Genomic DNA, 72,089 nt, shown 5'->3' with positions numbered 1-72,089 from the left:
TGTTAACTGTTCGTCTGAAATGGTGAGCCATATGTTTGTGACTATTACAGCGCCTTCTATCACAAAGCTAAAAAAATTGTCCAACTAAAACACTCATATTTCTTTACGTACTACACGAATATCTAATAAAAATGTGGGTTCCTATTTTAAAAAACGCAGTTGATATCAGTTTGACCTATGGCAACGTCATGTAGCGGGCCAACCATTGCGCCATCTGGTTTCCCCCTTCAAGCTAGAAAAGTTTCGTTCTTTGTAGTTTTTTTGTTTGATGCTTATTGGCCCGGTCACGATGAATGGAACAGCCTCTGTACTGTATGTGTTGTGGCCGGAGGTAGTTCGCTCCGCTCTCCTGTCTATGCAGGTGCTTAATAAACCTTCCTTAACTGAAGTTAGTGTTCGTCATTGATCAATGTTAACAACTGTAACACGTTGTTTTATTTCATTTGCTCGATTAAGTCACGCGATGAGTGAAAAAGAGCAGAACGTAGGAGTAGAAGAAGCATTCTCTTTGGAAGGCTCCAAATAGAAGATGATGGAAGAATTAAAGAAACAAAATGCGCTGGTAAAAATATTATCGGGTTAGTGGATGGTGCGGGCGAAGACAGGAAAACGCATAATGAGACCAGGCTGGGAACAATTTGGAGATATTAGAAACTATCACGAACAGGTACTCAGGATTTGTACAGTGTTTCTCATGTTCCAACACAAGAATTTTCAAAAGAGTGCGTCCTGGCTGTCTGAACATAAGTGTGTCAGTGCAAACACGCATATTGTCAGACGTGCAATGAAGATTACTTATGAAATGAAGCTCAAGTTTCTGGGTGCCTATGTTAATATGAGTGTAGCTGACATTCAGCCGTCCGACCCATTCACAGGTCAATATTTTGCAGATGTAGTGTAAGTATGCATTAAGTTGAGAGCGAAGCACTGGTGTATCAATGCATTCAAGTTACGGTGCTATCCTACAACAATTTCGGGTGCCGTTGCATCACGTGCAAATGCTACTAAAGACGAGGCACTGCCAGAAGTTTTGAAAGCTTCACAGTTTCAACGTGTGGCGGCTACAACCGACTTTTGGACTGAGAATTTCACAAAATATCATTATTTGACCGTTACTGCACATTATGTAGACCGGAATTAGAACTTATCTATAGGATCCTATTCAACAGAAAATTCTCTCGTGAATCTGAGACAGCAGAAGAAATTTATAAGGAAGAACTGTAGGAAAGTGAAAAAAACATCTCAAATGATGAGAACTGCAGCATTTGTGACAGATGGTGGTGCCAACATCGTAAAAGCATTGTCTCCTGCGGAGGTACAGCGACTGTATTGCTCCGCTCATTGTTTCAATGTTATTCTGAAGACCACATTTACTCCGAAAGTGGCAGACCTAAATCTTTATCGAGGAACTGGGCCAAAGATTGTAGTTTAGGCTCTCCTTGCTTTTGCTTTTGCAAGATTTCCGACGTGCCCCTAGAAGACTCATTGACATCACAAACGATAAGCGTATTCAATCCTTCAGATCCGAAGTGGAGAGTCTGAACCATAATGTTTGAACACTTAAGTCACACTTTCGTGGTAATTTGTGTCCATCTATTTGTCCGAGAATATTATAAAACTGTAGTGCATATTTCGCAGATATGTCAAGTATTAAGACAGACTGAGCAGAAGAAGCTGACAGAAGAGCTGAAAGAGCACATCAGTGAACTAAAAGAATCAGTAAATTTCGTGCAAGTAATTGAAAGAACAGCAGGAGCGTGTGAAAACGCTCTGGAATGCATTGATTTGAACTCGCTGTCTCTGCACATTGAAGACAGAATTCAAGAATCCTCATTTTTAAAGGTAATAAAGACACATGTCAGAGAAGAACAGCCAGTTTTAGATTGTTTACAGCTTATCCATAAATACAAACAGATCATAATACTTTTCAAACATCTTTGAGTAGGGGACCAACTTGAAATAACCTAAAGAGAAGACACAGAATTGCGATAGAAGTCGAAGCCACTTATGCTGCTTTCACTTATCCGTATCTTTGAACAGATATCTTCACTAACATACAACATATCGTAGGATTCAGCACTGTTAATTAATATTTTAACCTGTACTAATTTGTTATGTTCTGCTCATAAATCGTATTTTGGAGAATCGTTCAAAACACCATTTAATTCTTCCTTCGCAACAACAAATTGTCACTAATTTAGTCAGCTTTTTGACTGCTTTCAGGGAAGAAACAGACAAAATGAAAGTTGAAAGACCACCTACAGCTCAATACGTTTTGCTGTCATTGTCTAGGCTCGTGAAACATTGCGAACCCAAGAACAGTGAAAGATCGGCAATGATATGTTTAAATGGCGGCAATCTAAAGTAACTTTTCAACTTTTGGTAGAACCAGAAAATTTATTCATAGGAGCATGATATATGTTCGGCAATGATTTGTTTTTCAAGGTATATCGTTACCCTAGAATGGTTAACGTGGCCCAAAAAATCTTGAGAATACCAGCTAACAGCGCTTCATTTGAACGTTTGTTCAGCTCAAGTGGACAATTACTTTCGGCAAGGAGGTCAAGTATTTCCCCTAAAATGTTGATATCATCATCTTTCTGAACCGTTACATGCTTAATCACCAACAGAGGAGAAATTAGATATGACTTATTGTAGCTGTTGGAGACGACCTTATAGCTGTGTTGAAGATTATAAATAAATTTGAAAGTTATAATCAGTTCAGACAATCTAGTGTATTGTCAATTCATGGAAGAGGGAAAACGTCCTTTTTAGTTGTCTTGTTAAGCTTCCTGTAATCAACACAAAAGCACCAACTGCCATCCTTCTTCCTGACGAGGACCACCTGTGACAACCGTGAGATCTGCGAAGGCTGAATAATGTCACTCAACATTTTCTCTACATCGTCGCGAATTATTCGACGTTCCGTTGCTGACACACGGTATGCTCTCTGGCTTATTGGTTGACGTGTCCAGTGCTAATCCGGTGCTTCACCGTCGATTTGTCTAATTTTCTCTACACCTGTGGATTGAAGCATTCAGAGAACTCTTGAAGAAAGACACAAGTAACTTCGTCTGTTGATCCTTAGTGAGATCTGGTGACAGTCACGCTAGAAGATCTTGTCTCGTAGTGGTAGCGCTAATTTCGCCCACAGACTCAGCTTGGGAAGTTTCTATGACGCTCAGCTGTTCTGCAATTAACGGCTCAGAATTTTCTACGTACATCCGTCTTGGAAGGATCTGCGATTCTCGGCGACAGTTAACTATCCACATTTCACCGAATCCATTCTTAAACGAGACGACAGATGCTGGGATAACCAAGTTATTCTTCAGCGGTACACTTCTCTTACACTCCACTACAATATCCATGGGTTGATGCATGGCATGACACAAGACAGCTAGCTTTCTAGCTCTGACTGCAGGAATGATCACTTCATCCAGCACACATAGTCTCCACACCCTCTGATGCGCATCTTCCTGTCCGAGGTATCTCATCTCGTCTAGCATAATCTTCGAGCGACCACAATCTATAATTGCCCGAGAAGCTTTCAAGAACTCCCGTACGAGAATGACGTCAAGATGACACTCTTGTAAGACGATAAATTCTAAGGGCTGTATATGTCCACTTATACCCGCACGAATAAAATATCTTCGTGGATTTACACATTTCCCATTAGCCACCTTCAGCAGAGATGTTTTCTGTCGACGAATACGGTTTTCTGCAACTGGCGACGGTACTTCTCCGAAATGACAGAATATGATCCAGAGTCCACAAAATCTCGGGCTGGTAGGCCACCCATGAGGATATCGACGTAGTTTACTATCATTTTTGTAGTGATCGACGGCAGCCTCACGTCCAAGGAAGGTCGCATCCTTTAGTTTTCCAGATTGCGGTGGCTAGGTGATCGACTGGAGCTTCTAAGCGGCGATGGAGACCTTGATCGGCGTGTTGGGAAGGGTCCTCTCCAGTGGCTAGCTTGCGGCGATGGTGATCTACGTCGTCCTGCACCCACATCTTCTTCTTCTCGGCTAAGATCGGTCTGCTGTCTTCTGGCGCGGGCGTCATCAAATATCCGCCGCTTTTCTCGACAATAGCGCAACACATGTCCCGGTCGTCCGTAGTGGAAACATACTGATTGGTTATCCTGGGTCCTCCAGACATCAGTCTTCCTTGGTGTCCAAACAGGTTCCTCATGCGGCGTTGTAGGAACGTAACTTCGCCTGGGTCTCGACCTTTTCACCGTTTTAACAGGAAATGAAGGACGAGAGATTGGGTTCAATGTTTGTTCTGCTTCCTACTTTATGATCTCTTGAAGCGTTTCGGTTTTTTGCTAGCCGTGCAATCAATGTGCCTTCTGAACTTCCTCTCTCACTATCTGACGAAGAACACTTGTGAAATCAGTTTCTTCCTCCATCACAGAATTCGATACGACATTTGGAAGCCGTTCAAACTTCTTACGTGTAATTCTTTTTTGATGCTTTGTCTCGATATACTGGCACCATTTTATAAAGTCGTCTGCTGTCGAAACCTCCCTCATGTCCTCAACAACAGCCTTCATGAGATTTGCAACCTTATCTTCCTCCTTTCTTCTAGGATCCAGTATTTTACACAGCTCCAAGACGTCTTGAATGTATGATGCTATAGTTTCTCCTGGACGCTGTGCCCTTTACTTTAATTTATCTTCAGCTTTGCACTTCTGTCGTTGTGTGTCGCCGAATGCTTGCGCAGTTCCGCCTGGAATACTTCCCAGCTTGTGAACTTCTTCTCGTTGTTCTCATACCATTGCTTGGCAGTACCCTCCAAGTAGAAAAAGACGTTAGCCAAACACACGGTGTCATCCCATTTGTTAAATTTGGCTATACGCTCGTATACCTTCAGCCACTTGTTTGGATCTTGGCCATCGTCACCAGAGAATCCGGCAGGATGTCTCATGTGGTGGCACACAGTTGCTGTCATCGTAACGTCCTCTTCATCTTCTGTCTCCGATAGATTGCGATCTGTTGAACATGGCTCGAACTCGTGTTTCTCGCCACTTAAACGGGGGCTCTGTCGTGGCCTGATGGGAGCCACTGTGTCGTCGATAACGTGCGCTATCAAAGTACCAATACCCAGCGTCTCCACCAGAATACTGTCACGTAGAAGAAGATGTAATTAGATGAATGGCAAAAACTAACTTAACGAAGGTTTATTCAGCACCTGCACATAGAAGAGCACGGAGTGAACTGCCTCCGGCCAGAACACATACAATATATATATATATATACAGCTACAGAACATTTCGGTACAATTATTCATGACGTTTTCGATACTTCTAGAATGTAGTCGAAACGAATATAGAAGTTAAAATTGTACAGTCAAAGTAGGTTTTGAAGTCACGACCCTCTACGCAACAGTTCAGTATCATAACCACTACACCACGATACAACTAAACTTTTCCTGCGACATTATTAACGGCTCGCACCGGAAAGATAAAGGAAATGCTAAGCGTAGCGCATGACGCATGAGCACACTGCAGATTCGAAGCCAGTGTGCAATCGAGTGCAAACGCGTGATGACAGACAAGCACGTGACTCGAACACGCGACTGTCAACAAGTGTTCACGCGGTTGCGGTATCAGGCGAGATACCATCGATCATCTTCGACAACTTCCGGCAACGACTGCGATGCACATTCGCCCCCTCTCTCGCGCACTTGAGCTGTGTGCGGGCCGCGCAAATAAGCCAAGCGCCTGCAGGGCTCTATGATCCTACCTCTGACAGCTGCTGCGGTATCTGGGAATGCCACAGCGCCACCGTAGCCGGGACTAACTCGCCCCCGCGGGCCACGTGATATGTATGTAAGCATGACTTCCCCGTATTCCTCCGCTGGACGGCTTTGTAAGTCACTGTCCAATAAATTTCCGGTCAGTCTGTGAATGTGCAAGTTCCCGTTTCAGTTCATGAGTTCAACATCGATGTTTGTAAAGTACAATCGTTCAGAGAGCAGCTCTTGTAAGTCGAGACCATGGGATCTAAGGTTATCAGATATGGACTTTGGCTGTAGCCATGTTTGCATGCTGTAGCTTCCAGAACAGTTATTGCATAGTCCAGTTCCTCATGAGATGGGAACTATCTTTCAGTTGCATTCGTTCAGTAGCTGTTCAATTGCTTTTAAGAACTTAATGTAAGAATAAATTTCTGTGTTGGTAATGAAGTTCTATTGTTCTCGGTTAGCTAGCATTACCCATATCATGGGGTGCTAAAATGGCCATGAGGTAAAAAAAAGAGAAACATATGTTTTAGCTCAAGCAGGTAGCCTTCCTCTCTTCGCTAGTGTTTCATTTCCGATGTTCTCTTGGTTCTGCGCCACATTAAGGCCTCCACCGGTCGTTTTCGGCCGTTTCTTTTTGGCATCTTTCGAACTTTTCGGATGTCTGTTGCTGCTGTTTTCTCTACATCGCAGTACATTGTTATGTCAGATGGCCTCTGTGGATCCGATCTCTTTGGCCTTACTTTCCCCTTCGCCAGAAATGTCACTGAGGCCTTGTCCAGTTATAGCGTCAGCAGTTGCACCACCTCACCCAGACCTCAATTACTTCAGCATTGTTTGTTGACACTGCCACCACGTGCAACCGTTCTAGACAACACAGCTCCTACTTCATGCATGGCACTTACAGCACACCACTGAGCTCCTTCGATGGCACATCACCCATCCTGACACACCCACTGCCCACTGCTCCTACTCCCTCTTGAGTTTGACAACACTCTGGATTCATGACCCACCTTCCTTGCCACACTGGACTGTCTCCTTCACGTTTCTGCTCTGCCAGACTCTCTCCTAGCCATCTCTCCTAGCCCCTGACACACTCACCTCCAGCACTGCCTCCTGTAACTTGACACTGGCACCCTTTGCCCTAGTGCCCCTGTTCTGGTGCCCCCTGCTCCAGCACCCACTGCCCCAAAGTTCCTAGTCCTACCCACTGATCCTGCACTTCTGGCTCTTTTTCCTTGCACTCAGCTGGCAACTGAACCTCAGGTTCGGATGGTTCCTGCTATCCTGTAACAAGCGCACTTAGGGCTCCATTGGGTTTGGCTCCAGTGCCACCAACTCTCGCGTTACCAGCTCTGGCGTCACCAGCTCTAGCGCCAACTGGCCTGACGCCACCTGATACAGTGCCCCTTGCTCTGGCAGTTCCCACTCCTGTACCTGCCGCTCCTGTGTTTCGTGCTCCTGTGCCTCCTTTCCTGCATCTCCTGCTCCAGTGCCAATGACCCAAGCACCAGAGGCCTCAGCATCAATGGCTCCAGAGCCAATAGCTACAAAGCCACAGCTATAGCACCACTGGCTATGTCACCACCAACTCTTGCACCACTGTTCCAGTGATATCTGCCCCAGTGCCTCCTGATTTGGCACCTCCTGCTCAGGCATCTCCTGCTCTCATGCCTCCTGCTCCTATGTCTCCCTCTCCTATGCCTCCTGCTCCTGCATTTTCCACTCCTGTGCCTCCCACTCTGTCGCCTCTCACTCTTCTGTTTCGTCGCCTCCTGCTCCCGTGTCTCCCACACTGGCATTTCCCACTCCAGCGCCTTCCACTGCAACACTTCCTGCTGTGAAACCTCCTACTGCAGCACCATCAGCTCTTGCACCACATAATCCTACACTGCCAGTGCCCTCACTACCATCTCTGGAAGTTCTTTGGGTTCCAGTGCGACATGCACCCTTGCCACCATTGCCCCCAACTGCACTGTCTCTCGATGTGACACCTTCCACTGGGGTGGCACCAGCTTCTGCGCAACCTTCTGCTACATGTCTGTCGCCATCGCCATCACACTCATGGTGTCTGCCAGTCCAAGCATCATTCTGGTTCTAGCACCTCCAGCTCTTTGCTGGCAGCCCTGACATCTCTTCAAATCCCAGCACCGTCAGCGCCCTCCTCTCAACCTACTAGCACACCACTGGCCTCCACACCAATTGGCTCACCAACAGCCTGCCTGGTACTGACCTGCCCGCCATGGGCCCACTTCATGCTTTTCTCCCTGGGCTTCTGTGCCTTTGAATCCTCTCCTCTTTGGGACCTCACCTTCTCAATCCAAGGCTGAAGTCACTGTGTCCTCTTTTGTTCTGCTGACCATACCTTGTTCCCTCCAGATATACTGCCCTTGGTTCAACAATTCTTTCTGCCTGCTACTGATGCTCAACGCACCGAGGAGTTCTACTTCCTCTTTCAGCTTTCTTACCATCTGAGTATGGTTCACATTCATCTCATGACTGTCGATTCTCATCCAACAGGCGCCATCGTGGGTTGCATTGCTCCTCCCTGGTCGCTGAACTCAGATGTCTCCAGTCATGCTCGCCTCCTGTATCCTGTAGAGCCTCCACATCTTCAGAGACCCTGCCCCCTCTCCTTGGCGTACCTTTTGTGAGCATTCAGTTGTCTTTCCCAGCACTCCAATTCGCCAATCGTGGAAGTTTCACTGCGAGCGTGACCTTTTCAAGTCAAGCTGCCATCAGCGACATGGTCGCCACTTTTTCGATGCTACATGTTTGTTCTTTTCAGGTACAATTCTCTTCCACCAGGCACATTTCTCTCTTCATTGCGATCTTCGTGCTGCCCGTCTTCGGCTGTGCTTCTAGTCTGGGTCTCTGCTGCTGCAGGCAACTGTTTCTGAAACTGCAGTCCCACACAGGGACATCTGTTTCCCCCAGCAGGCGCTTCTTCTCCACGATGGCTTTTCCAGTTGTCCCTTCGAGAAGAAGGGATGCTGCATTCAGAACTGTCATCTATGTCACAGCTGTCGATTTGAACACGATGGCTCCACCATCTGCTCCATAGTGGAAAAGGATACTGTACTCCGGCTGTCATCTCGTCACAACTACTGACTGCACAGCTAGATTGCTTTGCATCTGTCTCCTTCTCTATCCATACAATTTTATCGCCAAATGTTTGCTACCAGTGTCAAGTTAATTATTTACGGATACCGTACAAGATGTCCCATTAACCTGCCACTTTTTCTGGAAAGAGTTACCAAAGACTTTGTTCCTCGCCTAATATCGTTAGTATAGTGTCTGTGGCCGTTACCTTATAATCCAGACACCAACTAAACAGGAGAGATCTGCAGGTTGTCACCATATCAAGGCGCTTGCAGCTGAACAGCAGCTCATCTTACCTTCGACAGACTTTGCAATTCTGGACTCGGCTCGGTAGACCAAGTGGTACGAGCAGGACCTCCCAGTATTCCTCTGTGGGATGGCTTTATAAGACGCTGCCCAGCAACTCGCCAGTCGGTCTCAGAGATTGCGAGCCCACATTAGCGTGTTCGATATTGATGTTCACCATTTATCATGGGTCAGAGTGCAGCTCATGCCAGTCGGAATGAAGACATCGGCAGTGTAGCAGATACTGATTTTGCCGATGGCCTTGTTTACTTACTGTGACAGACTGTGTACTTAGCTGCTCCTTCCAGAACTGTAATAGAATGGTCCAGTTTCTCATAGGATCGAGAGGTTCCTTCAGTTGCAATCGTTCACAAGCTGTTCAGCTGCTATTCGGAATCTAACGTTAGACTTCATTTTCTGTGTCTGTAATAAATTTCTGTTCTTCTTTTTTACCTGGGCACTTGTTTCTTCTTATTTCTTGAATCACACACATCACTGGATATTACACTTAGTACGACACTTTTAAACTTTTAAACAGTCACAACTTTCAGTAATGATTTTTCTTTCACGTATTCTTAATCGCAGACACTCTGAAAAGATGTTTACTGTAGCCATCAAGAGATCCCTGAATGCATAACTGTCTTTGACACTCACAATAGGGGTATATGACGAAAAATTTTGGCGGCCTGTTACGGCGACCGATCAGGGACGAGCGCCTGGTCTCTTGGGAAAGTTTGGTTTGAAAGCACATGGGAGTACTAGTTCGACCCTCCAGTTCAATGCTGTCGGTCTGCATTGGTTGGTGTGCAATATGCTGCTTTGGCTGAGTATGTTATTAAGTAGAACTGAAGTCAGCTTCTGTTGTTCATTCTCAGACCCCAGGCTATAAACGCGTGCCTCTTTTCCGATTCATATTGTAAGACTTAGTGTAGTGGTTTTTACAGCACTCCCTGATTTTTAAGGAGCACGTATGTGAGCCGTGCGCGGCTCGTGTTCACGCCGTTTATTCCTTGTCACCTTGTCTTTACGGTACTGTCGCCTCTTTTCTTATTCAATTTACTGGCGTCACTAAGTTGCTGGATTGCTTGCCAATGAGCGGCAGCAGCAGCGCTCATCGATAAGTGCACTCTCGTACTATCTCTGAAGGGACGGCCAGTGTTTCTGGGGTCGTCGTGTGTCTGGAGTTCAGTCGGGGACGGAGCGCCAGTGGGGTGCGGACGGCCGGTGCTCGCCGACCGCTGGCGACACACATGCACTGTCCGACGGAGGGAGACCAGAGCGGGAACGACCGCTAGTTGGTCGTTCGGTTGGTCGTCCCATCGGGTGACGTGTATTTGGTCGCCGACCGCTTCTGGGTTCTCCCTGTGGGTCAATATGTGTTTCGTCCTTGTTGTTGTTTCACAGTGACCGTTTTAATATCGTTCGAGTTGTTTGTGGAAGTGTTTCATGGAACCATGTGTAGCTTGTGTGGTTTGACTGAGCAGCTATTTTAATGCTGTCTGTGTGTTGCAGGCGGTCAGTCGGTGGGACGGAGCAGCGAGGAAGTCTCCACAGCGCGATGCCCAGTCCCGGACCGCTGGCGGAGTGCCCACGCTGTCGGATTGTGAGGCGCTAGGTGTGAAAGCGATAAAGTTCGTTGCCCACCGAATCTGAAAACTGTTGAAATCTGGTATTACGCACTGCTACCCCAGTTGAAATCTGGTTTCGCAGGATAGAACGGATCAGATTTGGAAAGGGGCCAAGGCCAGTTACTGTTAGTTACACAAGAACACACAACTTTATTGCTTTTAAAACACGAACACGTTCCTCTTTAAAACAAGAAGGATCAATTCATGGCTGATGGCCCAAGGAACTTCTCAGTAACAAAGGGTTTACATAATTTATTTTAAAACACATGGATTCAGACAAACAGATGAAGACCTTAACTTACGTAAAATTAAAATATCTTCTCGGCCTAAGTAATATTTCAGGCCACCAAGGGAAATTCTTTAAAAGTGGAGCATTTACAAATTTCGGCTAAAGGCCATATTAAGAAAAATTTGAAATGATTCCTCGACTGAAGGCCCAAAATATTACAAAATAACAAAAGGCAAGCATTTACACAATACAACAGAAAGCCATCTTAAGAAAACTTGAAATACCTTCACGGCTGAAGGCCCAAACAATGATTCAGAATAGTTAAAGGCAAACCTTAAGATAAGAATTTACACAGTCGACTGAAAACCATTTTAAAAATTCAAGATAATTAAAGAGAAACCGTACAGACAGGAATTTACACATTACGAATGAAAGCCACAAATTTTAAGACAAACGAGACTGAAGCCCTAAATACAGAGCAAAAAAGAATTTCAAATAAAACTCCGCTGAAGGCCTAATCTCAAAATACTTCACATTAGGGCCGGCCAGACAGGCTGTGCGGTTCTAGGCGCTACAGTCTGGAACCGCGCAACTGCTATGGTCGTAGGTTTGAATCCTGCCTCGGGCATGCATGTGTGTGATGTCCTTAGGTTACTTAGGTTTAATTAGTTCTAAGTTCTAGGCGACTGATGACCTCATAAAAAACGCATAGTGCTCAGAGCCATTTGACCCATTTTTTCACATAAGGTTTGGCTGAAGGCCGTATACTGAACATAGAACAGACAAAATTAAAACACGGCTGAAGGCCTGGCACAGTACTTGCGACAAAAGAAAATCACAGACAACAGAACAGTGGTGCTCAGAAGTGTTCCAAGGGTCGGCCTGGGGAGCAAACTTTAACAACAGTTTAGGTGAGTCAGGCAACCAAGCGTAACACTAAATAATCGGATGACAACATGACCTAGAGTTGGCTGAAGGACCAACCAACAACCTAATCAATTCCCTTCATCCGACCAACTGCACGACAATCGAAAATATCAGCGAGGACGAAGATACCAGCAGCACTGCGGCTTCTAAAATATTGGCGTCTAAATTCAGCCAAGGCACAATAACCATCAAAAAATATGGTTCAAATGTCTCTGAGTGCTATAGGACTTAACTTCTAAGGTCATCAGTCCCCTAGAACTTAGAACTACTTAAACCTAACTAACCTAAAGACATCACACACATCCATGCCCGAGGCAGGATTCAAACCTGCGACCGTAGCGGTCTCGCGGTTCCAGACTTAAGCGCCTAGAACCGCTTGGCCACCCCGGCCGGCCAATAACCACTCAAAAATGTGAACAAAAACAAAGGCTGTTAAACTATACAGCGTACCGGACAGCACCAGCACAGCGAAGAAACACACACTCCCTGCTCTGTCGCAACCGACAGACTGGCTACACCATTACACAGACAGCATTCATCTGTCCAGTGGAAATCATATAGTTACACACAGTTCCAGGTAAATACTTGCACCAAGAACTCCGAAAATCCTAAAACCAATCACCATTGATCAACAGGGAGAAATGACAAGTCGACACGCACAGTTTCCATAAGCGGTCGGCGACCAAATACACGTCGTCCGATGAGACGGCCGACCGAACGACCAACGAAGGTCGTCCGCACTCAAGTTATGTGTGTCGGCAACGGTCGGGCGAGTCTTGGGTGTCTGGAGCACACTACAACTCCAACCCGGATTTGATTGGATTGTCTGGGGAAGGAGACCAGACAGCGAGGTCATCGGTCTCATCGGATTAGGAAAGGTCAGGGAAGGAAGTGGGCCGTACCCTTTCAAAGGAACCGTCCCGGCATTTGCCTAAAGTGATTTTAGGGAAATCACGGAAAACCTAAATCAGGATGGCCGGACGCGGGATTGAACCGTCGTCCTCCAGAATGCGGCTCCAACCCGACTCAACTCGATGTCCGTTCGGAACTCGGAGACACGGCGACCCGGGCACACTGGCTCGGACCCAGCCATGCAGAGGTAACTCTCACGCATTGGCCACGACATCTCTGCACAAGGAAGGAACCGATCCTGGTCCGGCAAGATGACCAACTGACGAGACCCAGAAACAGTCAAAAGACGCACGTCGCCCGATGAGACGACCGACCGAACGACCAACCAACGGTCGCTCGCGCTCCAGTCTCCCTCCGTCGGACAGCTCATGTGTATCGCCAGCGGTCGGCGAACACCAGCCGTCCGCACCTCACTGGCGCTCTGTCCCCGACTGAACTCCAGACACACGACGACCCCAGAAACAGTGGCCGTCACTCCAGAGATAGTACGAGAGTGCACTTATCGATGAGCACTGCTGCTGTCACTCACGGACAAGCAAAGAAGCAACTTAGTGAGGCCAGTAAATTGAATAATAAAAGAGGCGACAGTACTGTAAAGAGAAGGTGACAAGGAATAAACGGTGTGAAACGAGCCACGCACGGCTCAACCTCCCCCCCCCCCCTCAAACATCAACACAAACATCATCACAAACCCCTCAACATGCCAAAATGAAATCTACCGGCAGCTTCTTAACGAGAGCAAAAGACTATGGTCATGAGAAGCCGCAAGCGAGAGACTCGCTCGGGCCCATCCATTGTTTCAAGGATGAGAAAGAAAATCGACACTGCCTTCCGAAAGAACCACCCGGTAATTTACCTGAAGCGGTTTAGGGAAAGCACGAAAAACTTAAGTCTGGATAGTCAGATGCGGATTTGAGCCGTCGTCCTCCAGAAATCGTGTACATTGTGCTAACCATGCGTCATCAAGGTCGACGGAACGCGAGAGGGAGGGTGAAGGTCACAAACCCCTCAACATGCCAAAATGAAATCTACCGGCAGCTTCTTAACGAGAGCAAAAGACTATGATCATGAGAAGCCGCAAGCGAGAGACTCGCTCGGGCCCATCCATTGTTTCAAGGATGAGAAAGAAAATCGACACTGCCTTCCGAAAGAACCACCCGGTAATTTACCTGAAGCGGTTTAGGGAAAGCACGAAAAACTTAAGTCTGGATAGTCAGATGCGGATTTGAGCCGTCGTCCTCCAGAAATCGTGTACATTGTGCTAACCATGCGTCATCAAGGTCGACGGAACGCGAGAGGGAGGGTGAAGGTGGTGAGGGGCGACAGGACATATCTGATGACCATACTGCCCACAACAAATCTTGGAAAGGGACTCGGTAACTTAAGGATAAAAAAATTAAGATTACAGTTCAACATCCCGTAAAAAACAAGATAGTTACAGATGGATCTCAGGATCTGAATACGTTGCAATAGAAAACAATATTGGCCGCGACCTTTTAAATGGTCAGTCCTGCCATTAACATAAGCGATTTGTGGAAATCACAGCTAAATAAGCTAAATATTTATGCAGATTGGTGTGTACTATAGTTTTCGATATGGTGAAGTAAGCGTCTATCACGTGGTAAGACACATACCGATCTCTTGAATTTTGTTCTACACAGAATCGACTACTTTTGGAAAAGCTGATTTTGCTCGATCGTCGAGAAACTCATCGGTGATAGAAGCACGACCATAAAGAATTTCTTCCGACCAATTCCTAACACCTTTCAGGAGAATGAATACTTAGCAAAAACAGAAATAAGTGGCTACGGACATTACTTTTCTGTTAGACGTTTGCGAAATCTGTCAAACATTATCGAATGGAAACCTTCTCGAGAATGAGAGTTTTCTTTCAAAACACTGTTTCACTGAAAACACGACGTAAACAAACGACTCACCCAGTTGCTCAACTACCACTGATTTAACGAAAATACATCTCAATACAGCGATCTATTGGCTGCCTGTAAAAACTTAAAAGATGAGCCTCACAGATAACAAAGCTAGACACACAAATTTTTCTCATTTATTGAGTAGCGGAAAGACATCAGGAAACCGCTGGTCGACCTCTGAGGTTTAAGTAGACTGTAGCACTGTACTCGTATATTCAAATCAGAACGACAGCTCAATTGCAGATACGAAAGGCTAATTCCCTCTCCCTCAAACGGCAATGGCTGCCACCCTGCAGTTCATTAATGAAATGACCGAATTCCGGAAAAAAGGCCGCTATTAAGCCGAGCGCTTAATTTATACAACAGGGTGGACCGGCAGCGAGAGAGAAATTGCCACTAAATTGCCCATTTTGGCCTGACTTCAATGCTGAACTGTGGTGAACGATACATTTTGTCAGATTCTGTGTATTACTGTTCATCGGCTTGGATGGACTACCACTAACATTTTCAGGAAAGCGAACAATCCACAGAATGTCTTTCTAATAAGTGTTTTCAAAAATTTGAGTTTCGTAAAGCTTGGTGCATACAAAAAGAGAAAATTTGAAACTATTAATCGATGAAACGAATACATGCAAATCACTGCATGATTCAGAAAGGTAAGTAGTAGTAAAACAGCCACAACTTTTCACGGATTATTAAGAATAATTATGAAAGTTTTGGTTAAAACATGTTTACGAAAAGCATCTGTAATAAAACGAAATTAAAGCAATCGATATCCCAAAAGAAATCGATATCCCAAAAGAAACTACGTTCGGAACATTCGTAAATATAAATTTTGCTTAAAAAAATAAAGCAAGATGATTTGTTTTATACATAAAAATTGCGTTCTTTTGTTTTTCCTGCTCCACTGTTCGTATTTCCCCCCCTCGCGTTTTGCCTTTTTCAGTTTAAGGTTTCGTTTTGATATGTGCATCATCTAGATCTTACTGATAACACCTTAAAGTGAAAAAATGCAGAACGCGTCTGGCAGAAGCAAACCAGAGACATGAACTACAGTGCAGAAAAAACGGCCATTTTTATTTACAAAAAAAATATTTCTGCGCTTTCTGCGGAGGATGGCCACACAAGTAAACTCGTAAAATCAAAATCATTTTTCCTTTGTATTTTATGTAATTAATTATCTGATCAACTTTAGCTTTGGCGCCAAATTTAAAGCCAAACAGCAATATAAAACGAACTAAGACACTAAGTATTTAATTATTACAGTAACGATCAGTTGTCGAAATAAACGGTTAATCCAGTAAGTTGGGCAATATGTTTCAGTAACTCCCGAAAATGCAGAACATACCACGACGTGCTTATTTCACCAACTGTGAGACTCATACAGAGGACGTAGAAACTCGGCTAACTCAAATCATCAGTAGCTCACAACGAAGTTTATACTGTACTGTACTTCTGAATCAGAGCGCCTACCGTTTAACAACTAGGCACCCTGCAAGGTGAGTGCGTTCTGCGACACTACGCGTAGGAGGACTCTGAATACAGTAATTAATTAAAAGCATTATTCATCTTCATCTACATGGATACTCTGTAAATCACATTTAAGGGCCTGGCAGAGGTTTCATCGAACCACCTTCACAATTCTCTATTTTCCAATCTCGTATAGCGCGCGGAAAGAACGAACACCTATATTTATCCGCACGAGATCTGATTTTCCTTATTTTATCATGGTGATCGTTTCTCCCAATGTAGGTCGGCGTTAACAAAATATTTTCGCATTCGGAGGAGAAAGTTGCTGATTGTAATTTCGTGAGAAAGGTTCCTCCGCAACAAAAAATGCGTTTTTTTAATTATGTCCATCCCAGATCCTGTATCTTGTATCATTTCAGTGACACTCTGTCCCCTATTTCGAGATAATATAAAACGTGCTACCCTTCTTTGAACTTTTTCGATGTACTCCGTCAATCCTATCTGGTGAGGATCTCACATCGCGCAGCAGTATTCCAAAAGAGGACGGACATCCTTAGTGTAGGCAGTATATTTAGTACTCGTGGATCTGTTATATTTCCTACGTGTCCTGCCAATAAAACGAAGTCTTTGGTTAGCCTTCACCACAACATTTTCTATGTGTTCCTTCCAATTTAAAATGTTCGTAATTGTAATTTCTAGGTATTTAGTTGAATTTACGGCCTTTAGATTTGACTAATTTAACATGTAACCGACATTTAACGTATTCCTTTTAGCAGTCATGAGGATGACATTACGCGTTTTGCTATCTGTTTTGATCGTCTGATGACTTTACTAGTCGGTAAACGACAGCGTATCTGCAAACAACCTAAGAGGGCTGCTGCTCAGATTGTCTCCCAAACAATTTTTATACTTAAGGAACAGCGAAGGGCCTATAACACTACCTTTGGTAACGCCATAAATAGCTTTTGTTTTACTCACTGACTTTCCGTTAATTACTACAAATGGTGACCTCTCTGACAGGAAATCACGAATCCAGTCACATAACTGAGACGATATTACATAAACAAGAAAAAAAAGTTCAAATGTGTGTGATATCTTATGGGACTTAACCGCTAAGGTCATCAGTCCCTAAGCTTCACACTACTTAACCTTTATTATCCTAAGAACGAACACACACACCCATGCCCGAGGGAGGATTCGAACATCCGCCTGGACCAGCCGCACAGTCCATGACTGCACCACCCTAGACCGCTCGGCTAATCCCGCGCAGCTACATAGGCAAGCAATTTCACTACAAGCCACTTGTGTGGTACGATGTCAAAAGCCTTCCGAAACTCCAGAACACAGAATTAATTTGAAATCCCTTGTCGATAGCACTCAATACTTCATGCGAGTAAAGAGGTAGTTGTGTTTCACAAGAACAATATTTTCTCAATCCATGTGGACTGTGTGTCAATACACCGTTTCCTTCGAGGTAATTCATAATGTTCGAACACAATATATGTTCCAAAATCCTGCTGCATATCGACGTTAATGATATGGACCTGTAATTTAGTGGATTACTCCTACTAATTTTCTTGAATATTGGTGTGACCTGTGCAGCTTTCCAGTCTTTAGGTACGGCTATTTCGTCGAGCGAACGGTTATATATGATGGTGAAGTATGGAGCTAATGCATCAGCATACTCGGAAAGGAACCTAATTGGTATACAGTCTGTACCGGAAGACTTGCTTCACTACTCCGAGGATATCTGCTTCTACGTTACTCATTTTCTTGATTCCAATTCTGGAATATTTACTTCTTATACTTTTGTGAAGGCATTTCGGAAGACTGTGTTTCGTTAGTCTTCTTTGACAGCACTGTCTTCGATAAGAACTCCTTTGCCTCAGAGAAGGCATTGATTGTTTCTTGCCGCTAACATACTTCACATACGAGCAGAATTTCTCTGGATTTTCTGCCAGGTTTCGTGACAAAGTTTCGTTGTGGAAACTTTTAAAAGCAACTCGCACTGAAGGCCGCGCTAAATTTCGAGCTTCTGTAAAACAGCGCCACTCTTGGGGATTTTGTGTCTGTTTAAATTTGGCATGTTTGTTTCGTTATTTCTGCAACAGTGTTCTCACCCGTTTTGTGTACCAAGGATGATCAGTTCAGTCGCTTGTTAATTTATTTGGTATAAATATCTCAATTGCTGCCGATACTATTTCTTTGAATTCAAGCCAAATTTCGTCTGCACTTCCATTGTTGATTTGAAAGAAGTGGACATTGTCTCTCAGGAAGATGTCAAGTGAATTTTTATCTGCTTTCCTGAATAGGTATATTTTTCGTTTATTTTTGAAGAATTTGGGGGTTACAATATTCAGTCTTGCTGCGACAACCCTGTGTTCACTTATCCCGTTTTGATGCTCGTTATTAACTCAGGATTATTTGTTGCTAAGAGGTCAAGTGTGTTTTCACAGCCGTTTACTATTCGTGTGGGTTCATGAACTATCTGCTCCAAATAATTTCCAGATAATGCGCTTAGCACAATTTCGGATACTGTTTTAGGCGTACATACGCCATTAAACATACATTTTCGCTAACATATCGAGGGTAAATTAAAATCACCACCAACTATAATTACATGAGTCGGGTACGTGTTTTAAATCCAACTCAAGTTTCCTTTGAACCTTTCAGCAACTGTATCATCTCTATTGGGAGGTCGCTAAAAGGATCCAATTATTATTTTATTCCGGTTGCCAACAATGACCTGTGCCCATACTAATTCACAGGAACTACGTACTTCAATTTCGCGACCAGATAAGCTACTTCTAACAGCAACAGACACGCCACCACCAACTGTGTTTAGCCTATCCTTTCGGAATGCCATTATTTTCTTCGCAAAATTTCGGCTGAACTTATATTCGGCTTCAGCCAGCCTTCAGTGCCTATAACGATTTGAGCACCTGTGCTTTCTATTAGCGCTTGTAGCTCTGTTACCTTCCAACACAGCAACGACAATTTACAACTTTTATACTGATCGTTCCTTTATCTATGTACTTCCTGAGTTCGGTCTGCACTCTTTATGACTGAAGCCTTTTTTGTGTTTTCCCGAGACTCTCTAACATAAAAACCGTCCAGTCCACGCCACACAGACCCTGCTACCCGTGTAGCCGCCTCTGGGTGTAGTAGAATCCTGGCCTATTCAGTGGAACCCGTAACCCAACAACCCTACGGTACAAGTCGAGGAATCTGCAGCCTACACGGTAGCAAAAACTTTTGAGCCTCTGATTCAGACCCTCCACTCGCTCTGTACCAGAGGTCCGCGGTCGGTCCTGTGGACTATGCTGCAAATGCTCAGCTCTGATTTCATCTCGCAAGCAAGACTGACAGCCTTTACTACTTCTGTTAGCCGCTCGAGACGAGGGAGAATCTCTTCCGATCCAAAGTGATACACATCATTCGTTCCAACGTCAGCCACCACCTGCAGTTTGCAGCACCCTGTGCTCTTCATAGCATCCGGAAGGAGCGGCTTCACGTCTGTATTGACTCCACCCAGTATGTACACGGGGTGCACAATAGCTTTCTTGCCCTTCTTGGCAGCCATGTCCATAACGGCCCCAAAACAAGCCTAACGTTGAAACTCCCAACTAGTAACAATTCTACCCTCTTTGACTGCCTGGATCTTGCTGGCTGAGAGGTTTCCTCTGAAACAGGACGGTCGATGGCATCTGGCTGAGCGACAGAGTCAGCCACAGACAGTACCTGGAAACTGTTTGTCAGAGTAAGCAGGGAGGCTTTACGTGCGGCCCCTGGGAAGTCTTTCGCCACCTGCTGCGCCCCAGGGCGATCTCTCTATCACAGGTGAGGGATCAATCTCAACGCGAGCAGTAACTGGGCTGACCACTGGGGAGGTCCAATCGGAGGGCTCAGACTTGTTGGACGACCGTTGCATCACCACGGCTGGCCCACAACAGTGATCCCCATCCACTGCAGTTACAAGCTGTGTAAACGAAGCCATCACAGCCTGGAGCTGAGAGCAAAGTGTCACCAACTCGGCTCGCATCTGCACACAACAATCACACTCCCTATCCATACTAAGACCGTGGAAAACTAAACTACCCATATAACGGACTATCGGCACGTCCTGCGGAACTCTACTGTAGACGCTGATGAAAACGCAGGAACTGTGTCTATTAAATTAGACTAATACGCAGAGATTCAAAGACCTATCTACCAAAGCACTCAGGTGAAACTAAATAATTCGCTCCTGATTAGCAACTTGTAATATATCACAAAATCGGTTTACCTTTCGACGCAAACGTAAACGCGAGAACTGTGGCTATTAGATATTAAATTAACAAGCAGGAAATCGCTAAACTGTCAAAACACACAGATGAAACTATACAATTCGCTCCTGTTAAGGAACTCGTAAAAGTCACAAATCGGTTACTTCCCAGTTGCTGCGTCTGTCTCCGCCGGCTCCGTTTTTGTAACCAAATACTGTCTCGGTAGCGGACGCAATGATACGAGAATACCCTGAAAGCATCTTCTATCAAAAGCAGCCATAATCGTTGCAGACAGTCAACCCGTTAACTTCTACATCTATGCTCCGAAAACACCTCAATATGTGGCGGAGGCTACTGCTGCTAACACTGTCATTTCCTCTCTTCCCTGTTCCTTTCGTGAATGGCGAATGTGAACTGTTGGCAGTGAACCCCCACGTTAGCTCTAACTTATATTTTCTCATTATGGTCGTTTCGCGAGATTCAGGTTGGAGGAAGCTATATTTTGCCCAACTCTTACGGGAACGTACTCTCTCGAAATTTCGAAAAAAAATCTGTCGAAGACGCACAACGCCTGTTTTGTAGCTCCTACTCCTCGAGTCTGTTGAGCAGCTCTCTAACGCTGTCATACCGAGTGAGGAGTTCGCCGCATTGTAGCGTCGGCGGTATGCCACACTGCAGTGAAATTTTCCGCAGCTCTACCAAAGCTCGAGGACCTGTGCGCACCACAGCGAAATATCCTCTGCAGCCATATGTAAACTTACGTCTGAAAAAGACCAGACTTTTCTATGACACTGGTCCAAAACATTTTCGTCACAAAGACTCCGAATGTTTCTTTAGCCCTGTTATGTGTGCTTTATTCAGTTCAGCCTGTTGGAACAACTATCAAAGGGTGTAAATACCAACGAGGATGCAAATTGCGGTTTTACCTTAATGCAATGAATTAGGAGATTACTGCAGGTTATATTTGAAAAGTATCTGTTACTGTTGGACGACGTGTTTGACAATTTCCGCGTCCTGTTTCGAAACATACAAACTGGATCCAGCTCATTATATGACTTCACTTGCTTTAGGTTAGGACTCATTCCTGAGAACTACTGATCGAATGTGGTAGCTTTCCAATTCAGAGAAGGTACAGTTTCCTGAACATGACTCGAGGAGGCGTCAAAGATAGTACTTTTCACTCTTGGCATGGACATTTGCAAATAACAGGTCCATGGATGATTGTAACGAAAGTAACTATAAATCTTATATATCTCGATGTTAACACTCTCTACAGGTGGACAATAATGCAATATCAACCAGTCTCTGATTTTGTGAGGCTGTCTGTAAACATGGTGTGCAGTACCCTTGCAAAGAGTTCCCTTGCAAAGAGCATACCAATTAATTCAGACATATGTAATATCTTTGAAGTAGACCCTGAGTATCCATAAAATATCAAAGGCCTTCACTCTGATCTAGCATCACGCCATAGATAACTGCACCGACATCTAGCATAAACAAGCTAGAATATAAAAAAGCTGATTTCCACATTAAAGGTTAAATTTACATGATTCACTACTGAAATTTGAAGCAGTGTCTGGACAATAATCTTAGTCCGAGCAAAATCCACCTGACATTATCAATTAAACATTAATGATGAGTCATTAATACTGAAAAATGTATGACTGCAAACGAGTGTTCTCAACATTCTTAATAATAGTGTTTGTGGCAAAAGTATGCATAATATGAAAAAAAAATTAGTAGATTGATACGGTTCCGCACTTACGTTTAATGAAAAAAATACGAGCTTACGGAATATCGGACCAGGTTTGTGATTGGATTCAGGATTTCCTAGAAGAAAGAACACAACATGTCATTCTTAACGGTTCAAAATCTGCAGATGTAGAGGTAATTTCGGGAGTACCGCAAGGAAGCGTGATAGGACCTTTATTGTTTACAATATACATAAATGACTTAGTTGACAACATCGGTAGCTCCGTGAGGCTATTTGCAGATGACACGGTTGTCTACAAGAAAGTAGCAACATCAGAAGACTCGTACGTACTCCAGGAAGACCTGCAGAGGATTAATGCATGGTGCGACAGCTGGCAGCTTTCCCTAAACGTAGATAAATGTAATATAATGCGCATACATAGGGGCAGAAATCCATTCCAGTACGATTATGCCATAGGTGGTAAATCATTGGAAGCGGTAACGACCGTAAAATACTTAGGAGTTACTATCCGGAGCGATCTGAAGTGGAATGATCACATAAAACAAATAGTGGGAAAAGCAGGCGCCAGGTTGAGATTCATAGGAAGAATTCTAAGAAAATGTGACTCATCGACGAAAGAAGTAGCTTACAAAACGCTTGTTCGTCCGATTCTTGAGTATTGCTCATCAGTATGGGACCCTTACCAGGTTGGATTAATAGAAGAGATAGACATGATCCAGCGAAAAGCAGCGCGATTCGTCATGGGGACATTTAGTCAGCGCGAGAGCGTTACGGAGATGCTGAACAAGCTCCAGTGGCGGACACTTCAAGAAAGGCGTTACGCAATACGGAGAGGTTTATTATCGAAATTACGAGAGAGCACATTCCGGGAAGAGATGGGCAACATATTACTACCGCCCACATATATCTCGCGTAATGATCACAACGAAAAGATCCGAGAAATTAGAGCAAATACGGAGACTTACAAGCAGTCGTTCTTCCCACGCACAATTCGTGAATGGAACAGGGAAGGGGGGATCAGATAGTGGTACAATAAGTACCCTCTGCCACACACCGTAAGGTGGCTCGCGGAGTATAGATGTAGATGTAGATGTAGATGTAGGTAATCACAAGTGGAGAAGATAGTTACAAAACTGGCGCTGTGATTGTTAGACCAAATTTCAAGAGCAGCGACCGTATTTAAGAAAATTTGGTTGCTGTTAAGTAGAGTTAACACTGTTTTTGACAATTCCATTACTGAAGTAATGGTTCTTTTAAATGGTTCTAAGCCGTATCCTGTAGATGTCTATTATCGGCAATTGTTTGAGAAATATTTTAGTAAAAAAAGTGTTGAAACCTGTTAGGCACACATGGATAGATTGGTTCATCATGTAACTACCTCAAATATTTATGATCTTATCAAAAGTAGCGTTACATGTTGTTTGACACTTCGAGATACGCAAACATAACATTTATAATATACGCCAATAAAAAGAAAGTAGGTTTAACAAAAGATGACTTATCGGTAGTATTATTACACACTGAGAGTAAAAATGCTCTCAGTGCTCTCGAAAGAGCATAATGTGAAAGACGTAAAAACCTCATTAGCTACAAAATTAAGCATTGATGATTACGAAGAACGATGTTCACATAGACATGTTCTGAGTTTCGTACCGCGTCATTATGTAAAAAGCTATACTGACCAGTAGACCCATAACAATACCCAGTAGAAGCACACTGTAATTGCGGCCGAAACGTTGGCTTCCCCAGTATAGTTTTTTACATTATGACGCGGTACGACACTCAGAATACTGTTACGTCAACTGACTCTGGCCGTGGAAGCCTACACGATTATAAAAACAGTGTTGATGTATCAGATCTTCCGTGTATAATTTTGTCGAAGCTACATACATTTTTCACTATAAACCGATGTAAATTGGCATTATCAGTCAAAGTCGATAAACACTTCATACTCTATAATAAAGTGAGCACTGTAGCGACGGACTGTTTTCGGGAAGACAGGGAAAGTTAGCAAATGGGTGCGCAATAGGAGGCGATTTAAAATTTATTTAGCGGTAAAGTACTGGTTGTATATGAAAATGTCATTTTAATCTAATACTTTTAGACGTGGTATGGAAATGTAACAAAAAACTTGCCTAAAACATTGAGCTGTATTATGAGATACATATTTCAACACAGAGAACTATTCGTCCATTTCTGAATCGAGTACTTTACTTTCACAAGAACACATTGGCTAAACACGACACACCACGATGCCTTGACCAGAACATTTATTTGCAAAGGCGTGTAACAGCACCGAAACTCGCGGCAGGTAGGTTATGCTCCAGCAGCCCCGTGCTCTGCACCGTTTTGTTTGCGTTACCCCTTACGGCTCTCGCCCTGTTTGCGGAGACCTTGTTTATCTTCTCTGGCCCAAGCAGTTTGCGCTGATCCACAAAGTCACTAACTAAGTTACGATAATTTATCGTCAGCAATCACGTATATAATCTACAGTAGAATATGTACTATCTACGTTCGTATTCTTCATGTTGTTGGCAAGCAGCATTCAGGAGATCTTTGTATTTGATTGTAAAGGTTATCAGTCAGTGCTCACGTAATTTTTTTGATTGACTATGACGGTTTGGACTCCTCAGTCATTTCCAACAGCCAATAACGCATCTTAGCCGATGGTGGCGTCAGAACATAACAGGAGTGACTCTTACTAGAAGACTAATTGGCGCTGACCAACCAATACAATTTGGTATTTGTGTATGATTAAAATTAGGTTGATCTAAAATAATAGAGTGATTTGTATAATTAAAGAGCTGTCGCCGGCCGAAGTGGCCTAGCGGTTATAGGCGCATCAGTACAGACCGCTACGGTCGCAGGTTCGAATCCTGCCTCGGGCATGGATGTGTGTGATGTCCTTAGGTTAGTTAGGTTTAAGTAGTTCTAAGTCTAGGGGAGTGATGACCTCAGATGTTACGTCCCATAGTCCTAAAAAAAACCTGTCAAACATTACTTATAATAATGTATTATAAATTAATAAATCGTTCAATAGCTTCGCCACAAGTATGGCGGTCTGCAGCCAATGGCGAGTAATCAGGTGACGTTAATTTCAGAGGTGGTCCGCTTGTAGAAGTAGTCAGCGATGGAGTCAGCGAAGGCAGTCAGCGTCGATTGATAGCAGCAGACGCCGCATCTGTGCCAGCTGGGTGTCGTAGCTTTGCTAAGCGACAGCACCAGCAGTAATGTTCTCGTATTGGGTTGCCACACATTAGCGGCTTACTGCGACGGTACAAATTTTTCCGCGGATATTCTTGACGCTTCTTGCCCGCCGATCTCAGGCCCGTCGTTTCCTACCACGTTGCAGGCTCCGACTTTAAGATCTAGTCGTCCAGATCAACCCAGGGACCAGGTCCGCTCGTGTGTGGCGTAAATCGGCGAATTTTCGTGACTTATCCACGGACTCAGGACTGCAGTGTGTGTTCGACACACCTGACGCCATAGGTGGCGTATTTCAGAAGTTCGGATTTCGTCTCACCTAAAGTTCGAGGTAGAGTACTGTATTTTAAGAACTTATTTAATTGTAGCACTTTTTAAGATATTGAAACTCGTTTATATTGCAGACAAGAAATTATTATGACCACAGTAGGAAGAAAACTGTGGTGGTCGCTGGCGGTTTGTAAATGTACTCACACATTTCACGGAAGAGAAAACGCACAAAATTGGTCGAAAAATGGATTTCCGAAACTCAGCATTCCAGACACATAAATCTGATTAAGAATCGACGGCATTCCTCTGAGAATCGTGAAGGTTCATTATGCAAGATAGAGAATGTTCTTGATCGAGTTTAAAGCACGGTAATTCCTAACACCAGTAAAATAATGGGCATAACGCATTTGTAGGTAATGCAATAACTGACATAGTACGAGCAGTTTTTACTGGCACTCTTCACAGTGTTTCTTTATATACCTCATCTCCACATTTCCACACTTCTTTAAGACCTAGCTGAGGCCTTTTCTGAAATTGTTGAAGACATTTTAAATCCGCCTTTGCAACTACAAGAAAACGCGTATTTTTGTCACCATACAAGTTTATCGTAATTAAAAAACTTCAGTGGTCTGTCATGAAACATATTTACAATTTTGTTTCCGTTCTAGACCTAAAAACTCTTTGTTACAATAGATACTAATTTTCCTTGCGATATTTTAAGTCAAAGTTTTGATCGCATCGGAAAGATTGTCTGACTGCCTGCTTTTTGTGTATTCCGTCGTGTGGTGGAGTTGTTTCTTGCGGTGCGCTTACAACGATGGATTAAAAATACCTTCAATAATTACGAAGCAAATACGGAAGAAATGGTTGCACAAATGATGAATTTCTTCTCTGAAACTTAATTTCATATTTTGTAAGTCAGAATTTATATCATTTTGGTCCAAAGATGGAATACCGGCTAGAAATATTTTAACCATCTCTTTGTACACCTTAGTATCACATTCTTGTTCGTGTAATGTTCAAGTGTCAGTATCCACAAACAAGATATTTCACGGTACAATTGCATAAATTTCTCGATTCCGTCGTTTGTCCATCCCTTCTCTGTACTCGCATCAACTAAAACTTGTCATCTGAAAACCACAGGAAATTTCACGGACATTCCCACCAAGGCCCGTCGCACAGATCACATCTATGCGCCCCGCTAGTGTGGCTGGAACATCGCATCCGACAACTGCAGGTAGCTGTGCAAGACTACACTTGTGTTGCGGTATGATTTGAAAGGCAAAAGGCGACTATGTCTTTATGCCCTGACAGCAATCACTTTAACTATAAAGCGTTCCACTTGTCTACTTGGCCCATGCGTCTGATAAATTGATTTTGCCCTTTGACAGTGTTTGTTGTTGTTAACCTTCATTAGTGGTTGTCATTTTTATCAGAATATAAATGAACTTGAATGCTGAAATAATTTATTGAAATGGTGGCCCTGTCATTATTGTAGCCAATTATTGGAGGGTGATTAATATATTGACATGGGACCGTTCTTTTATAAAAAAAAGTTATGACTGTAGTTTATTGATTATAAAATAGGACAAACAATGCAACTTAAGCGTGGTGACAAATAAATGATGAACTTTTGGCAACACAAACAGTTAGCATTATACTGGATAGAGTATGGTTGGCAAAGACTAAGGTTTCTCTGATGAAACTATTTACTCTGATTCAAAACTTCTATAGCGCAATCTGCAATTATCTAAAGCTGAATAGACTTTGATGGATTATTCTACACAGAAGTTATAATGCTACGTTTTCACAGCTGAGAACAACTGGTGAGACTGTGATTCTGTTTGCCCTAACGAGCTAAGACAGCGATACTTTACTTCTTTCTGAAGGTGAATTGTTGTCTCAGGTCACGATCGTGATGCAAACGTCTGCAGAGTAGCGATGTGCAGCGCCTGTAATTCGTTATCACGCCCACAAAATATCCGAAGTCGCAGCTGGCGACCTGTTAGATTGATCGCAATTACTCTCTAATGGAGCCCTGCAATCTTGGAAAATTCCATCGTGTGATACTATCGTATTCCGGTTATACGATGGACCAATTTGACTCACTTTTATGACTGTATGCACAAGGAGATCGAACGTCAAGGCGATGGACCTGACACGAAATAACTGCCCTCAGTGCAGGATGTCGTCCGAGATGACTGACGTCTAAACTGTCGATACAGCTAAGTCCTCCTCACAGGTTCCCCAGTCAAGACCTAAGCCAGTGCGAAGCAACGTTCACGATGAGTGTCCCAAGTGCAACCCTCTTATAAGACCAGAGACCTCTACAGATAGGAGTCTGAATCAGCTCCTCACTTTCCATCAAACCTCATTAAATTCCACAAAAGCATTTAGACAACCGCCCCAACAAGGGTTTTATGCCAATCAAAAGACTCCACCAGCTCCATATCTCCCCTCTAACTCTTCTGCTCTACCCATCCGGCCGGCCGCTGTGACCGAGTGGTTCTAGGCGCTTCAGACGGGAACCGCGCCGCTGCTACGGTTGCAGGTTCGAATCCTGCCTAGGGCATGGATGTGTGTGACGTCCTTAGATAGGTTTAAGTAGTTCTAAGTCTAGGGGACTGATGATCTCAGATGTTAAGTCCCATAGTGCTTAGAGCCATTTGAGCCAATCTACCCATCGGTCAATCCTAACCAAAGTTAAAAGCATTCTCTTCCCTGGAGAAGCAATCAACCTATGACTCATAAATTCCCGCAAAGAGAGGAGAAAACGTGCTCCCAACTTGTTTTTTTTTTTCCCACGGTCACATCAGGAAGTGTGTTTTGAGTTTCCGTTTAGCCCTTAAGTGAACAACACATTTTTCTGGACATGTCGAACGTTACAGCATCTCCGACCAGGGACCTCGGCCAAGCTAAATGCTTTTGTGCTTTTAACACAGACCATTTCAAAGCCACCATAAATCTTGTGTTCCATTCTACGATTCTTTCAAAGGCCTGATGCTTCCCAAAAACTCAGCAGACAGAGAGATGACACTATCAAATGGCTCCCCTCGACTGGGTTTGATCCACGGTCAACATGGCAACTCATGAATTTTTGTGGCTGCCAACCTTCACAAAAGGCATTTACTACACTGTCGAAACGCCTTGTCTGGGCGACCTATATTTCTCTTGCATCCTTGCTCCTGCCGCGGCTAGAGGCGCCTAACAGGTGGATCCAGGTAGGCAGTTTTTTTTCGTCTCTTTGACCGAAAGTATTGTCTGCACACCACTATGAGAAATTGCAACCAGATTTCTGTCCCCAGTAAGTGCTTCCAGATGTTCCTTTCCCTAATAGCTGCACATGGCCTCCAAATCCCAAACGTCCACTGCAAGATTTACTGTTAAATGACTAGATTACCTGCTTGTTCCCAACGCCAGAAAATACTATTCGAACAAGAGCCACGATATAGATCTTGCATGCATTAACAAAATATTAATACTTGTTCATCGTGATGACTTTCTGTCGTCTAACAAAATGATGTCCTGGGTGTAGAATCAACATTAAAGAGTGGTTTGCAATATGAAAAACAGCAAAAGAGGGACGAGTCCCCTCTCAGCGGCAAAGGTAGTGTGCCCACCAGCGCACAGGTGGCAACTGCAGGTGTTCATAAATGTCTAACACTAAACTAAATTTGGAGCTTAATATCAATGTTTAGCACAAAGGTTTACATTTACTTCATAAATGAAATGTAGAATTGAATGCTTCGGTTGTTAATTGCAAAAAGAGGCACATTTGATATTTTTTGGATTACACCGCTATCTACCACGAATGGGAAACTGTGGTTTCTGTAAACCGCAAGTATTTTTGGCGTAGAATCTGATTATGTAATAAACATGGGGGGGGGTTCCCATTTGAAAACATAAAGGTGACCCCGCACACGCATATGGAGTGGTTAGGAAGTGGCCATTTGTAGCACAGACAGATGTCCCATTCACTAACATTAGATTTTTACCTATGACATTTTTTTCATGCGATATGGTGCTTTAGAGAGATTTAGTTGTTTAAAATTAAAACGAATACCCTGTACACAAATAGAGATATTAAAAAGTCTATCGATTTTCACTGTAGGGGGATTTTTTTAAGTTAAGTCTTTTCCCTTCTTTATCTGTCGTTGTTGTTAATATATTTTTCAATCAGAAAACTGATTTTATACTAATCTCCATTCTGTTCAGTCCTATGTAAGGCTTTACACCTCTGTGATCTATATCCATCTGAACTTGCTTACTGTATTTAAATCTTGGTATCCGTCCACAACTCTTACCGCCCTCATCTCTCATAGATCCCTTTCTTATCAAACTGACGATTCTTTGATGCCTCAGTGTAATATGTCCAACTGACCCAATTTTTCAAGCTCTACTGTAAGTTTCTTTCCTCCCCAGTTGTCTTCAGTATCTGCTTTTCAGTTACTCTACCTAACTATCTAATGTTCAACATTATTCTAAAGCATCACATTTAAGAGATTTTATTGTCTTCTTCTCTGGACCATTTATCGTCCACATTTCACTTCCATGCAAGGCCACACTCCAGACAAACGCCCTCACCATAGACTGTTTAACACTTAAATTTATATTTGATGTTACTACATTTAACTTCTTCGTAAATACTGTTGCTGCTACTGCCACTCTTCATTTTATATCATATATATTTCTAGCATCATCAGGTATTTTGCTGCCTGAATAGCCAAACTCGTCGCTTAGTTTTAGTGACTAATTTCCTAATTTAGTTTCCTTATGGCCTGAATTAATTCGACATCGTTCTAGTAACGTTGTCTTGTTGTTCATCTTATAAATTTTTATCAAGGCACTATCCATTCCAGCCAACGGCTCTTCGTAGTCATTTTCCGTTTGTGATAGAACTACAGAATTACAGCAAAACCTCGAAGTTTTAATTTTTTATTTACATTAATTTTAATTACTTTTTCAAATTACTCAATCGTTTTATTGCAGACTGAATAATATCCGGGTTTCCAACCACCCTGTCTCAACCCATTTCAACAAGAGCTTCCCTTTCACGTCCTTCAGCTCATGACCGTGGCCTAGTTTCCGTACAAGTTGTGAATAAATTTTCGATCCATGCATTTTACCATTTCTATTTGCAGAATTTTGAAGAAGGTTTTCCAGTCAACAGTATCACAAGCTTTATGTAATTCTAAGTATGCTATAAACATAGGTCTGCATTTCGTCAATCTGTCTTCCAAGATAAGTCGAATGATCAGTTTTGCCTTGCGTGTTGTACTGAGCTAAGTCTGACCATCCCTGAGGTCGGCTTCTGTCAACATCTTTCCTTTATTCTGTAAATAATTCGTACCAGTATTTATCAATTTTCTTGTGCATTTGCTAGGGAAATATGTAATCCTCTTTTCTTGTTGATGTAATTACGTTTCTTTAAATTATGGAAGTTAAAAAATCTTTGTGGGGAAAAATAAACGTTTGAATTTCGTTACTCTGAGGACACTCTTTCTTACACAGAAAGCTGACATTACTTAACCCTCCATTGGTATCAGCTCTAAATATTGTATGCCTATGGCTTTTTTACCCTAAAGTGATTCAAGCAAGTTCATGGCGATAAAATTTGTAATATGTCCACAAAAGTAATTATAATTTATTCAGAAACTTAATGTTGATATTACAGCTCCACAGTTTCTTAATATAATTAAGTTTCATATAAGTTGTAATTATTTTCTACAGATGTTTGAAATATGTAAACATATTTTGTTTAGTTTGTTTAGTTCTAAAAATTACTTTAACACAAAATATTCATAACCCACACACTATATAGCAATACTGTAATTTATTAATATTATGTGTAATACCACTTACATGAAATTTTATTAGAAATATACTCCTACTTGCTCTCCGTGTCACATGACGAACGATCACTACACAAGACACTTGTTCTTTACAGACAAACTTGTGACACCCATCACATTGTTGATTTACTTTCTTGTCCTTTGACCTTCGGCAGGAATCATACCGTTTTCTTTTCAGATTTGGAACATCGGCTTCCTGATTATCGTATTGTTTGTATTTTAGAAGTTCCTTGAAGCCTGAACATATTATTCCTGAACGAATGCATTGTGTTCTGCGCTGGGACGACAGGATTCGTCGTTCAGTGTGAAATTTGACTAGGACTTTTCCTAGTTCTGAGAGGAATTCATTTCTTCTTACACTTTTACTTCTTATACCATGTAAAAATTTACACTGCAGAACGTAAGCATTGAGACAAGCTAAATTTAGTATATGAAAAAATGCAGCAAGAGGTCACCTTCTTGTTCCACGTTTCACTCAATAATGTCTAGCCATCTTACCAACTGTATCAACTCCTGACTTTGTTGAGTGGTAGAACATTATTATTTGGGTTTTTTTTTACTCATGCCCACTTACATCAGATGTTTCGTATTTTGAGCATACCAAAAAGTGGTCGACGATGGACGCCTCTGTGTGGATGGAACCATTTCTTTTGGTATCACTTTTTGATTGGCTCGAAAAGTTCCCAGAAGTGTCAATTTATTAGCAAGAAGTTCATGTCTCAAATTAAAACATGTAAAAAGTAATCAGTTCCCTTCAGGTGATCAACTAAATCATGTACCACTCGTTTCCCTCGATCTACACTCCTGGAAATTGAAATAAGAACACCGTGAATTCATTGTCCCAGGAAGGGGAAACTTTATTGACACATTCCTGGGGTCAGATACATCACATGATCACACTGACAGAACCACAGGCACATAGACACAGGCAACAGAGCATGCACAATGTCGGCACTAGTACTGTGTATATCCACCTTTCGCAGCAATGCAGGCTGCTATTCTCCCATGGAGACGATCGTAGAGATGCTGGATGTAGTCCTGTGGAACGGCTTGCCATGCCATTTCCACCTGGCGCCTCAGTTGGACCAGCGTTCGTGCTGGACGTGCAGACCGCGTGAGACGACGCTTCATCCAGTCCCAAACATGCTCAATGGGGGACAGATCCGGAGATCTTGCTGGCCAGGGTAGTTGACTTACACCTTCTAGAGCACGTTGGGTGGCACGGGATACATGCGGACGTGCATTGTCCTGTTGGAACAGCAAGTTCCCTTGCCGGTCTAGGAATGGTAGAACGATGGGTTCGATGACGGTTTGGATATACCGTGCACTATTCAGTGTCCCCTCGACGATCACCAGTGGTGTACGGCCAGTGTAGGAGATCGCTCCCCACACCATGACGCCGGGTGTTGGCCCTGTGTGCCTCGGTCGTATGCAGTCCTGATTGTGGCGCTCACCTGCACGGCTCCAAACACGCATACGACCATCACTGGCACCAAGGCAGAAGCGACTCTCATCGCTGAAGACGACACGTCTCCATTCGTCCCTCCATTCACGCCTGTCGCGACACCACTGGAGGCGGGCTGCACGATGTTGGGGCGTGAGCGGAAGACGGCCTAACGGTGTGTGGGACCGTAGCCCAGCTTCATGGAGACGGTTGCGAATGGTCCTCGCCGATACCCCAGGAGCAACAGTGTCCCTAATTTGCTGGGAAGTGGCGGTGCGGTCCCCTACGGCACTGCGTAGGATCCTACGGTCTTGGCGTGCATCCGTGCGTCGCTGCGGTCCGGTCCCAGGTCGACGGGCACGTGCACCTTCCGCCGACCACTGGCGACAACATCGATGTACTGTGGAGACCTCACGCCCCACGTGTTGAGCAATTCGGCGGTACGTCCACCCGGCCTCCCGCATGCCCACTATACGCCCTCGCTCAAAGTCCGTCAACTGCACATACGGTTCACGTCCACGCTGTCGCGGCATGCTACCAGTGTTAAAGACTGCGATGGAGCTCCGTATGCCACGGCAAACTGGCTGACACTGACGGCGGCGGTGCACAAATGCTGCGCAGCTAGCGTCATTCGACGGCCAACACCGCGGTTCCTGGTGTGTCCGCTGTGCCGTGCGTGTGATCATTGCTTGTACAGCCCTCTCGCAGTGTCCGGAGCAAGTATGGTGGGTCTGACACACCGGTGTCAATGTGTTCTTTTTTCCATTTCCAGGAGTGTATTTCTCTTCCTTTACCAGATTTCCCCGTACGCACTTGTGCATTTATGACGTAATTGGACTCATAATCCCATACTTTCCAGGTTTCGAAGGAATGTACGCCTTGAACGGAACCGTCCCCTGAAAGTACACAGATGCTCATCAACTGTAATATAAGGTCCAGAAACATAAGAAAAAAATGGATGCATCAAGGAAAATTTCAAACAGGGCCATTAAAGGTTCAGCTTTTGACCAGAAGCAGCTTTTATTTCTTCCCTCGTACGTTCATCATCGAACCGTAGGCACATCAAAATATCACGAAATCTTGAAAAGCTGATTGTGGCTCGAAAAATAGGTAAGCCATACTCTCCTGACCAAAATTTACTAAAAGGCTTCCCACGTGCCTTACGCAAGCCAGCTATTATTAGTACACCAAAGAATGCCGGCAGTTTTGTAGAATCAAGTTCAACCCAGCGTTCAAGAGTTGGGTACAGAATTTTACTGTCTTTTGCATGATTATAGGTATGCCTTACTATTACACTCTGCATGTGTTTAGTGATAAAATGTCTGAAACAATGTGCCTTTGTCTGTAATTGTGGTCTAAGGAGATGTCAGATATGCGCAGTTTCACGAATTACATTCCTTCAAACTTGCTTGCGCACAACAGGTGGTACTGTGTTACATGTTATCTGTCCAATTCTAGACACAAAAGTAGATGCACTAGTTACCTGAATACCATTATCATTTTCTTCACAATCACTCATATCCACTTCATCACTCACCTATGTATCGTCCTCTATCATATCTCATATCAGCATCAATGGCATCCTCGTTTCCAAAAATTGATTCATTATCACTATCAATCTTCAGTATATCTGCCAAAGCCTGCTCTAGACTGTAGCCCCTTGCAAAACTTATATCACGAACCATGACGAGTAAACGATTACACCAGGTCTTCCTTTCACAAAACTCAATTCCAAAATGTGAACTTCTCGTAACGTTGCAAGTGAATGTATTTTCTATTCCTTGTTTACAATTTACAAATTAATGACGGTTTTAAGGTGCATTGTTGCCAAGATTTATTTTAGTAACAAAACTTGTACATAATACTGAAAATCACATATTGTATGAGTGGGGTATTTACTGTCCCCACTGCAAAAATTACAAATAGTTGTACTACAAACTGTGATATAATCATAAATATTTTACCCAGTTATAACAGTAAGTCCATGAATAGCGTATCTGGAGGATGAGAAGTCTACACCCACATTAAAACTGTTTATTTGTAGTTAAACGAGAACTGAGGTCTAAAAAGACCCAGACACGGTGCGAGGGTTAAGTAGTGACGTATAATCAATTTGGAAGAAGGATATTCTCTCATTTGCGCTTACGAGTTCCATGCAGAAAGAACATACTGTTTCGTATGCGAAAACAAATCACCGAATTTCATATGACGGTTCCGTCGTGAACGAAGCAATGTATTCTGTTGTTGTTTGACGATGAATATTGAAATACGCGAAAATTAATTCTCGCGTATAATTTCCAGCAAGCGAGAAAAAAAGCTTTGCATTGCTGATAAGAGCTTGATTTAGAATTTGCAATGTGCGGGAAGTGCATCAATAGCATCCCACACTTTCATACGTAGTATGTAGAGAGGACGTTGTACTATGCTTTTTATAACAAGCTCTTCTTAAATGCATCCTCATTCTTAAAGATAGTACATTCCTGTTAGCGTATTCTTAGGTGTCGAGATTTTGTGTGGAAAGTGAATAAATCCCTGTTTAACATCTTTCTCCTTTCTCTAAGGTAAACAGCACAGTCATTAACGGGTAGGATGGATTGTTCACCACAGCTTTACTAGGGACACGTGTCAGTAAGGCTGATTGGAAAAATGGTGACGCTAACTATAGAGAAGCCCTAAATCCTTGGATTGTAGCCAGAAAAGCAGATTTTATTTTATTCACTTTTTAAATATTTAAATATTTGTTTAAAAATGAACGCCATTTTAATAATTTCAGGCAAACGTATCGTAAAATCTGCAATCGAGTTCTCAGAACGAAGCCTGAAGCTATTAAAAGTTAGTATAATGATCTGACTAAACCTACAACTCATCTCACCGTCGCGACTAGATCTCACCATTTTAATCTGCAGGTGGAGCCTGAAATGGCCGGGAAGTCGGTCACTCGTCGCGTATGTGATTAAGTTCAACTCAGCCAAAGACTTTTCTAAATCCCCTCCCCCCAGTTTATCTGCTAAGAGGCGCCCGGCTGCTCGGCTGATGAGATGCGGAGCAGAAGTGTGCCGGCGGTGAGCCCCAGAGGTGAAGAACTCTGGCGGTGAAGTGCGCCGAATTCTTCCTGAAAAGAAGGTTCTTATTTTCATGTTTTCTTTTATCTCTTCATTTAGACTGACTGAACCATAGATATTGTGAGCACTGATCAGAAGCTGCGTCCCTTTCCTGACTCTTGTTTCAGGCAGTTAACCATTAACACTCTCGCTAACATTTGGCCCTGGAAAACTGGTTTCTAAGGCCCAAGCCACGGATAAGCAAGTAGGTAACGGATGCATATAGAATGTCGTTTTCCTCTCGCTCTGTTTGTGAATGAAACAGGAAAGGAGATGGCTAGTAGTAGTATAGGGTACCCTCCACCATGCACCGTACGGTGGTTTGGAGAGTATGTATGTAGATGTAGATGTATATACGGATTCCCCCTACCCCAAGTAGGAGAAAAACATGGCTCTGAGCACTATGGGACTTAATATCTTAGGTCATCAGTCCCCTAGAACTTAGAACTACTTAAACCTAACCAACCTAAGGACATCACACACATCCATGCCCGAGGCAGGATTCGAACCTGCGACCGTAGCAGTCCCGTGGTTCCGGACTTCAGCGCCTAGAACCGTACGGCCACCGCGGCCGGCCAAGTAGGAGATGAAGCAGTCCGGTTTTATGGTTTTTATGTTGTCTTGTAGTTTAGTAAGAGGTGCACGACGGTATCCCTACAAATCGAGGTGGTTACTAGGTGACAATTCTAGTTGTAGTGCTTGGCTGAGGAAGGTCAGTAGTTCAAAAGACCACCTAGTACTTGGCCTTGTTCTTGAGATTATGATGTCGTGAGTAATGAAATTGGTATGGAGAAGTATTTGAAGTGATAATAAGGATTTGCATCGATGATCACCTGCCCCATCGCTTGTTTGTTCGTCTTTGGAACGAAATACATCACTGATTCTGCGTATCAGGACTCCGACAGTTTGTTGACAGGTTTGTGGAGGTATGTGGCATTAGATGTCTACTCACGAGTCATGTAATTCTCGTAAATAACCGGCCGCTGATTTGCCCACGCTGTGATGGCGCCCGATACAGACCCAGATGGGGTTCGTAGAATTGACGTCAGGCGAATGTGATCGCTGAGACATCAACGGGAGTTCTCTATAACGATCCGCAAACTACAGTAGCGCGGTTCTGGCTCCAGGACACGGACAATTACACTGCTGAAGGATGATGCTGCCGTCGGGGAAGACTTGGAGCATGAAGGGATGCATGTGGTTCCCAGCTCTCAGCGTGTCTTATATTACTACCACAGTTCCCATGCAGGCGAAGAAATGTGTCTCCCATAGCATAAAACTCAGCTCACCAGCCTTCGTCCGTGGTGACCTGCACGTTTAGAGCTCACCGTTCACCTCGATGACGGCGTTTGTCGAGACGACCATCGACCTAGTGCAGCAAAAATGTGATTCACCCGAAAGTCGATACGTTTCCATTGATCGACGATCGAATCCCGATAGTCCCATTGCACTGCAATCATGATTGACGATGTCGTTGGGTGAACATGTAAACACTTAGTTTAATACAACGCTGCACCCCTCCTACATTTTTTGTTGTATCATTCCCAACCTAAAATTGTAGGAAAATGTTCAATCCTGTCCTTTTTTTGTCCACATATTTCATGTTATGGATCTGGGTGGAAGATGATCGCTGGAAGATGTTATGGTCGACTCATATGACGAGGGATCTCACCCTGACAAACTGCCTGTCCATCCAAACTAATCTGTGGCCACTCTATGAAAGACCCTTCAGTTTGACGTGATGGAGGTCAAGTAAAGCAATTACTAGAAAATCCTGGACAACATGGAAGAAATTGTAGAGGACCAATTCGACATGTGCGAAGACATGAAGAATGGTACTCACTCAGATTTGCTGCCAGACATACTTACCACGCAGAGTGAGACACTAGCTGCTCAGTAGATCGGTTGCATTGTCATTGAAGCGTGACATGAAGACGAGAGCGAACCCTAGCCACATGTAAGTACCATGGATAAAGAAAAAAATTCACTTGAAACTGTCCAGTACTCACTGCAATGTATCATACCAGTAATTTCCACAACCAATGGTCCATTCATTGCCAGCAAAAAAAGGACTCTTTTCAGCCTCCAGCCTGCAAGTGAAGCTGGAGCCACCATTTACTGCAAATGCCCTTCTAGGACAAATATGATTGTTAGTGTCTGTACTCGGAATTCCATCAATCCTATGACGAATCTTTTTGCTGTTCCTCTCTCTCTGGATATTAGGTTTCACAAAAACTCTTTCTTAAACCATCTTGTTATTGAGACTTGGATACAAAAGAACAATTACACCAAGTCTGCTTTCCACGCTATATCCATTATGTACCTATATTTCTACGATTTATTTTTATTGTATTCAAATTAAACCATGGGAAAGATTAGTCACTTTCATCAATTGTACCTACGTTAATTTTTTTATGTAAACATTTTATTTCATTTTTCTGTGTGCTTAGGACATAAGTAAGAAATGACTGAGCCACCACAATGTTTAGAGAAACTACTTTCATTTTCATTGTATGTTAATGATTACTTAATAGGTAGGTTTGTTTCACTAACCTTCTTTTCAAAGTTTGGGTATTGTTTAATGATAAATTGTTTTGTTTTTCTTTTGGAAAATTCTACAACTTCATACCTCCTTGTATTTGCCTCGGAGACTGTCGTTATGAGAAAGATTTCTTGGGAATAGAGGAAGTTGTTTGTGGAACATGTTCTGCTATCTTGAAAAAAAAAATCACTCCAAACAACTATTTCATGAGTGGGACACTACTGAAAGCACGCTGTTAGAAACTGTGCGAGAAGTCACAGCTTTGACTGCAGATTGAAAGCATATCTGTATGCTGTACTTTTGAGGCCTTATCCTACAGACCAATCAAGTTACAGGACTGTCAAGTTTGAGTTACATTGGCCAGTTAATCGGAGATAAAGCATCCTGTTCGAGTTTCATTCAAGTTCCGCTCACTGCTGGTGCTGGTTGCATCCTTCTCACCACATGAACACTGGCACCAACATTCATGGTTCTATTTGTTGAGAACAAACGCCGGTGTCTAATGTTTCATTGTGATGGCCATTTCCAAGCTGTAACGTACGACCAGTTGTAGAGAGAAACGTTGACAGCTGGCTCGCTTTGGTGTACTATTGTATTTATGTGACTTTCAGCTCTATAGATGTGCTTTATTTGAGACAAAAAGTAAATAAACTGCTGCAATTGAGAGGTACTGTTCCATGTTCAAGGATCACTATCCCTCATTCCTTAGCTCACCAGTGAATATAGGTCACGTCTCATGTTAATATTCCACTTATTTAATGTTAGCATGGTTTTTTGAGATCATGTGGGGTTCCTCATGTTCTGATTTTTGACGATTTGTGATCTTGTATTCCACGTGGTCCTTTGGAGGACATATAATAAATTTTAAATTCTGATGTTTTCTCAATGAAAAACAACCAAATGATTCTTATTTTCCTCCATGGAGCCACTTTTAATTTTTTACGTTTTTTAGTCAGTTTCCATATACTCACCTATTATTCCTGTCAATTTTTATTTAATGTGAGCACAATTCACTGAATACGCTCTGACTTCAGTGGAACAGTTATTCTTACAAACCACAACCGGCAGATGATGCGAGTATATTTATTACTTTGATTGCATGTTACAGCTAGTTTAAGGTAGCTCTGAGCTGCTGAAAACTTTTAGACTTGTGCTGATGCTGAATAAGTTGAAAATAGTTCTTAAGATTAATGTTTGATACTAATAGGTGTTAGGCTATACAACGTGAAGTCTACATCTAAATTGCTTTCTGTAAGAGAGGATGCAACAAGCCTTCGGTTTGGACGTGTTTATCGTAATTTTACATTATTAAAACACATGTTCTAGATCGCCTTATATTTCTCATTGCGCTATGAACTTCCTGCTTCAAAAATACCTCATAAAATTGAAGTCAGGCTCTCACCTCTCACTCTCACAAACTCCTTTAATTATAAGTCACTGACACCACTAATCCGTCGCTCATGCACATCCACTCCCACTTGCCCATTCTCACTCACTCATTCAGCCCCACTCATTGTCATTATCTCTGTGTCTCTCTTTCACTATCTCCTCTCTCAGAACTCCAGTGTCCTTCGTTCTGTACTATTACTACTGTCCCCTAACTGTCGCTGGCTCACTCTTGCTCTCTGTTACTGCTACTATTCATATCCAATGCTGCTGCCTTTCTCTCTGTCATTATCTCTCTTTTCCTCTCTGTCACTGGTCACTGCCATAGGGTCTGTCTCTCACTACCACTATCTCTCACCCACTGTCACTTCTTCCTTCTCTTTATTCTCCCCCTCCCCCCCCCCCTCACTGATCACCGTGTCTCCAACCTTTTCCTACCACCGTTCTGTTATTGTCATCTATTGTCCCCTGCCACGGTGTACCACTTTCTCTCACATTTCCATGTCTCCCTCGCTCCTTCTATACCAATGACCACTATTTTACTGATTTATCACGTTTCCATCTCTTTGCCACTGCCACAAACTAGTTCTCTCTCAGTATAAAAAAGTGCGAATACGTTTGCTAGGGAAAATTTTTAAAGGTGGTGAGGAAAGTGGAATGAAGCTCTTGGTACCTCAATTTTCAGCCAGGTTCTTTTACACTGAGCATGTCCGCCTTTTTTTGTGCTCCGATAGAAGCATTTTCCCGCTGGTTCCCTTTTCTTCCCTGCTACAGTAGGGCATGTCACTCATTTGAAAAGAATTTTGTGTCAGTAAAATTTTGATAGTTTATTTATGTGAAACTGAAATAACGTAAAACTAGTTGTTCACTTAAGACCGGATTTTGGGTACATAAAAATTTGCAAGTGCTTCAGTTATACAGCATGGGGATCCCAGAAGTCTTCTGATCATAATGGAGATAGTTTACAGCATACTTATCCGTGCTACGTCACCTTATAAAATTTGTTTTCATCTCAAACCGGATTTTAAGTGGGTACTTTATTTGTTCAAGTAGGGTAACTTTTAACCTCTGTAGCCGGCAAGCGGATAAAGATATGAAGAAAGTTATCAAATTTGTTCGAGATCAGGATCTTAGGAATACATCGCAAAAACTACACCCATTTGCTATGCATAGCCGTCTTGGAATCTACAGCTCGGTTTTGCTCTATAAAGGATAATGTATGTTGAAAGCGGGAAGATGGCACTTCTTGATAAATGCCAATAGAAAACACCTTTAAAATTTGAGCAAGTTTCTGTAGTTAGTTGTGAAGATATTCTCTGCTGAACACAAAAAATTGCTTTTTCCGAGTTTTCTCAGGAATCACGCATGAACTAAACTATGCCTCTGTGAGCCGCTTAAGGCGCATCGTAGACTACATTTAAAGTAGAAAAAACAACCTATCTGCTATATTTGTCTACGCTGGAGAAAGGGTGCAATATTCAAATACTGACCTGTAATGTAGCATATTCACAGTAAGACGATCCTTCTGTTGGGTATATAAATGTTCCCTAGCACATGGGCTATCCAAAATACTTGACCGTATCTTCCTATAACCTAAAAAACCCGAGGTATTAACCGTGGAAGGAACCCCATTTTATTGGAGAGTGTTTTGGAACGTAATAGGTAACGCATGCTATCGTAAACGTAGCGATATATCATGTGACAATCTCAAGTCTCCATCAGTTTGTTATTTCCGTTTTTCAATCCTATCGTCAACAACATATTAAAATTACAGGTTATAAGCGACACCCTTGTCGGGCCCCTTGGTTTGTCGGTAGGTATATGGAATGGTTATTCTTTATTCCTATTTTTGTGCCTTTATATACGCTTTCCATCCTCTTTATTATTGGATAAGGTCATCCTTTCTTGTCTGATAATTTCCACAAGATTTTCCTACCCACATGATGGAAGGCTTTCTCTAACCCTGCAATTACAATATGCGTTTCGTAGCCTTTTCTCATAACAATTCATAGATCCGTACTGCACAAGCCTAACCAGAGTGAAAGTATGTACACGTTGCTGTAAACATTCTGTCTAATAGGTTCAATAAACATTCTACTAATAACAAATTTAAACTGAAAAACGATAAAGACATAACTTTGGAATGATTATGCAAAATTGATAAGAATTTTTTACGCATATTAACGGTATTATGCAACCAAAATTTTTAAAATACATACATAGAAAGTTAAAAAATGTATCAGATATTTCTATAGATGAAGTGTTAGTCGAAGTTGGAAGATAAGTTCTTATGGTGATATGTCCAGAAACTAACATATTTTGAAATGGGCCAGTGTGTCCTCTCATTCCCATCTGTCTCATACCGATGTTGAGTGGTACTTAAGTAAATAAATTAGTGAAATCAAAGTGAAGTAGAAATTAGAATATAAATGAAAAACTTGGTTTAGTTTAGAGAGTTACATACTGGCATTCAGCGGGCGGTACAGCAGAACAGAACAGACAATGACCGTGAAGTCAGCAAGTTCCACATAAGCGGGCGCTGTCGATTCAGCCGTCAGGGCATCGCCCGACCGGCTCACGTGTTTCTCAGTTGTCGTATGTGAGCAAAGGCCCTCGCCTACATCCCAAGAGCCAATGACCGACGTTAAGAAGATTCTTCGAGAAGCTTTTCAACGTGACGGAAGAGGCAATGACCGGCTCACGTGTTTCTCAGTCGTCACATGCGATCAAAGACCCTCGCCTACATTCCAAGAGCCAATGACCGACGTTAAGAAGATTCTTCGAGAAGCTCCTCAACGTCACAGAAGAGGCAATGACCGTGAAGTCGTTCACCTCCAGTAAACTGAAGTGAACAAATACGCGAGACGCGGTGGGCCCGACAGAGGAAGACGAGACGAAGACGGAGACGAGAGACGGAGACGAGAGACGAAGAAGACGAAGAAGTGAAGAAGCGTAGCAGTTGTTTTCAGTCAGTTTCGGTGCTGAAGACCGTCATGCAAGAGGAGACTGCATCATGCACAGACGCACCAAGTCTGCCGCTGTAATGGAATAGCAAGCAGCAGCCTCGGCGCCAGAAGACGGAAGTTAAAAGGTATTTGAAGTCTGATCTTTACGTACCCGGGTGACTCGTGAGGACGGGAAGGAGACGGCCTCACATCAGCAGTCACCTGTGAGCTGGGATGAAGACCTGACAGCCGAAGACTGGCAAGCGGGAGTCCGTGGTTCGAGTCCGGGACACTGGCCTTCCCCCGCCGCGCCGCTCCGCTGGCCGACGCACAACACACGCGGCCGCTTAGAGAAGAGAAACACTGGGACGCCACATCCAAGGTATCACCATCCGATGCACGACTTCGCTCGTAATAATTAAACGGGCCACCTCACGTTGCGCGTCTCCGGTCACCTGGGCGAGACGGCGACACGAGATACACACCGCTACGCGTAATCAGACGCCGCCGCTGCCGCAGCAGAAGGCTACGCAAACGACACAGCTGCCGCTCTCCAAACCAGAACATTCAGTAAGATACAGTTGTACGAAACTTCAATAAAAGTTATCCTATGTAAAAATGCTGTTTCATTCTACCTCATACCCGAGCCAAGGAAGAACCCACCCTGCCCACATGTTGTTAAGAGAGAAAAGTTAATTTATTTAATATTTTCACCCTGACAGAATGCTTTAGAATGCTCATCCTGACAATTGACAGCATCAAAAGAGAAAACCCAGTTACATTTAGTAGCAGAAATGCTACATTAAGTACCAGAACTGTTACATTTGGTGTCAGAGAAAAAACCCTTGGCTCAATATGAGGTGTGAATGACAGTCACTAAAGGTCCACAGTTAGTATTGTTTAATGTGTGAAAGGATATAGGTTTGCATAGCAGTCGTAATATTTTCTTTATTTAGAAGTGTATATTCTCTCATGATTTTAAGAGTTTGTCGAAAATATTTAAACATCTTTTTCATTCAGTGTAGTAAGATTGTGTAACTAACAGTTTGTAAAATGATGACACGAAATCGTACAAAGTCAGAGTCTGCACCACAAGCGGTTTCTACTGAGGAAGCTATTCAGATCTTAGTTAGTCAGATAGCACAGCTTAAAAATGATAATAATATATTATTTAAACAGTTGAGTGAGGTTAGGCAAACCAGTTCAATTCCTCCCACCCTAGATTCCTCAGCAGCAGCCTTGGTAACTTCTTTTTCAGGTAAACCTGGCGAAGACATAACAGCCTTTTTTGATGATTTAGTAGCAGCTGGAAAGTTAGGATCATGGTCAAATGAACAGCTCTTACAAATGACAAAGTTAAGATTGCTAGGAGAGGCTAAAGCACACGTCTTATACCATGAAGAATTACGAAATGCTCCAACATTTGAGGAATTGAAGATAGGATTACTTAAACGTTTTCAAAAACAGAAAATCTGTAGATTTTATAGGGAACAGTTAAACACTATCACTCAGAGGCAGAACGAGTCATTAGGATGCTTTGTAGATAGGATTAGAGAAGTTAATATTAACACCTATCAGTTGACAACTAGTGATGAAGCAAATAAATTTATTTTACAAGAGGCAGAAAATAGAGCTCAGGATACATTTTTACTTGGGTTGCCTCCTGAAACGTCCCGTCGTGTCAGGGCAGAGTTTCCTAAAAATTTAGCGGAAGCTGTATCTGTGGCGACGGCTTTTGAAGAAATTGACATTGCCACCAGATACAAGGAGAAGCGAAATGTATTTTCAGCAGGAGTGCGATGTTTTAGGTGCGATCGACAGGGACATATAGCAAAACACTGCAGACAACCTCAGTGCACCCATTGTCAAAGAATAGGTCAGACATTCAAGGAATGCAGGTCTAAGAAAGTTTTTGGAAATAGAAATCAGTTAACCTCAAACGGGAATGCCGGAGCCGCCGCCAGGCGTTACCAATAAAATTTCATGCCATTAAGACGAATGTGAAGGTGGAATGCTGGTTATCTGCTACCATACAGGATAAAGAGGCAGGGATACTGGTGGATACAGGCGCAAACGTATCAATAGTGAGTAATGAATGCATTGGAGAAAAGAAATATGACCCTCCCAGGTATAGATTGAGTGGAGTAGGAGGAGGTACAGTGAAGTCATTAGTATGTACATCATTGATTTTCTATATTCACGGTGTACAATTTCAAGAAGATGTAGAAGTGGTAACAAAGATAACTGACGGGTACGACGCGATCCTAGGTTTGGATTTCCTGAATAAACATCACGCTAAAATTGACCTCAGACAGCAAATTGTAGAACTTAGCGGAATAGTGTATCAGCTAGGTGACACCGCTGCAAAGGGCCCACTGCCGCAAGATTTCCCCAACCGGAAGGCGAAATCAACTACACTGCGTGCAACGTCCTTGAAAGTTGATTCGCAGGATCAGATACCATCTGGCTCAGGAAAACTTTTCTGGATGACCGTTGACCCCGAGGTACCTACAGATACAGTATGTCTAATAGAGCCATTAGAGGAAAATGAGGAATTAGATGTATCACATTGTTTTGTACGTCGAAGTGTTGTACGGGTTCAAGACGTTGAGGGAGAAAGAAAAGTACCGGTACATATTGACAATTTCGGAGTGGAGGACAAAGAGTTGCATAAGGGAATATTAGTAGCTACAGTCAGTACTTTTGAAGAAGAAGATTTCATTTAGTCAGATATTGATAATGGTCAGAAACCAGACGCCTATAAAACCGCATTACGCCAGAAGATTGAGCATTTGAAAGGAAATGATAGAGACACGATAGAAGCAGTTTTAGTTGAGTTCCAAGATTTATTTAAAGCAGAAGGTCCATTGCCAGCAACAGATATCACACAGCATAGGATCCCAACAGGAAATAGCCCCCCAGTTTATAGAAAGCCTTATAGAGTTCCGCATCACTTACAGCCAGTACTGGATGAATTTATAGAACAGCATCTAAAAGATGGGATTATAGAATATTCTGATTCGCCTTATAATTAAAATATCGTAATTATTCCAAAGAAGTCTCCCGACGGTACGAAACGATATAGATTTTTTTGTGACTTCAGACACCTTAACAAACAAACTATCTCAGATGTTTATCCTCTTCCAAACATTACAGATATCATTGACAGTTTAGGTAACAGTAAATACTTTTCAACAATCGATTTACGTAGCGGATATCATCAGTGGGAAGTTGCACCTGAAGATAGGCATAAAACAGCATTTTTTACCCCTGGAGGCCACTGTCAATTTAAAAGAATGCCTTTCGGTTTGAAAAATGCACCAGCAACTTTTCAAAGACTACTCGATGGAGTATTGCGAGGACTCAAAACTCAGCAATGTTGTGTATATCTAGACGATATTATTGTATTCTGCAAAGACATTAATGAACATGCTGTGCGTCTGCGTAATGTTTTTCAGAGACTTAGAAAAGCTAAATTAACATTAAATATGGAAAAATGTAGTTTTGCATTGACAGAGGTTACATACCTAGGGCATGTCATTAGTGCAAAAGGAATTAAAACAGATCCTCGTTTAATTTCGGCTATTAAGGACTTCCCAACACCACAACGCGTTAAAGAAGTACAAAGTTTCATTGGTCTCGCATCGTATTACCGAAAATATGTTCAAAATTTTGCTGAAATTACCCGACCCTTAACCCAATTATTGAAAAAGGGTGCAAAATTTCATTGGTCTGAAGATTGTGAATCAGCATTTCAAACCCTTAAAAGATAAGTTAACACACAGTCCAGTATTAGCCTACCCAGATTATAATAAAGAATTTATTTTATCCTGTGACGCAAGTGGTCATTCAGTGGGAGTGGTTTTGAGTCAGAATATTAATGGCGTGGAACACCCCATAGCCTACGCTTCGAGACAACTAACAACGGCAGAAAGAAATTATTCCACAACGGAGAAAGAATTGTTAAGTGTTATTTATGGCATCAAATACTTTAAATGCTACTTGTATGGTAGGAAATTCAAGGTTATTACAGACCACGCAGCTTTAAAATGGTTACTTGGGTTAAAGGATCCACCTAGTCGTCTCACGCGTTGGGCCCTGTGTCTTTCCGAAATGGATTTCGAAGTTATCCATAAACCAGGCAAAAAACACACGAATGCAGATTGCCTAAGTCGGAAAATAGCACTTTTGGAAGCAACAGGCCGAGATACTGAGGACTGGAGAAAGGCACAAGATGAGGATACAGAATGCAAAAAATACGCAACTCAACAACAATTTTGCTTGGAAGATGGTGTATTATGCCGTAAAACAAAACTTGGACCGCGAATTGTTGTTCCCCAACACCTTAGACAAGAAATAATGGCAGAGGCCCACGATCATATCCTTGCAGGACACGGTGGAGAGCGGAAAACCGAAAGACGCGTAGCAGAGCGATTTTGGTGGCAAACCAGAAAGCAGGATGTTGCGCAGTACGTTCGTATTTGCATAGCGTGCACACAACGAGCTGAACTTTCTCGTTCAAAAATACCCTTACAGAGGCTCCCCGAGGCTTCATGTCCATTTCAAATCTGCGGAGTGGATCTCTAAGGGCCATTTCATAAAACACCTGCTGGTAATAAGTATGTTCTTACAATCATAGATCACTTTTCACGCTATCTAGCTATGGTGAGTCTCCCAGATCAGCAAGCAAATACAGTTGCCCAAGCTTTAGTTAACAACTGGATACTTTAATTTGGCGTACCTGAAGCTTTTATCACAGATCAGGGATCTAATTTTATGTCTGAACTAATGAAACAGCTCTGCCACTTACTAAAAATTCGCAAATTACGCACAACTCCGTTACACCCTCAGTGCAACGGACGCACAGATAGAGTTCATCGGACAATTGGCAAGATGCTTAGTTATTATATTAACGAACAACATTCTAATTGGGATATGTATTTATCAATAATCGTGTCGGTATACAACGCCAAAACGCATGAAGCAACTGGCATGTCACCTTATGAAGTGGTCTATGGGAGAAAAATGCCATCCCCGTTTGATGTAATCAGGCAGAAAAACGGAAAAGTCGGAGAAACAGTAAGAGATTTCAGTCGAATGATGAAAGATGTATGGAAAAAGGTTCAAAATTCTAATACAAAGGCTTTGGAACGACAGGAAAGGTTAGGTAATACCCAAGCTAAATATCCAAATTACAAAATCGGGCAGTGGGTGATGCTGTCAACTCCATATGTTGCGAAAGGAAAAACGAAGAAATTTGTAACAAACTACAGAGGTCCTTATCAAATTATTGAGATCACGTCACCAGTCAATGTTAAACTGCAACTGCCCACCCGAGCTAATACTGTCCATGCAAGTCGTTTAAAACCTTTTAAGGGCGCTCCAGATGTAATTCCTTCAACAATAGTGTCTGCTTTTCCGAAGGGTGAAGGAAGTTACCGAAAAGGAAAAAGAGTGGCCACGCCAGCACAACATACAGACATGGCACCATACAATCTTCGACCAAGAGTGCGAATGTCCTAGTTGAATCTTAGTAGACTGTGGATAGTATACAAATGTAAATAATTAATAAATGATAATGGTTTATTTTCTAAGAAAAAAAAGTTGATAGTAGAAACATGTTGATCTTAAGATAACAATGCATTTCTTCTTTTCTTTGTTTTTGTTTTTACTAGGTTGATAGGCCCATAACCATGTTGTTTGCTTTTTTCAGAAAACGCCATGCAAAGCATATCCTACACAAAACCAATCCTACCTCAATGACTCCCTTGACAGTTCCCTTCTGAAGTCATTAGATATGTTCATAAACTCACAGCAAAGCAAAATTGATGCCAATGTTATGATGCAACATGTCTTAAAATTAAAAGGTGAACACAAAACTAAAATTATAATGCTAGGAACGGGTATATCTGGAACCTTTGTGTTGGTGTTTCTGCTTTGTACAGTTTTCTTTTATTTAAGACGAAAAAATAAGCCAAATAATAATATACCACTTCATCAAATCCCTGTTAACTGGATACCACACTCTTAACTAGTGTATTTCAGTGGTTACTGTTGAGCATGAGTTTTTTTATTTGTTTATTGTACTTCAGTCGTTATTGAACAGTCTTACGTTAAAGTAAACAATACTGTAGAATAGATATTCTTGCATTAAATAGGGTAGATTAAACAGGTGTTGCTATGTAATTTTCTAAGTGAAAAATCTATTTTTGTTTATTCATTGTCATCAAGATTTGTTACACTTGTTGTTGTTGTTGTTGTGGTCTTCAGTCCTGAGACTGGTGTGATGCAGCTCTCCATGCTACTCTATCCTGTGCAAGCTTCTTCATCTCCCAGTACCTACTGCAACCTACATCCTTCTGAATCTGCTTAGTGTATTCATCTCTTGGTCTCCCCCTACGATTTTTACCCTCCACGCTGCCCTCCAATACTAAATTGGTGATCCCTTGATGCCTCAGAACATGTCCTACCAACCGATCCCTTCTTCTGGTCAAGTTGTGCCACAAACTTCTCTTCTCCCCAATCCTATTCAATACTTCCTCATTAGTTATGTGATCTACCCATCTAATCTTCAGCATTCTTCTGTAGCACCACATTTCGAAAGCTTCTATTCTCTTCTTGTCCAAACTATTTATCGTCCATGTTTCACTTCCATACATGGCTACACTCCATACAAATACTTTCAGAAATGACTTCCTGACACTTAAATCTATACTCGATGTTAACAAATTTCTCTTCTTCAGAAACGCTTTCCTTGCCATTGCCAGTCTACATTTTATATCCTCTCTACTTCGACCATCATCAGTTATTTTGCTCCCCAAATAGCAAAACTCCCTTACTACTTTAAGTGTCTCATTTCCTAATCTAATACCCTCAACATCACCCGACTTAGTTCGACTACATTCCATTATTCTCGTTTTGTTTTTGTTGATGTTCATCTTATATCCTCCCTTCAAGACACCATCCATTCCGTTCAACTGCTCTTCCAAGTCCTTTGCTGTCTCTGAAAGAATTACAATGTCATCGGCGAACCTCAAAGTTTTTATTTCTTCTCCATGGATCTTAATACCTACCCCGAATTTTTCTTTTGTTTCCTTTACTGCTTGCTCAATATACAGATTGAATAACATCGGGGAGAGGCTACAACCCTGTCTTACTCCCTTCCCAACCACCGCTTCCCTTTCATGTCCCTCGACTCTTATAACTGCCATCTGGTTTCTGTACAAATTGTAAATAGCCTTTCGCTCCCTGTATTTTACCCCTGCCACCTTTAGAATTTGAAAGAGAGTATTCCAGTCAACATTGTCAAAAGCTTTCTCTAAGTCTACAAATGCTAGAAACGTAGGTTTGCCTTTCCTTAATCTTTCTTCTAAGATAAGTCGTAAGGTCAGTATTGCCTCACGTGTTCCAGTATTTCTACGGAATCCAAACTGATCTTCCCCGAGGTCGGCTTCTACTAGTTTTTCCATTCGTCTGTAAAGAATTCGTGTTAGTATTTTGCAGCTGTGGCTTATTAAACTGATTGTTCGGTAATTTTCACATCTGTCAACACCTGCTTTCTTTGGGATTGGAATTATTATATTCTTCTTGAAGTCTGAGGGTATTTCGCCTGTCTCATACATCTTGCTCACCAGATGGTAGAGTTTTGTCAGGACTGGCTCTCCCAAGGCCGTCAGTAGTTCCAATGGAATGTTGTCTACTCCGGGGGCCTTGTTTCGACTCAGGTCTTTCAGTGCTCTGTCAAACTCTTCACGCAGTATCGTATCTCCCATTTCATCTTCATCTACATCCTCTTCCATTTCCATAATATTGTCCTCAAGTGCATCGCCCTTGTATAGACCCTCTATATACTCCTTCCACCTTTCTGCTTTTCCTTCTTTGCTTAGAACTGGGTTTCCATCTGAGCTCTTGATGTTCATACAAGTGATCCTCTTATCTCCAAAAGTCTCTTTAATTTTCCTGTAGGCAGTATCTATCTTACCCCTAGTGAGATACGCCTCTACATCCTTACATTTGTCCTCTAGCCATCCCCGCTTAGCCATTTTGCACTTCCTGTCGATCTCATTTTTGAGACGTTTGTATTCCTTTTTGCCCGCTTCATTTACTGCATTTTTATATTTTCTCCTTTCATCAATTAAATTCAATATTTCTTCTGTTACCCAAGGATTTCTACTAGCCCTCGTCTTTTTACCTACTTGATCCTCTGCTGCCTTCACTACTTCATCCCTCAAAGCTACCCATTCTTCTTCTACTGTATTTCTTTCCCCCATTCCTGTCAATTGTTCCCTTATGCTCTCCCTAAAACTCTGTACAACCTCTGGTTCTTTCAGTTTATCCAGGTCCCAACTCCTTAAATTCCCACCTTTTTGCAGTTTCTTCAGTTTTAATCTACAGGTCATAACCAATAGATTGTGGTCAGAGTCCACATCTGCCCCTGGAAATGTCTTACAATTTAAAACCTGGTTCCTAAATCTCTGTCTTACCATTATATAATCTATCTGATACCTTTTAGTGTCTCCAGGGTTCTTCCAGGTATACAACCTTCTATCGTGATTCTTAAACCAAGTGTTAGCTATGATTAAGTTGTGCTCTGTGCAAAATTCTACCAGGCGGCTTCCTCTTTCATTTCTTAGCCCCAATCCATATTCACCTACTACGTTTCCTTCTCTCCCTTTTCCTACTCTCGAATTCCAGTCACCCATGACTATTAAATTTTCGTCTCCCTTCACTATCTGAATAATTTCTTTTATTTCATCATACATTTCTTCAATTTCTTCGTCATCTGCAGAGCTAGTTGGCATATAAACTTGTACTACTGTAGTAGGTGTGGGCTTCGTATCTATCTTGGCCACAATAATGCGTTCACTATGCTGTTTGTAGTAGCTTATCCGCATTCCTATTTTCCTATTCATTATTAAACCTACTCCTGCATTACCCCTATTTGACTTTGTGTTTATAACCCTGTATTCACCTGACCAGAAGTCTTGTTCCTCCTGCCACCGAACTTCACTAATTCCCACTATATCTAACTTTAACCTATCCATTTCCCTTTTTAAATTTTCTAACCTACCTGCCCGATTAAGGGATCTGACATTCCACGCTCCGATCCGTAGAACGCCAGTTTTCTTTCTGCTGATAACGACATCCTCTTGAGTAGTCCCCGCCCGGAGATCCGAATGGGGGACTATTTTACCTCCGGAATATTTTACCCAAGAGGACGCCATCATCATTTAATCATACAGTAAAGCTGCATGCCCTCGGGAAAAATTACGGCCGTAGTTTCCCCTTGCTTTCAGCCGTTCGCAGTACCAGCACAGCAAGGCCGTTTTGGTTATTGTTACAAGGCCAGATCAGTCAATCATCCAGACTGTTGCCCTTGTAACTACTGAAAAGGCTGCTGCCCCTCTTCAGGAACCACACGTTTGTCTGGCCTCTCAACAGATACCCCTCCGTTGTGGTTGTACCTACGGTACGGCCATCTGTATCGCTGAGGCACGCAAGCCTCCCCACCAACGGCAAGGTCCATGGTTCATGGTTGTTACACTTATTACAACGATTTATGTGTGAACTATGTGATTCATGAGCGTACAGTGCTTCTGTAAAGTGATAAAGTATTTTCAACATACTTAATGTGAAGCGTGTGTAATCTTCTAAGTCGAGAGTTTTCATTGCTTGTGTTAGTGCTTTTGTCGTGTGAATAGTGGAGGAATGTTGAGTGGTAAATTCGAGGGCGAATTTCTCCAAAGGGTGAAGGAATGTTGAGTGGTACTTACATAAATAAATTAGTGAAATCAAAGTGAAGTAGAAATTAGAATATAAATGAAAAACTTGGTTTAGTTTAGAGAGTTACATACTGGCATTCAGCGGGCGGTACAGCAGAACAGAACAGACAATGACCGTGAAGTCAGCAAGTTCCACATAAGCGGGCGCTGTCGATTCAGCCGTCGGGGCTTCGCCCGACCGGCTCACGTGTTTCTCAGTTGTCGTATGTGAGCAAAGGCCCTCGCCTACATCCCAAGAGCCAATGACCGACGTTAAGAAGATTCTTCGAGAAGCTTTTCAACGTGACGGAAGAGGCAATGACCGGCTCACGTGTTTCTCAGTCGTCACATGCGATCAAAGACCCTCGCCTACATTCCAAGAGCCAATGACCGACGTTAAGAAGATTCTTCGAGAAGCTCCTCAACGTCACAGAAGAGGCAATGACCGTGAAGTCGTTCACCTCCAGTAAACTGAAGTGAACAAATACGCGAGACGCGGTGGGCCCGACAGAGGAAGACGAGACGAAGACGGAGACGAGAGACGGAGATGAGAGACGAAGAAGACGAAGAAGTGAAGAAGCGTAGCAGTTGTTTTCAGTCAGTTTCGGTGCTGAAGACCGTCATGCAAGAGGGGACTGCATCATGCACAGACGCACCAAGTCTGCCGCTGTAATGGAATAGCAAGCAGCAGCCTCGGCGCCAGAAGACGGAAGTTAAAAGGTATTTGAAGTCTGATCTTTATGTACCCGGGTGACTCGTGAGGACGGGAAGGAGACGGCCTCACATCAGCAGTCACCTGTGAGCTGGGATGATGACCTGAAAGCCGAAGACTGGCAAGCGGGAGTCCGTGGTTCGAGTCCGGGACACTGGCCTTCCCCCGCCGCGCCGCTCCGCTGGCCGACACACAACACACGCGGCCGCTTAGAGAGGAGAAACACTGGGGCGCCACATCCAAGGTATCACCATCCGATGCACGACTTCGCTCGTAATAATTAAACGGGCCACCTCGCGCAGCGCGTCTCCGGTCACCTGGGCGAGACGGCGACACGAGATACACACCGCTACGCGTAATCAGACGCCGCCGCTGACGCAGCAGAAGACTACGCAAACGACACAGCTGCCGTTCTCCAAACCAGAACATTCAGTAAGATACAGTTGTACGAAACTTCAATAAAAGTTATCCTATGTAAAAATGCTGTTTCATTCTACCTCATACCCGAGCCAAGGAAGAACCCACCCTGCCCACATGTTGTTAAGAGAGAAAAGTTAATTTATTTATAATTTTCACCCTGACAGAATGCTTTAGAATGCTCATCCTGACAATTGACGGCATCAAAAGAGAAAACCCAGTTACATTTAGTAGCAGAAATGCTACATTAAGTACCAGAACTGTTACAACACTACAGGTAGTGCTGTAGGCGAGAACCACATATCCTGACACGTCCTTCAATCCTTCTTCGCAATCAATCACGCATTTCTTCAAATACAGCTGGCTCCATACGGACTGCGTCACAGGGGTTGGTCAGTTGCATCCGTAACATCTACATCTATTCGACTGGTTGGGCATACGCGAACGCTTTTAAATGCCCCCACAGTCAGAAATCCTAGGGATACAGGTTCGGTGAACACGAAGACCATTCTACTGGACATCCTCGACTGTAGGAAGTCGGGGTGGGGCCTTGTCACGCTTAAACCACAGTCGTTTCCTTTCTGCAGTAGTGGTCTCCAACAGCGCTAGTAGTTCATTGAGCAGAAATTGGTTATACGCAGAATCCTTTAGAGTATTTGATAAAGTGTAAGGCATTATGAGTGTGTCATCAGTATTTTTTGCCCATACATTGATACTGAAGCGATGCTGGTGTCTTCCCTCCATGACTGGTCGAGGAATTGCACCATCAGTCCATATCGTGGTGATTCACAGTGGCATGTTTTGTAAATTCTGTTTCGTCTGTAAATAAAATACAGGCTGTGAACTGTGGTCCTTCAATGGTCTATATCGAAACAGGTATTGGTTTCCGAAGAACCACAGTGTGAACTTGTAATTTAGAGCAATACTACATGCTGCAGGAGCATGTGGCACCATGTACAGTTATTGCGTGATGGGGTGTGTCTAGTCGTGCTGGTTATCGATGATGTTATCGATGAGACAGAAGGCACAGTGGTAGAAGCATCACTGCATAGCTTCACTTCATCATCACTGCTTGTGATGAGGCGCAATGGTGGTGGGTCATTTTGTGTGTGTGTGTGATGGAAGCAGGGCGTGCGACTGTCTGCTGGCGGTGTGACAGGCGGCGAGCTGTCATGGACCGTGACGCGCGCCGCTCTGCTGCCAGCTGCCCTGCCGACGGGAAATTAAATCCTGGCGCCACCTGTCGATAGCGCCGCTGCGTGGCGCTGCCGGCGCTTCCTGTCCGGCCCAGCCCGGCCCGCCTCTAATGGGAATCGAATTCATGCCACATACATCAGGGCCTGTGGGCAGCCGAGGCGGCGAGATGCGACGCCCGAGCGCGCTGCAACCAAACACTGCGTACATTTCCCGTTGAGTGTGTGTGACATAGCTAAGAGAAAATTCACCGGGCTGGAAAGAGATATCGTGCATAACCGCGAAGATTTACTTGTGTTACACAATGCGGTATAACGCAAGTCAGCTACCAAAATACTGTGTCAAAAAATGTGTTTACGCTACGTTTTAAAGTAGTCGTGTTTGGTGTGTTCATTCAAATGGAAAAGCGGCAGTACCACAAATGGTAATTCATACAAAGAAGATGAAGATTCATAACAAGCCTTCTCCATCCATTTCAGCATTTAAGAATGTGATGTGGGACCCCTGATAAGTCTAGATACGACTCTGAGAGGTGTCACGTACAAGTACGTAAGCATCCTGTCTGATCACATGCATCCATTCATGTTCATTGTGCATTCCGACAATCCCAGCAGGACAATGAGACACCACACACGTCCAGAATTTCTACAGAGTGGCACAAGGGACACTTTTCTGAGTTTAAACACTTCCGATGCCCACCAAACGCCCCAGACATGAACATTATTGAGCATATCTCGTATGCCTTGCAACGTGCTGTTCATATGAGATCTCCACCCCCTCGTATTCTTACGGATTTGTGAACAGCCCTGCAGGAATCATGGTGTCAATAACCTGCAGTACTACTTCATACATTAGTCGAGTCCATGCCACGTCGTGTTGGGCACTTCTGCGTACTCGCGGGGGTCGACACAATATTAGGCAGGTGTACCTGGCTCTTCATTAACCTATCAATGGCTATTTGAATATCGCGCATTATTGTCGAGCTTCGAGTCGGAACAGCAGAGCTCTGTATAGAACAATCAGCAATTCGTCTGCTTACGAGAGGACCGAGGGCCGGCTGAAACCAGAAGTAGAAAGCTCTGAGAAACTTAGCGAGTCACGGATTGTATATCGGAAAGACAGATTACACGACATCGGATATTTCATGTTCACTGCAGTTGACAAAAATATTGTCTCCGAATTTAAGTGTGACAGTGCGGTTATCTGGTCTCGTGTAACAGCTATAACTGAAATCAAGTTAACTGTCTGATGTTTTTACCGGCATACCGATTCCGTTGTGACGCATTTAGTCACTCACACAAGGTCCACGGTCAGTAGCGCGTAAATCCCCAGATCATGCAACATGCGATTTTAATCTGCATAGTATAGACTGCGACATCTATGCATTCATTGTAGGGGGTGCAGACAGACAGTCTTCCGAAATTCTTTTCAACACGTATTCCGGAAACTGTATTATACAGCTACTTCGGCAGGCCACAAGCAACAGAAGTACACTCCTGGAAATTGAAATAAGAACACCGTGAATGCATTGTCCCAGGAAGGGGAAACTTTATTGACACATTCCTGGGGTCAGATACATCACATGATCACACTGACAGAACCACAGGCACATAGACACAGGCAACAGAGCATGCACAATGTCGGCACTAGTACAGTGTATATCCACCTTTCGCAGCAATGCAGGCTGCTATTCTCCCATGGAGACGATCGTAGAGATGCTGGATGTAGTCCTGTAGAACGGCTTGCCATGCCATTTCCACCTGGCGCCTCAGTTGGACCAGCGTTCGTGCTGGACGTGCAGACCGCGTGAGACGACGCTTCATGCAGTCCCAAACATGCTCAATGGGGGACAGATCCGGAGATCTTGCTGGCCAGGGTAGTTGACTTACACCTTCTAGAGCACGTTGGGTGGCACGGGATACATGCGGACGTGCATTGTCCTGTTGGAACAGCAAGTTCCCTTGCCGGTCTAGGAATGGTAGAACGATGGGTTCGATGACGGTTTGGATGTACCGTGCACTATTCAGTGTCCCCTCGACGATCACCAGTGGTGTACGGCCAGTGTAGGAGATCGCTCCCCACACCATGATGCCGGGTGTTGGCCCTGTGTGCCTCGGTCGTATGCAGTCCTGATTGTGGCGCTCACCTGCACGGCGCCAAACACGCATACGACCATCATTGGCACCAAGGCAGAAGCGACTCTCATCGCTGAAGACGACACGTCTCCATTCGTCCCTCCATTCACGCCTGTCGCGACACCACTGGAGGCGGGCTGCACGATGTTGGGGCGTGAGCGGAAGACGGCCTAACGGTGTGCGGGACCGTAGCCCAGCTTCATGGAGACGGTTGCGAATGGTCCTCGCCGATACCCCAGGAGCAACAGTGTCCCTAATTTGCTGGGAAGTGGCGGTGCGGTCCCCTACGGCACTGCGTAGGATCCTACGGTCTTGGCGTGCATCCGTGCGTCGCTGCGGTCCAGTCCCAGGTCGACAGGCACGTGCACCTTCCGCCGACCACTGGCGACAACATCGATGTACTGTGGAGACCTCACGCCCCACGTGTTGAGCAACTCCGCGGTACGTCCACCCGGCCTCCCGCATGCCCACTATATGCCCTCGCTCAAAGTCCGTCAACTGCACATACGGTTCACGTCCACGCTGTCGCGGCATGCTACCAGTGTTAAAGACTGCGATGGAGCTCCGTATGCCACGGCAAACTGGCTGACACTGACGGCGGCGGTGCACAAATGCTGCACAGCTAGCGCCATTCGACGGCCAACACCGCGGTTCCTGGTGTGTCTGCTGTGCCGTGCTTGTGATCATTGCTTGTACAGCCCTCTCGCAGTGTCCGGAGAAGGTATGGTGGGTCTGACACACCGGTGTCAATGTGTTCTTTTTTCCATTTCCAGGAGTGTATTTTTGACTTTGTACTTACAAACAGGTGTGATCTAATCGACGGCGTCGGTATGGATACAGGAACTAGTGACCATGATGTCATCGTAGCGGCACTGGTTAATAAAGTTAATAAATCAATTAATAAGGCTAGGAGAGCATTCCTGCTAGAAATAGATGATAGTTGTTAACATTCCACTGAGACAATGAATAGATACCGTTTAGTTCCAGTACGAGGGATGTAGAGGAGCTATAGGCAAAGTTTAAACGGATTCTAAATCATACTCTGGAGAAGCGTGTGCCGAGTAAGTGGATTAAGGATGGAAAAGACCCACCGTGGTTTAACACCGAAACTCGAAAAATGCTGAGGAGGCAATGGCAGTTGCGCTCTCGGTTCAAAACGCATGCGCAAATGACGAGAGCCCAAAGTTAATAAAATTTCGTGCGTCTGTAAAATGATCGACGAGCGGAGCTTAAGCTAACTACCACCGTCATACCTTAGGGAAAGATAACTGAACAACCCGAGAGCCGGCCGCGATGGCCGAGTGGTTCTAGGCGCTTCAGTACGGAACCGAGCGACTGCTACGGTCGCAGGTTCGAATACTGCCTCTGGCATGGATGTGTGTGCTGTCCTTAGGTTAGTTAGGTTTAAGTAGTTCTAAGTTCTAGGAGACTGATGTTAAGTCCCATAGTGCTCAGAGCCATTTTTTTGTACGGCTAAAGTTGCAAAGCAGTATGAATTGGGATGAGCATGCAGCAATTGTTGCAGGGAAGGTGAATGATCGACTTTGGTTTATTGGGAGAATCTTAGGAATATGCGATTCATCTGTAAAGGAGACCGCTTGTAAGACACTAGTGGGAGTCATTGCTAAGTATTGTTCCTGTTGATAAACTGCCTGTTGGCTTCTGTCTCCGGTTCTTTCGCCGACGTTTGTTTGATGATTTTTCCTACTTTCCACCAACTTGAGTGGCTGTCGTCGTCGAAGCTTCACACTCCACTGCTAGTGGTAAACGTCCAACACCAGCGATGGAGGGTGATGCTTTGACAATGCCAACCAGTCGTGCTGACGAAACGTAGGACAAATCGTCAGACAAACGTCGGCCGAGGAACCCGAGGCAGAAGTCAACAGGCAGCTTGTGACGAGTGGCCACGAGAGCCTTAACAATTTTTGTACTGTTCGAGTGTTTGGAATCCGCACCAGGTCAGATTAAAGGAAGATGTTGAAGCAGTTGCGGGACGGGCTGTTAAACTTGTTACCGGTGGGTTGGAACAACGTGCAAGTATTATGGAAACGCATCATGAACTCAAATGGGAATCACGAGAGGGAAGGCGACGTTCTTTTCGAGGAGGACTGCTGACGAACTTTAGAGAACCGGGATTTGAGGCTGACGTAGAACGATTCTACTACCGTCAAGGGACATTTCGCATAATGACCACATAGATGAGATTAGACTGACTGGGGCTCGTACGGAGGTATATAGATAGTCTTTTTTCCCCTCGTTCTACTGACGGGTATAGGGCAGCCTCCGCTACGCACCACACGGTGGCTTGTGGAGCACGTATGTAAATGCAGATGTAAAAGCTAGTATGGTCTATGGAAAACCTATGTTTCGACGTGACGAACAAGAAAATCTGTCTAACGAAACAAACCACTACATCAACCCAAGAAGAACACGAAAAATCACTCTCATTAAGTATACAAAATGAAAGCAACGAATTCCTAGAAGACGATGGTCTGAAGGAACACCAACATAATGATTTTGTAAGTAAAATGTAACTATTGTTTTTCCGGGAAAAATAACTTTACCGGGTGTCACCAGCATAATGATTTTGTAAGTAAAATGTAATTATCGTTTTTCCGGGAAAAATAACTTTACTAGAGAGTGATAATCACATTATGTTTATTTATGTGCACTGGGACTTTTACGAACCTCACAACGAAGCCGCTGCCATCAACGGGAGACTTCTAATTCCATAAACCGCAAGCGGCATTTGCTGTGCTGACTGAGAATGTTTGCAGCAGCAAACGTAGATAAACATTTCAGCAACCAAAACAGTAGATCAAACATTAATCCGTTATCTTACCTGTTTCGTTTCCTTTTAATTTGTTAATGTAATGCTTCAATTACGGATTATTGTAAAACACATTTAAGGTTAATGGAAGACAGCGTGAAATCGATTTAGATTGCTTACTCTTGCTCTGGTCTAAAACAGACGATTTTTCGTAGACAGGATGTTAAGGGTAAATCAGAAACAAGTGTCTGATATTGGAAATGTTTAACCAGGGGTCTCAGTAACAGAAAACAAAGTTGACTGTATTAACCTTCCAATCGGTTTTTTCTGGCTTTTCAGCCTGTTCTATCAGATACCCGTTTTCTTAGCTTCTATGGGGCTTCAAAATACCAGTATAAATAGAAATGGTTCAAATGGCTCTGAGCACTATGGGGACTTAACTTCTGAGGTCATCAGTCCCCTAGAACTTAGAACTACTTAAACCTGACTAACCTAAGGACATCACAAACATCCATGCCTGAGGCAGGATTCGAACCTGCGACCGTAGCGGTCGCGCGGTTCCAGACTGTAGCGCCTAGAACCGCTCGGCTACCCCGGCCGTCCTGAATAGGAATACCCTATTCTGTTTGCATGGGTCGTTCAGTACTACTAGCCTTCGAACTATAAACTGATACTCTGCTCGTACACTTCGCGATGCACCAACAATAAGACATACACACTTAAGGAAAGTAAAACGTCATTAGAACAAGCTGTACGTTAGATTTATTACAGTGTAAACTGTATCTTCAGAGTTCAGATATTTTATTTGAGAAAATACATCGTAGAATACTGAATTTAAGGCACGTCAGAGAAATTCCATTCCAAGGATTAACCTTTATGTTTAACTGCTTACCATGGTATTAAGTTCCTCTTTGCTTCCCTAGATCAGCGATTCAGGTGGAAGAATGTTAAGGCAACGAACTCCTATTCTGTACGATGGCAGTTCAAACTCCGCTTCAGCCATCCAATTTCAAATTTACCGTGATTTTCCGAAATCGCATAATGAAATTATTGGGATGGTTTCTTTGACTGAGCATAGTGAGTTTCCTTCCCCATAGATTACCAACCTATGTGCTCAGTCTCTAATGACCTCGTCATCGACGCGACGCAAAACTGTTTTCCACAGCGGATTTCGTTTCAAACCTACATTTTGACACGCATATCACAAAGAACTAACGAAAATATATTTCTCAAGTCAACAGTGGTTTCCTAGAGAGAGATTAACGCTATTCTACTGTAGTATCATTGTTATGAAAAACATGTCAGTTAATGAATTAACTGCGGATTACATTAGTCAACTGTAAGCTCTGTAACGTTCCTATAAAAATAAGACATACAAGTAAACATATAAATCACAATACAGGAGATACATCCCGTTAAAGAGACATCCGCTGGTTTAAAATACCGTGGTGCTTAGTTACGTGCATTACATAGCTATATACATGAACGAACGCATTTATAAGTGATTAAGATAATATAAGTAACTTGAAAAAAGTTAGGTGTAGATGGGACAGAACTGAATTGATGATTTTAAATTCGTGAGAACCATAGGAAATGGCTTTCCTTTAAAAACCACTTTTTCCTAAACTCATTAATAGCTGTACCGCGGTTGTGTCGAATAAGGAGATAATTACAGTTTTAATATCCAATTAAAATGTTTTAAATTACCTTACTTTGTCAATGTTATTTCATTCATGTAAAAGTTGAAGTAAGTAAGTATCTTTTATGTATAAGCCTTTACGAATGCATGTGTGCTAATTTGCTTGATTTCAGGTACCTTGACAGACAGATTTTAAAAAAAATTCTTAAATATTATCTGTCTTCCTTTTACAAGTACAGCTGTGTAAGGCTATGAAAATTGTGTCGTCCTTTTTTATACTTTCTTTACCTTTTTCCCAGAAAGTTTAACTGTTGAATTGAACATAACAACTTGCTTTATTGCCATTGGTAATTATGACATTGTTGAAATAAACTTACTAAACGTACTGATTTCACCACGTGGGCGTTCGTCACTAACAGCAGCAGCAGTTTTTAAATCGCCTGCTACCAAATGTTTCACAGTAACATTGTAACCTAAAGCGTGCTCAGGATCTACTTTTAGCAAATCTGGATGTTTTCTAGAGATTGTGTAAGATGGTTTATATTTTATTTAACACTTTGAGCTCATCCATAGTAATTAGTGTATCTGATAAGTTCAAACTGTTAATTGCGAAGAGGTGTTGCCAACGGTTTATTTTTTTTTAACTGCAACAGTTATTCTTTTTGGTGCAGATAGATTTGCTGTATAGCTGCATTTATGTCTTGGCGCACATTGCGATCAAAACTGTCAAACTTGCACTGATGTGTGACACACTAACAATTTTCAGGTAGCCGTCACGTCCAACAGATTATTGAAACAGAAGCCAATGGCCACACAACATTTTTGATTCAGTAGGGAATCTTTACATCGCAACGTTACTCCAAAATACGTCGACATTAAGTCAAAGAGAAAATTTAGAGTATCGGCGTTTGAAGTCGACTGCCGAAAGATTCTACTGCCACCAACATACGGACAACAAAAGTATCACGAGGATATGATACGAGAAATCGGGGCTCATAAGGAGGCATATAGACAGTCGTTTTCCCTTCGCTCCATTTGCGATTGGAACAGGAAACCAAATAACTATTAGTGGTGCAGGATACCCTCCGCCACGCAAGGTACGGCTGGTTGCAGAGTCTCTGTGTGGATGTAGATGTATATGAAAGTGTACTTCCTTAGCTGCAACGAAAGCTATCAAAATCGGTGAGAGCACGTGGGTAAGAGAAGAAATTCGAAACTGGTACAGAATCTGTGTTAAATTTTGGAAATTTGTGGAATGATCTTATGGGACCAAACTTCTGATGTCATCAGTCCCTAAGCTTACAAACTACTTAATCTAACTTAAACTAACTTAAACTAACTTATGCTAAGGACAACACACACACCCATGCCAGAGGGAGGACTCGAACCTCCGACGTGGGAGAACCGCGCGGACCGTGACAAAACGCCTAAGACCGCGCGGCTAAACAGCGTTACTCCGTGTTAATGTAAGTTCAGTTTCGATAACGATGTAGTGAAGGCGTAAATGCACTTACCCACCAAACGTATCTGCTCCCAAAAGAAACCACTGACAACTCCAGCTCATAATGAACACGTCCCTGATCTAATCAAATGTAGCAGTTACTATGGATGATCTCAAAGTGTGAAAGTTATTAAATATACTCCGCAATGCACAATCTCTGAAAGACAGACAGCTAGATGTGCTAGACCATAAAGACGCGTTACGTGACGAAAGTGTACAAATAAATTGGGTGGCTACTATTTAAAAATTGCTGCCACTGATAGTGACGAACTCCCACGCAATGAAATCAGTGTTTTAAGCAAGTTTGTTTCCTACAGTCTCTTCGTTACCAAAGCCGATAAAGGGAACAGTCCCTTCGAACAGTTGACTATGTTAGTAAAGTGAACCGGTTCCTTGACAGTTACGACTTCCAACATGTGAAAAAATAGCCGACTTCAGCTTTCAATGGCGAAATAAAAATCACCATCAAGTCGTGTGACAGTATTACACTGAAGTACCAAAGAAACTGATATAGGCATGCGTATTCAAATACAGAGTTAAGTAAACAGACAGAATACGACACTGCGGTCGGCAACGCCTATACAGGGTGTTACAAAAAGGTACGGCCAAACTTTCAGGAAACATTCCTAACATACAAATAAAGAAAAGATGTTATGTGGACATGTGTCCGGAAACGCTTAATTTCCATCTTAGAGCTCATTTTAGTTTCTTCCACCTACGCTCAATGGAGCACGTTATCATGATTTCATACGGGATACTCTACCTGTGCTGCTAGAACATGTGCCTTTACAAGTACGACACAACATGTGATTCATGCACGATGGAGCTCCTGCACATTTCAGTCGAAGTGTTCGTACGCTTCTCAACAACAGATTCGGTGACCGATGGATTGGTAGAGGCGGACCAATTCCACGGCCTCCACGCTCTCCTGACCTCAACCCTCTTGACTTTCATTTATGGGGGCATTTGAAAGCTCTTGTCTACGCAACCCCGCTACCAAATATAGAGACTCTTCGAGCTCGTATTGTGGACGGCTGTGATACAATACGCCATTCTCCACGGCTGCATCAGCGCATCAGGGATTCCATGCGACGGAGGGTGGATGCATGTATCCTCGCTAACGGAGGACATTTTGAACATTTCCTGTAACAAAGTATTTGAAGTCACGCTGGTACGTTCTGTTGCTGTGTGTTTCCATTCCATGATTAATGTGATTTGAAGATAAGTAATAAAATGAGCTCTAACATGGAAAGTAAGCGTTTCCAGACACATGTCCACATAACATATTTTCTTTCTTTGTGTGTGAGGCATGTTTCCTGAAAGTTTGGCCGTACCTTTTTGTAACACCCTGTATAAGACTACAAGTGTCCGGTACAGTTGTTATATCGGTTGCTACTGCTACAATGGCAGGTTATCAAGATTGAAGTGAGTTTGAACGTGATATTGTAGTCGGCGCAACGAGCGATGCGACACAGTATCTCCAAGGTAACGATGAAGTGGGGATTTTCACGTACGACCATTTCACGAGTTTACCGTGAATATGAGGAATCCGGTAAAACATCAAATCTCCGACATTGCTGCGGTCGGAAAAAGATCCTGCAAGAACGGGACCAACGACGACTGAAGAGAATCGTTCAACGTGACAGAAGTGCAACCCTTCCGCAAATTGCTGCAGATTTCAATGCTGGGCCATCAACAACTGTGAGCGTGCGAACCATTCAACGAAACATCATCGATACAGGCTTTCGAAGCCGAAGGCCCACTAGTGTACCCTTGATGACTGCACCACACACGTACACACACACACACACACACACACACACATACACACACACACACACACACACGCATGCACGCACATACATAAATGATAAATCGATACACTACACTATGCGAAGACTCACCATTTTACACCAAAAAGGAACACCATGTAAAAGACAACACAAATAGTTTAGAAGTGTACAGAACACACACACACACACACACATACACACACACACAGAGAGAGAGAGAGAGAGATAAAATATAAACAAAATTCAAATATGACGCCAAACTCAATGGTGAACAAGTGCATACTGACTGAGCTGGGACACACAAGAACCCCAATTACAGTGCGTTTCAGAGAAGTGCAAAGTGTTTTTACGATCTTATTTGTGAAAATACGTGTTATATGTACGTCTGCTTCACAACACCTCACCATGATGCTGAGAATAAAAAGGCTTGCCACAGAAAACGTAAGTAAAAACGTATATATTCGCGAAATATCGCGACAAACTAAGATACGTTTAGAGCATAAAATGATGGGTTAACTCCCAACAAAATCTCTCATAAACATGGTTCGATTGCAGATGACAAGCTACCTGTAATAAATAATACATAAGAGGTCCTAAAAAACCATGCAAACCATGTGTAAAGATATTAACAAAATAAAACTAATTATTGTTTGAACTAAATATCCACATAATTTTGTAATCATTTAATAAAAATGTTTACATTACATATTAAATAAAACAAAAACCCACTGATGATGGCACAGAGACACCGAAACATGTTTGGGAACTTTGAAAAAACGGTGTTTTGCATAACTGATGGACCTTACATCCAACATTTTGTCTTACGTTATCCTGTTGAAGAGGTAACGTCATGGTGATCTCTAAGAGAGGAAGGAGACACCAATCTGTCTGATGTCCAGATTACCGGCTATAAGTAACAGAGGATCCCGCACTATCCCACTAAGTGCAGAGCCTAGGTGACGACGACGAATGTAACCTGGAAATTTTCGTTCCCCTCGGAGCTTGCACATTCTGAGACGACCATCATGATGCTTTACGCAGAATCAAGACGCGTCTGTGAAGATTCCGTTCCACTGTTATGTGTAGTGTTGTCGTTGGGAGCATCACTGTCGGTGCACCAAGGTAAGTCGCAACACTAGTTGCCATGCTGGCAGTCCACGGTGCTCCAGACGCTGCCGCACGCTCCGTGTGGCTACTTGTCTTGTTACAAACAAGACCATTTCTTATCAAAATGTACTTGGCGCATCTGTGAGGTCCTACAAAGCCTAGAGAACAATATGTTAGTCCTCTAGGACGCTAATCATGTATGGCCGTTGACTTCTTGCATGGCGTTGAGCATAGACCTCCTGGATCCGTGGGTTTCATATACGCATGACAGTCGTAGGATCACGTCCAATCCCAGCAGCAACATCGTGGGATGATAAAGTGCAGTCTCAAGAGGCCAGAACCGCACCACTATAGAATTCCGACTGATACTGGCAGCTGTTTGTCCTTGTTACACACGACACGTAAAACGTTTTTGCCAGAAACCACGAACAATCAAATACTATTATTGAACGCGAAGCTCGCTGCGTACTCTTCCCTTCTACACAAAACCTAAATGACATTTCTCTTCGCTACCTTTACGAATACGTTGATATGGTAGTCATTTTCATATACAAGGAAACCAATTTAACATTTGGTGCATGCTGTCTTCATTTAGTCGCAATTTTAATCGCCAACAGCGTATTTGTAACATGAGATTCAGAATGGAGAAAACCGCTTGAAGATGCTGTGCGTGGCCTGAGTAGTACGGAGTAGCCTACCTCGCCCGTTGGCGGCGACAATAGTTGGGTCCTGGTCCAGCGTCCAGCGGGCCAGCGCACACGCACGGCGCTAGGAGGCGCGCGATACGCCCCCGGGTGTGACGCGTTAATTAAACCGTTCCGCCGTCAAACACTGGCGCAGCGCGCACCGGCAAATTAATTCGCCTGTCGCTGACGTTGTTCCCGTTTTTGTGCCCAGCTGTCAGACTGCTCCTCGCAAAACAACAGCGCCGCACGTGCGCTGCGTCCAGTGTAAAGTGAAGTGTCCGATGCCTTCATTCCGCCGTTATAGCGAGTGCATCAACGGTGGAGGCTTAATCGATACCACTACTGGAGCACTTTGGACTTGTAAAAGAGCAGCGCTCATATAAAAGGGTTTACGACAGTTCAGTGGCTCTTCTAGTACACATTCCTCACACGCAAGCGCCTGTACGAGGCTAACAGGCAAGGTTTCTGGACTGCCAACCAGGTGGAATTGATATGAAAAATTTTATTTTTGACATTCGAACACATTCTTCAGTAACATATGTGACACTTCCAATTGCATAACCCGTCTGTTAATCGGTATTCGGACTTTTCAAGTACACATGTTGTGTGTGCGTTTCATTCATACTGAGTTAAAATACTGAGTCTTTACGAAATTTTTTGATGTGATGAGACTGTTCCTTAATTTTCATTGGTATAGAAATAGTGGCTGTACGTACGCTGGTTCTAACTTCTATCGAAGAAGGCTGCGCCAAAACTGCATGCACAGATGAAACATTGTGAAAGTACACAATGGCGTATTATATAACTGTGACTGAAAGTAGATGCAACAGCTGATTCCATTTCATTTTCTCATTGCTTTTCATTTTCTGAGGACTATACTTCGTCTCACGCTGATCTCATTTGCCACGCATTGCCCCAGATATTCATTTTCGAACCGCCTTTTGCTCAGCATTCAACAAATGTCGTTGTATTCATTTATTCGTGTAAAATGTACTACACTTGTTCTGGAGTTCCACTGATGAAGTGATTCGTCCAAATCGTTCACGTCCAAGCGCTCAATACAGTCTACGTGGCTACATGTTTCACATACAAATAAACTGAGTTCGAGAAGAAAGAAACCATTTATACCGGGAAATCAGCAACGGCGCAGAACAGTAGTGACTCAAGAAGAAATTCTATGTGTTGTAATAGTCATATGGACCTGACGCGTAAGGTGCATTATTCTAAGCAGGCTCAAAATGATAGATTTTCACTAATTAGACTTCTGCTATTCCCCTTATCGTGAACTAGAGCTCAATCCATCAGCGATCTCCTCATTACACGAAATAAATCTCAAAAAAATGAATGATTAACATGAAATTCCAATATCTTATCCTGAATAAGTTGGATGAGCGCCTTAAACAGCATCCGCGCGGAGATAAATTGTCTTTCCTGTTAAGAATCTGGTAATTCCTTTAGCATAAGTCATTCTCTTCGAAGGCTAGTTGATCACAATTATTCTTTACTTACCCTAACACTTACCACTAGACTATTCTTCAGTCAGAACAGGTTACCACATCTTCGTATGTTAACTAGTAAATGTGCTGCAGAGATATAAAACGTAGATGCCTTATTTTCAAAAGTGACTGAATAGTGAGAAATATTATTCATTGCAGAAGAATGCAATATAAGAGCTAAGTAACGTGTGTAACTCAAATGGATGAGTCAGAGGGCGTCACCGTCCAAAATGACTACAGTGTCCCCGTTTCACTCTTCCATCTCTGTCATAGACCTTCACTTCCACTAACGTCACTACCTACCGTGACTCGGCGTATTCTGTACTTGAATAAGGGACAGACAGGTATGGTTTTTGCGTGCGGAGGGGTTAACGGGTGCTGCATGGCTATATCGGGAAAAGCGGCCCCACCGACAGCAACCACACAATTCTATGAGTCTTTTAGGATCTTTGAAAGACGATTTGCCTTTACGAAAGACAGAAAGGAATAAAATTACTTGCCAATATGGTGAAACTAGTATGGGACAAACAGCGCGTTCTGTGCAAGAGCTGTGAATCGAACACGTGCCTTCTACAACCTGCAGGAGGTTAACATTGTATTTCTCCTGCACATTCCAGGGATTATGTAAGAGTTAAGATTATGTGTACTACCTAATCCTATTGGAATTCGCTGGTTATGGAAGCTGTGGAAATATGACTGGCATGCTTATGGCTAATCCAAGACGAAGGTTTCTGTCTCTATATCTCACGGATATCTCTTGCTTCAAGTTTAAGATGTGAGAGAAATTATAGCTACGAATATTCGCCGTCTAGTATTCCAACAGCTGCCACCATTTTTAACCATTTATTACTAATGTTTTAAACCCTGTGAATTATCTGCTGCTCTAAATTTGTTTACACTCCGCGCTTGCAACTTGTCGAACAATATCGCTTAATTGTTATCTGGCGCTGTTGTGCCGACTGTATTACTCGTGAGGCAAGTGAATTTTCCTTCACAATATAAGTGTGCCAGGAAAAGGCTACATTTTGCCTCAACGTCCTCCAACAAGCTGTTGTGACGTGGATATCAAAGAGAGTTCTGACTCAGTGGGAAAGACAACAGGCTGCGGTCGGTCAAACAAACCAATCGGCCAAGATGCGCTTCCCTGCGACCTCCGAGATGGCACAAAGTGATCCTCAGTCACCTCCGTATCAGACACCGCCCAATGACGTTTGTTTAACTTTGGCGGCATGAAGATCCACCAGGATGGAGTGTTTACGGTGTTCCATTGTGCATCATGCTTTACTGTATTTCTTACACTGACAGGAGAGATACCTTCGCTCTATCAAGGATCTTACCCTCAATTTTAGGCTATGACCAAACAATAGCAAGTAAACTCTTGATTTTTGTGTTGCGTCAGGACTCTTGCCAAGTTTAACTCACCGAAGGTTTTCCTGGGTGGCTGGCTCATCCGTTAATTTTGCGATCGACCAACCATCTGAATGCCACCCACTGTTTTTATTAATATTATTATCATATGAAAAAAGTTTTAATAAATGTACGGAGATAGTATGTAATGTTTTCACCACTTTAGTTTTAAATGTATGGCCTTTGTTTTTCGTTTTCACAACAGTAATTACTAATACACCAGCACCACGACCTTAACAAAATGGCACTGCTGACCAAGCTGTTTTTCCCCAACGATTTTGAATCAATCCGTCCGTTCATAGTATAGCTCTGAATCACCCAATATCAGATTTTTAGCGTGTAAAGTAGGCACGACTGAATACTCACACCATAATCGCTGATTTGACTTGGAAATGGCTGTAAGCTTCACAGCCGAAATACCGGAAAAGGCACGATTGTAGGACCGTGGACGAATATTGAGCCATGCATGTACACCAGTTGTTGAGAAAGGTGTGACAAACACTGTGCTGCATGATGTCCGAAACAGCAGGCATGTCACTTACCAACAGATGTAAGTTAGGCAACCGTGCGAACATGCTCAACGAAAACAACTACTACCCGCATTACCGGCTACAACTATAGAATTACCACCGATTGGCCTTCATCTGCGAGAGAAGCTTCATGATTGGGTTGTTGCGACTAACCATACAGGATTCCTGCCACCCCACCGTTATACTATCTTTGAGGTGGCAACAATGTTATTAACTTTTCGAGTACCTGTCTGTGTTTACGCCGAATCACTGGTCTACTCGTTCATCTTCAATATACGGATGGAGATCATTGCTGACATCTTGATGGGATCCGTTACTCCTTCCATGATACTTCGTAGCCGTCGCCTACGTGAATCTCCTGCCGGACACTCTGCCCCGTCTGATAAAAAAAGTGCCTTTGGCGGTACAGTGAGACTTGTGTCTGCTTGGCAATGATGCTTCATCTCGTTTTCAAGACACTGTTCAAAAGCACCTCACCAGTGCCTAAACGTCAGACCTTACAAAGTAGTCACTTACATTTCCAGCCCAGTAATCTGTCCTTAGCTCCTTCGAAAACACGTAATATATGTCATGTAATGCATCATGGTAGATTGGAACGCCCTCTAGATATTGTCTAATGAATTTCTTTCAAGTGCGATAGTCAATGTTGTAGTAGTAGGTTGATATCTCTGGGCTTCTGGTGCCCACTTGCAACTTCTCCTCTGGCCGAATTATTAGTTGAAATGTACTGTCCACTGTGGTGAGCGTTAAGAATTTGGAACGAAGTGATCCTTTTCATCATTTATTGGACCTTATTTGATCCTTATCTCCCTAAATTCGTTCTCAATGTATGAAAACAACTGGTATAAATTGTCCTGAGGTAACTGTCGGTGCGACTGACAACGGGAATCAAAGCTGTCAAAGGAGAATGTTTTTCTGATCCCGCTGTTCACTGCACGCTGCTGCAACCGGAGATCCCACAAAGAATTCCTGTACGTCCAGCTTTCAGTCTCCGATAAATTCATCAGTGACGATTTCAGTGGATACAGGAAGACTGTAAGTTACACAGGGGATAATTGAAATTGTCCTTGTCGTCAAGCATCTCATACTCCAATTACATCATTACTATGGATTTCATTATATACATCCCCTACGAAAATGCTCCGTCCAAGTACAGCGTGATATATACTGGCCACAAGACCTATATCTGCAAATTTATATTAGAAGTAATAATCATTTGAGCCTCCACACAAAGTATGCTTGTTACAGAAGGCGTCCGGGTTAAGACGTCACCCTCCTTCAGCCACCTGCATTATCAAATAAGACGGGCGAGAGAAGACAGCTTCCGCGCACCCTCTTGCTCTTCGGGTGAGAAATGGCCCTTAATGCCGAAGATTCAGATGTGAACATCAGCGTGAAGACGCAGAATGCTATGGGAATCATTGAATCAAAAACGTTACAGCACTCGGCTTGTAATTATAAAATGTCATCACGACATTTTCGTTGGCAAAAGATTTCAGATTAGCACCCATTTCGGATTTCTGAGAAGGGACTTTCTATGCAAGTAGACTATGAACAAAATACTGGATAACCTACGAAGGGATCACTGTAGAATATCAGAAGCCTAAATGTAGTAGATACCGGAAAAGGTAAGTGCGAAGTTTGAATTTAGATACAGTGGGAACCAGTAATCCGAAATGGACAGAAGGATATCTGGTCATATGAACAGTAATTGAAAATGTTATAAAGCGTGTAGGGTTCATCGTGGAATGGTAGTGAGAGCGTACAATGAGTTACCGTGAACAGTTCCACCACAGGATTATTCTCATCAGTGTCTGAATCTAACAAATATCAATAATCATAGGTCATTTAATCATGCCAATGTAAGAAGCTGAAGAAGTATTTATAGAACAGTACACGTGGAATAGTAGTATACAAAAGAGATAATAATCTACAAATCATGGAGGACTGGACTGCAGTACTAGAAGAAGGAGTAGAAGACAGTTTTAG

This window comes from Schistocerca cancellata, chromosome 1, assembly GCF_023864275.1.
Source record: "Schistocerca cancellata isolate TAMUIC-IGC-003103 chromosome 1, iqSchCanc2.1, whole genome shotgun sequence".
Taxonomy (NCBI): Eukaryota; Metazoa; Arthropoda; class Insecta; order Orthoptera; family Acrididae; genus Schistocerca; species Schistocerca cancellata.
The sequence above is the reverse complement of the archived record's forward strand: the minus strand, read 5'-3'. Positions refer to the sequence as shown.